Source organism: Chiroxiphia lanceolata, chromosome 2 (genome assembly GCF_009829145.1).
Source record: "Chiroxiphia lanceolata isolate bChiLan1 chromosome 2, bChiLan1.pri, whole genome shotgun sequence".
NCBI lineage: Eukaryota > Metazoa > Chordata > Aves > Passeriformes > Pipridae > Chiroxiphia > Chiroxiphia lanceolata.
The window spans coordinates 3,036,792-3,108,418 of NC_045638.1; the positions used below are offsets into that span (position 1 = coordinate 3,036,792).

At 45.2% G+C, this 71,627-nt stretch overlaps 1 protein-coding gene across 3 annotated transcripts; it reads left to right on the forward strand.

Moving 5' to 3' along the window:
• The first annotated feature begins 19,275 nt into the window (after window positions 1–19,275).
• On the forward strand, window positions 19,276–43,488 carry KCNJ15 (potassium inwardly rectifying channel subfamily J member 15). Of its 3 annotated transcripts, XM_032678213.1 has the most exons (3): window positions 19,276–19,695; window positions 30,446–30,573; window positions 41,370–43,488. In XM_032678213.1, the coding sequence occupies exon 3, from the start codon at window positions 41,386–41,388 to the stop codon at window positions 42,514–42,516; it is 1,131 nt and encodes a 376-aa protein (XP_032534104.1). In that variant the 5' UTR covers window positions 19,276–19,695; window positions 30,446–30,573; window positions 41,370–41,385; the 3' UTR covers window positions 42,517–43,488. The 3 variants fall into 3 exon arrangements, with proteins under 3 accessions (XP_032534104.1, XP_032534103.1, XP_032534105.1); XM_032678212.1 differs by lacking the exon at window positions 30,446–30,573; XM_032678214.1 differs by lacking the exons at window positions 19,276–19,695; window positions 30,446–30,573 and adding an exon at window positions 36,898–37,195.
• The last annotated feature ends 28,139 nt before the right edge of the window (window positions 43,489–71,627 follow it).

A 71,627-nucleotide genomic window follows, 5' to 3' on the forward strand; every position in this document is an offset into this window, starting at 1 on the left:
AAAACCTATAATGGATGTCTAGACTCAGAGTCACTCCCAACACCTTAATATTCCTACCCATGTGTGGGAACAAGATGGGAATGTCCACACTCAGTCAGCAGCACATTCCTCCACATTTTCTGTTATTTGTTTTACTCCACACAAATGAAGCTCAAGAGCCACTTTACAGACATATAATTAGACATTTCCCTTCCCTTTAAAACATTTTATGTCGACTTGTCTCAAAAGGCACAGGACTGAGGCATGACTTTTATAGAAAGAAAAAAAAAAAGAATAACCACAAGGAGCAAATTAAAGTAATGGTTAAAAAATGAACTGCTAATTCAACCACTTCTTCAATGGAAAATTCATATTACAATGAAAACACGAGCATATTTCTTTCTCCTTTGTGAGTTTAACTTGGAACCTCACCACAGCTTTAAAACTGGATGAAAAGCAAAGGGTTTTGGAGTGAGAATTTCTAGCATCTGTTTTGCTGTGGCAGCACTACAAGGGAAAAACGACCTTGTGTTAAAAGATAGCTGAGGATATTTGGCTCAGTTTTCTGACCTTCATCTTTATGTTGACAGAGAAAATCTAATCACCCTAATTTATTTTTTCTTAGTACAAACTATAATTCTACACTTTCTAATTATTTTCTGATGTTATTTCAGAGACACTTCCAGGACCCCAAGTTATGACAATCAGATTTTGGAGTATTTTTTGCTGAAGGTTACAGGATGTATAGTTTGAAAGCTGTCAAATTAAATAATCAGTACACTACAGTTACAGGAGGGCCACTCACATGATCTGGAGCCAGACTGAGAGATTTGGGGTTGTTCAGCTTGGAGGAGAGAAGGATCCTGGGAGACCTTGGAGCCCCTTCCAATGCCTAAAGGGGCTCCAAGAGAGCTGGAGAGGGACTTGAGACAAGGGATGGAGGGACAGGACAAGGGGTGATGGCTTCAAACTGGCAGAGAGCAGGGTTAGATGGGATATTAGGAAGAAAATCTTCCTTGTGAGGGTGGTGAGGCCCTGGCCCAGGTTGCCCAGAGAAGCTGTGGCTGCCCCTGGATCCCTGGAAGTGTCCAAGGCCAGGTTGGATGGGGCTTGGAGCAACCTGGTCTAGTGGAAGGTGTCCCTGCCCATGGCAGGGGGTGGAATGGGATGATCTTTAAGGTCCCCTCCCACCCAAACCATTCTGGGATTCAGTGAGTTTAAACCGGCATTGAACTCCCCAGCTTCCTTGCCTGGTGCTAATTATTCTGAGGTAAAACCCTGAAGCAGCAGGACTGTGAACAGGACCAGTGAGCAGGAACTGTCCCCATGCATCCATGGGAAGCTGGTTAGACCCTCAGTTAACCTCTGGACCTCTAGTTGCTGAAAAAGGATGTAGGAAGTGTGAGAGCAATTGCTGAAGGGTAAGAATTCACCCCTATGATTACATAAGAACTGACTCAGCACACGTTTCCAAGATTTTTCTCACCAGGAATGGTTAAAAAGTAGCCAGAATACAGTTCATACATAATAGCAGTCTTCTTGATGTGTTAAACATCGTGGAAGATGCTGTACTTGAACCAGAGATTTAATACCACAGTGGTTCCCTTTGCATCACAGACAACTTTTGTGCTGGCAGATTGCAGGTTATCTGACAAATAAGTGCTGAATCTTGGCCTTTGTGGTATCAGGAGTGATTTGTCATGTGTTTTCAGTCACAAGTTTTACCATTGGCCTGGTGTTTTACAAAAAAATGAGAACAGTTTTTTTCTCTTTGGAAAGCGCTGTGTGGTTTTATCAATAAAAATACAAGATTTCAGTTGTCTGCTGAAGTCTTCCTTGGATTCTTGAGTTTGCCTGCTCTTGGATGTTACACTGGGACTGAGTCTTAGCTTTAACAAGAAGAAGAAGGAAGGGACTTTATAATACCCACTGCAGTTAATGGATTTGTCAGGGTGTCTTTGCAGCCACAGTCTCATTAAGTGCAGTTTTAGCTGCAAACAATTTCCCAGTGACAGTGACAAGGAGAATACAAGCAAATAAAAAGTTTTATTTCCTGAGTAATTGATTTTGTATCCAAGTGATCTACGGGAAACACAACGACAGTTGTCCAAATACAAATAGGAAAGAATTAATTTCTCCTCAAGGAAAATCCATATTGATCAACTGATTCTCATTAACCACCACCAAGTCAGACTACCAAAAGCAAGTTTAAGGAAACCATTCCCTGACAATCCATTTCCCTTCCCCACTACAGGTATATTAACCAGAGAAGTTATTTTTGTAGACTGGGATGCAAACACTGGTTTGGTGATCCATAATCTCAACTGAGCTTGTAATTCCAGTCAGTTTAGAACAACTCATTAGTCACAAAGCTCTACTTCTGCACAGGGGCAGCATTTTTCTGCTGTGATCACCCAAACCCTGAGTTCCTGCCTAGACTAACAGGGTACTGGCAACTTCTTAACCTATGCTGCCACAGGGGCAAGGTTCAGGTCAGGACACTTGGGACACCTTGGCAGGATCAGATCCCCTCACAAGATGTGCCCCTGATACTTTGGTTTAGTACATGACAGGGACACAGAGGTTCAGTGCTCAGCTGGCTTCTGCATGGGCTGGTATTACTCCTGAGGAGAGATTTCTGGGGCTGAGAAGAACCTTCTGTGGCTGAGAAGAACCTTCTGTGGCTGAGGAGAACCTTCTGTGGCTGAGGAGAACCTTCTGTGGCTGAGGAAAACCATTCATACCTCCCGTTTCTTGGGGAGAGAATGTAAATCAGCTGAGAGCTGATATAGACCACGGGTACCATCTCCAACCACTGCAAAATCCTGACCTGATTCCCACAGGAAGAGCATGTGACCATGCTCAGAAGTCTGCAAAAAGGTTGTCCTGAGTTCCTGTGTTCCCAAGGGTTAAATTTTGGATGCCCCCATAAGCACTTTCTTGTATGGTGTCCAGTAAAACCAGGGGTAAAGCAACAGGACAGAGTAGGGAATCCTGATTTCCAACTAGGCTGCAGCAATTTTTGAGGCTGGGACTCCAGTGAGAGGGCTATGGATGGCACCAGACTTCCAAATTTCAGGTGATTTTCCCAAGACAAACCCAAAAGATCAAGGCTTCCTACTTTCCCCCTGTTGCTTTACCCTTGGATCACCAGAGCATGCAAGAGGGTGCTTGTGGGGGCTTTTCTGAATTCTTTAACACCAGTAACAAGCATAACCTCAGAGTTATGCTGCACATGGGGAACCAGGTGCCTTCCTGCAAACTACCTTCCAAATGTCCTGCTTCAAGGAAGTAGCTCACTTTTACAAAGCTTTCCAAGGAGAACAGTGCAAAGATAAATCTTGTCCTGTCTTGTATCATGAGAAGCAAGTGTGAGAGACTTTCCTTTTCACATCCCTGGCCTTTCAATTTTCACAGAAATCAAGAAAAACAATGACTGAGCCATCTCAGTCCTGTGCAGGTCTAACAAAACAGACCCCAAAGACCAGTCCTTGGGGTTGCCTTGTGGGTGTGAGGATCTGCCACCACGTCCTCCCCATTCCCCACCACTACTCCAACCTGGACCCCCAGATGGAGGCGTTGACAGGATGTCTGTGGCATCTTGCTTGGATCTGCCTGGGGGAGATCCCAAGTGCCAAAGGAGGCAGAAGGAGATGAAAATCTCTATAAACATGTATCACATGAAATTCTGCAGTTGCTGTGCTGACTTTGACCTTAGCTCTTTCTTCATCCCATCTCCCTAACCATGTTTGAAGATGAATTTGCTGCCAAACCATTTTTTTTTGTTGTAAGTTGGGGGTTTTTTTACATTACTGAGATGAAAATCAGCTACATCAATGCAGGCACTGATACTCTTTCATATACACATTCTGTTTAATGTAACTTGAGGCACAAAATCCTGAAACTTCAGCAAACTCCAAATTCTACTGGCCCTGGCAGACCACAAACTTTCTGTCTGTCTTCCCTGAGTGAAAACTGTTGCTAAGAAGTTGCAAAGATCATCATCCCCTGGTTAATTTTGACACCTGAATATCACAGGCACTTCTCATTTGAGTTTTCAAGGTTATTGGACTGTGCACATTGTTGTATTTCCATGGAGCTGTAAACACTGGGCAGGTGTGTTGAACCAAAGATCAGTTTTTACCTCAGAGGCTCTGAGGTCAGCTTTGACTATTGCACTGTGCTAAAACAAAGGTGTTTGTCTCAGTTCTAACCAGATACCAAAATACATCAGAGTTTGTTGAGGAACCAGTGAGCTCCAAGACAGACAATGTGCAGGATGGCTTTAATCCTGGTGGCCAAGAGGACCAATGGCATCTTGGCCTGTGTCAGGAATAGTGTGTCCAGAAGGACCAGGGCAGTGATTTCCCACCTGCACTGGGCACTGGTGAGGCCACATTTTGAATCCTGTGTTCAGTTTTGGGCTCCTCACTGCAAAAAGGATATTGAGGGGCTGGAGCATGTCCAGGGAAGGGAACGGAGCTGGGGAAGGGGCTGGAAAACGTGACCTATGAGGAGAAGCTGAGGGAGCTGGGGGGGTTTATCTGGAGAAGAGGAGGCTCAGGGGGGACCTCATTGCTCTCCCCAACTCCCTGACAGGAGGGGGCAGGGAGGGGGGGTCAGGCTCTGCTGCCGTGTCCCGAGGGAAAGGAAGAGAGGAAATGGCCTTAAATTGTACCAGGGCAGGTTCAGATTAATTATTAGAAAAAATAAAATTCCCTACCAGAGTGTTCAGGCCTTGGAATAAGTGTCCCAGGGAGATGGTGGAATCCCTGTTTCTGGAAGTGTTCCAGAGCTGTCTGGATGTGGCCCTTGGGGACATGGATTAGGGGTGACTGTGGTGGTGCTGGGTGAGGGTGGGACTGGATGAGCTTGAAGGTCTCTTCCAGCCTTGATAATTCTGGGATCTTTGATCTCTACATGTATCTGTATTCCTTTCTTCGTGTCTTTGTGAGTGCAGATCCATGCTGGAATAACGTGGTTTACTCCAGCATATTAAAGTTGTTCATGTTGCATACAGGGAAAAATTGCACAGAATTCTGAGTGACTGTGGAGAAATGCAGGCTACAAAAGCTGTGTCTGTTCTACAGGAGTAGAAGCTGAAATCACTTTTCTTTTATTCTGTACTGTCATTTCTGTGGTGAATTGTTAGTCCATTTCATTTACAATATTCCTGAAAAATGCCAGTGGGCTATTTCCCTAATCCACCTGCACCAAAAATTGAGACAATGTACTTTGAATTTTAATATCAAGAATAAAACCAGTAAAACTTTACCAAAAAATCAACACTGTAAACAAGCCATGCTTTATGCATTTAGTTTATCTGCTTAGGAGAGAGGCAGCATCTGTTTTCAGTGAGATGCTGCTTTTTTTCCCCTTTCTTTCCCTAAGTCGGCAGCTGGAATAAATGAAATAGCAGTCAAAGGACAAATTAACAGTTTGAGGGCCACGAGTCTGCTGGAATGATGGTGAGGGACAACAGCTGAGGAGAACAGTGGCAGGAGGAGTTGTAACCTCTCCATGTCCCAGTAATAACTCCCAGGCACAGGATCTCCTGGGGTGGTTTGCATCATGCTGCCCCATGGACCACTCTATGTCAGACAAGTTTCTTGCAGTGCTGCTAATTCCTCTGTTATCCCTTTCCTCCCACAGCACTGCAGGAAAGAGGAGAGTGAAGGAGAGGTTCCTCTGAACCCACCACACATCACTGATGTTGGCAACTTCCAACAGGACGTGAACCACAGTGTTGTGATAGGAATAAACCTGCCCCTCTCCGCTCCGAAACAGCAGAGCCAAACATTTTGGCCCCAAGTCACGTTCTTAAGCTTCTCCCTGGATTCCAGCTTCCAAAATGCCAAAGTATAAATTCCCTTCTTTCTCCTTTGCTCTCCAGCTCTCTGGCTCACCACCTCGACCTTCTCCAGCGGCCGGGAGCGAGGAGGTTGCAGGAGCAGCCAGGAACGGGTCCGACCAGGAGAGACAGAGCCTCAGGGACCAGTGGGGCAGAACAGGGGAGAGATGAGCTCCTCAATCCTCAGCAGCTGACTCCACACACACCCCCAGGAGATGCCATCAAAGAGAGCAGCCCCTGAGTGCTGGGGAAGGACCAGGAATCAATGGGCTGGTGTGCAAAGGTACTTGTGGGTGCGTGGCAGGGTGGGGAGAATGAGGGGCTGGCAGGACTGACAACAAGGAATAATATAGTGATTTTAAATTGTTCTTTATTCTAATGAAGAAAATTGTAATCATCCCACCTGAAATAGCCAGGCTTTTGCCAGATTTTCCTGACTGGAATCAGGGCTCTCTCACAGCTTGAATAACCAAGTCTCTTAGTTTAAGTACCCTTTGTAGCCCTATATTTTCTGTTGGAGGGTCTCAGCCTCCTTACATGTGGGTCTCCCCATGCTACCAGAGAGAACTGAGTGGAATGGAGATAATACCTGGAATATTCTTCATTTCCTTCCCTCCATGGCTGTGCAGCACTTGTTGCTGGTTTTCACTTTATGGAGGGTTAATGCTTTAACAGTGGCACTGGAATTTGAGTGTATAATCCCCCTCCTGCCCCCTCCCATCTTCCCTTACCTTTCAAAATGCTTAATGCAGCATCCACAGCATGAGCCCACCCAGCCTGGTCCCCAGGATGGGTCATCCTGCCAGGAGCTGGAGCATTTTGGATGAGAAGTCCTCCACAAATGGAAGATGATAGTGCTGATAGCATTAACTACCTTGTAATTCTGTTTTCAGGGGTTGGAGATGACTGAATGATCTCAGAGACTGTGTTTGCAGTAATAACTTTGCACAGAGAGGTCACTTTGAGATAAAGTGGCAGTTAATTCAAACCAGAATTTCAGGCTTAGCTTTGCCTTTTTCCCCTCCTTTGAAGGAAATGAGAGGTGACACAATTGGATTAGATACACATTTTAGGCTTTTTCAGAAACTGGGATATTATTTGCTGAAAAGATTGTAACAGTTCCAGGCTGATAAATGCAGAACATTGTTTTTGGCATGCATATCAATTCCTAAAACAAATACTCTTTACCAGAAGTTTTGTAGAAGCTCCTTTGGACTCTCCACAGTTTATTAGGTAAATATGGGCTTTGCAGTACTGTAGGAAAATGTAAAGTTTTACACAAGTTTTTCAAAGTTTGGCGACTCCATCCAACCCAACCTCATTTATTTTACAACAAAGCTCTTGAGATAAGAGAGTGAGGGAAATAGAGATGTCCTTTGATGGGCAAATGTGTCAGGAGCAGAGGTATGAAAATGAGAATCTGTGGGAAGCAGTTCCAAAAGCCTGGGAGAAGCAAAGGACCCCTTCCTTCTCCAATACCTTCTCCCAATGCCTGGGATCACAGGAGGTGAAGGTGATCTGGTCTGCCAAGGAATGTGTGAAAAGCTCTCTTCTAGAAAATACCCCTGTTCTTTGTGCACACATTCTGTGTGTGTGTGTACAAATTCAGGTTATATTTGCACCCAGGTACCTATCTCAGTACAGATATAGATATATAATACCATCATTTTCATTTAATTGGCCTTCATGTGAGAAACTGCTGGCAGCAGGTACAACAGTTCTTTTGAGAGGACCACTTCTCTCAGCCCTCTCAATCAGCCAGCTGGTTTCATCTTTGCTGGAGCTCTGTGAAACATTTTACTTGCTGTGGAACTACAAATAAGGAAGGATTCACCTGCTTTGGAGCCTGTGCCTAAAACCAGAACTGGCAGGACATCTTGTAATACCTTGCATCCAAATGCTGCCTTGCCAGGGCTGGAATGAAATTGTCTCACTCCAGTTTTGATAGCTCCAGATTCCTGGAGGTTCAACTTATTGGAAATCCAGAGCCCTTTCCATGACCTAGGCCATTTTTTTTTCCTGGAAAAAGATCATTGTGTTCTTCTGGACAGGGAAGGAAGAACCACATCAGGGCCAGGGTCAGATCCTGCCCTCTTTATCCAAAACAAACTCGTCTCCATCTTCCCGGTGGGAACTCAGGGTGTCCCCTGAGACAGACTCACCTGTGCAGCTCTGTGAGTTGCCTGCCTGGAGTCTTTGTCATCCACGCCCTCAACTGACTCAGTACAATCTTATCCATGATATTCACTGGAAGTTTTATTGGCTTTGGTCATGGTGGAGTGTTTTCCTGCTTTGATTCACCTGTGGAAAGCACGTCAAACCTCCTGTGTCCAAGTGCAGGACTGTGTTACAGGATAATTCTTGGGGACAGTCCTCCAGGGTATATTTTCATGACTTTTTAGGCCGCTGACTTGCAAGGATGAAGAAATGTCACCGCAGGTTGGCTGGGATATGTTCAAGGAAGTGATAAAAAACAAAGTGAAGGAAGTTATTGAAAAGTACACATAGTTAATGACAATCCAAATGAGCAATAAAAGAAGGCAATATGGGGAAAATGTAAACAAGAGGCCGAAGGGAAACAAAAGAAGTAAAAGTGTCTTGCAGAACGTTGATAAAATCACTCTGGGACTGGAAAAGCAGGGAGAGATCTGAGGGGAGATCAGGAGATCAAGGTGCAAGAGCAGTGTGCTAAAGGTTCCTTTCTGGGGAAATGCAGTTGGGCCACAATACCAACAATTTTGGGGGAAAAAAAGAGTGGTGAACCACATATCCTAAAGGTGAAGTAAACATGGAGGAAATATTTTGAAGCCTGCCTTAGCCAGCTTTAGAAGACTGCAGGTCTTCCCTGCAGTGCAAACACTCTAGACACGTTTGTATGGGCTCAGTTCCTTCAGCAGAAAACTGCTCCAAGAAAGAGTTAAAAGCAAATGTGCTCCAAGGAAAGATAAATATCACAGTTGACCTTTTAGGGACAAATTCTGCCAAAGCAGAAAAAACATCTGAAAAAGTATATTGGAGCAATCAGTTGGAGGTTCAAGGTTGCTGAGTAAAGAAAATAGTGGAATGAACCCTGAGGAAAGGAGTTCCTTTCATTCCAAGCAATCCAGAGGTATAATTCATTGTCCTGATGAAATCAATTGTCAACAGGCTGCAGTTGGACACAGAATAGGGGGAAGAGATGGTGTGATTTCAAATCAGGGCATGTTACAGTGGTCAAGAAACCAGCACTCCAGCAGTATATGGAAAAGTATGGAGAGAGGAAGAACTCCACTGTGAGTCCACTGCCACTGTTTCTGCTGGATTCATCAGAATATTCAGCTGGGATATGTTGTGAGAAGTAGAATAAACACAGGGAGAATCATAGAATCACAGAATGGTTTGGATTGGAAGGGACCTGAGAGATCATCTTCCACCATCCCAGGTTTCTCCAAGCCCTGTCCAACACGGCCACGAACACTTCCAGGGCATGGAACAGCCACAGCTTCTCTGGAAAACCTGTTCCAGGGCCTCACCACCCTCACAGGGAAGAATTTCTTCCTAACCCTACTCTCTATCAGATTGAAGCGATTTAATTATTTAATACACTGATAAAAGCTCTGCTCGAATTTGTACAACACAAAGCCATGAGGATTTATGGGATTAAGCAATTGCTTCATATAAAAGTTCAGTGAATGACAAAACAGTATGATTTCCCCAGCATTCTTTTTGCTTTTCATCAGGTATTATAAATGCTAGTTTTACTAGAAAACAAAGCTTCTGAAAGTCTGCTGTTAAGGTCCACTTGAAGGTGCAATTACTGTTCTTAAGTAGCAAACAAGACTGGAGGAATTATTTAACAATAACTGGCATGTAGGTGCATTAGTTACAGCCTGGAAAAGGAAGTTATAAAGCAAACAGATTGTTATGTTTAAACTCTGTAAACTTCATCTTAGCCAGGCATTCTGTTGTGCTTGATGTTAAAAGTGTGGCATTGCAGTGTTATATATAATGTCAAATACAAATGTGGACTGGATGATGGAGTCAGCAAAAGCAGATAATCAGGCACTCAAAGGCAGAAGCTGGAAAAACAGAGAATGTAAAGTGCAATCTTTTGAAGAGGAAACTGCTGGGAAGCAGCTCTGAGAAGGACCTGTGGGTCCCGATGGACAACGAGGTGTCCGTGAGCCAACGGTGTGTATGGGAGCCAAATGGGATCCTGGACAGCACTAGGAAGAGCACTGCCAGCAGGTCAGAAAGGTGATCCTGCTCCTCTACTCATCCCTGGGGAGGCACATCTGCAGTACTGGGTCCAGCTCTGGCTCCTCAGGACAGCAGGGACATGGAGTTGCTGGAAGTCCCTTCTCCTGTGGAGATGCTGAAGGGATGGAGCATCTCTGGGAGCAGGAAAGGCTGAGGGAGCTGGGGCTGTTCAGCCTCCAGAGCAGACACTGAGAGGGGACCTCCCCCAGGTCTGTAGGGGCTGCAGGGAAGGGGCAGAGGATGGACCAGGCTCTGCTCAGGGGGGCCCAGCAATGGTACAGGAGGAACGGGCAGGAACTGATGCCCAGGAAGTTCCACCTGGACATGAGGAAGAACTTCTTTGCTGGGCACTGACCCAGCACTGAACAGATGGTCCAGAGAGGATGTTGAGTCTCCTCACTGAAGATATTCCAGAATCATCTGGACACAATCCTGTGCTTGTGCTCTGGGATGATCCTGCTGGAGCAGGGAGGTGCGACCAGATGACTCACCATGGTCCCTTTCAACCTGGCACATTCTGTGGAAATCAAGGCATGGGAATGACTGAACCTGAAAAGATTATGATGGTGGGAATACTCAGAAATCAAGCAGATAACAGGATGCCAGAGATAGTGATGCAAATGCACCCAAGGTCAGCTCAAGAAGAAAAGGACTGAATGGGTTGGTCTGAGCAGGTTCAGCCAAGGGGGCTGGAGTCCTGTACAGCCAAACAGGACTCAGAGGAGGAACCAGTTCCTGGGCAGGGACAGGCAGCAACACTGCTCTGTTCCTACTGTCTGCTGAAAGCCTGGGAGGTGCAGAGAAGGCCATTTAATGGCTGTATGCAAAAGTTTTGATTCATAAATTAAGGCCTCAGTTTAACTTGCCTGGTCTCCTGTACACCTGCTGTGATGTTTTACTGGAACCATTTCCTACCTGTTTCTAGAAAGCCCAGCTCAGATCTTCATGCAGCTTGTGCCCTTAAATCCGTGACTGAAATCCCTGTAAGACCAAACCATGGGGAGCAAACTTAGAGATGAATAATAATCAACTGCTCAGCAGTATTAAATATCACATTGAACCCAAATTTTCTCCTGTAGATTGGCACCAAATGAAGGTGTAATCTGGAGGGTGTGCATCCTCATAAACTAGACCTGCTGAAACAATTACATTTGCACTCCCAGAGACCTTTGGACATCTCTGGTCTTTATTGTGGCCTGTAAGGAGACTGGCTTTTCCTGCCTGTACAGTACCTTTGAGACATATTTTCTGTGAATGATAAAATCAGGAGAATGTATGAGGGTAGATGAGGCCACCTGGGTGATATGTCCTAAGAGTAGACATGGGGTTTTGTTCTGGGATTGTTTCTGGCTTTGAGTGCTGCTCAGCATCTCAATCCTAATACATAATCTGTGGTCTTTAAAGCCCCTAGAGAGCATTTTCAGCCATGGGCACCTGCAGTTCAGCATCTATATCCGTGTTTGAAGGCTCCTTCGAGTCCTGCTTTTGAGAAATGCAGAATATCTGATGCCCTTGGCACTGACTTACCCAGCCACTGGGGTAAGAAAAGCAAGTGTCCCATCCAAGAGACACTCAAAGTGACAAAATAGACCTAACCTCCTCTCGTGGTGTGTCCTGAAGACTGTATTTAACACACTTGTCCATAGTTGTCCCTGTAACCCAAGAGCTCCTGATATGAATACGGTTATGTCAGCAGTTTTCATTAAAGGAGGCTCTTATTCAGAGTTTCCCACTTAAATCTCCCTTTTCTTTACCTGCTGCCATTTGCAAGCCTAAACAGCCCTTGCAAGCATTACAGCCAGGAGAGCCCTGATTTGTCTTTCATGCTTTTAATTTTCTGCTTTACGTGATGGATGGGAGGATTTATCGTAGCTCAGAGGAACAAACCGCTCGTTATTCCGTCTGCCCCAGGCAAGGCCGCCCTGGCAACGGCCAAAAATAATAGCCACGGTCCCTGCAAAGGTTCTGCTCAGCCCTTCTGAAGGAATTCACCTCTGGGGTAGGGAGCAAGCGTGGAAAAATGCAGCCCCAGAGGTCGGCGTTTTGCAATGCTGGTGGTGTATGGAAATAGGAGGTTATGGTGGAAACTGTGGTGCAACCCCCGTGACAGCGGGTGTGGCCACCCCCGTGCCACCTTCTTGTCATGAAACAATCATTTACTTCCCCTGTAACGCCATGGATTGTGTTTTACTTCCTCTCAAAGTGGAATTCAGTAGATAAATGATGACAACTCTGCTTTCTACAGAAAGATTGATCTTCAAGTTGAGTCTTCTCGGCACTGTCTGGGCAAGTGTTTGCACTTTGAGTTTGGGAGATCACTTTCCCAATCTTTTTGGGATAGTCTTTGTTCATACACCCTGTACTGAAAAGTCGTTACCCTTCCCTTTATTACCCTCTTTTTGTGCACTTTCAGGAGTGTTTTATGCTCTGTCAACCTCAGGAGTTGTCTGTGGGCTCACTTCATAATCCTCTTTGATAAAGTTTGGCAAAAGTACACACTTCAGTTTCTTTCATTCAAGCCAGAAGTTCTTTTTCCAGGAAGACACATTTAAAACACACACAAAGGTACTCATTTTATTTGTTCTGCTGCTTTCTGAGGGGTCATCAGTTCTGGGTATCTGAAACTGGTAACAGTAATGCCACATTTTTTCCCAAATAGTCACTTTACATCTCAAAGAAGTTCAGTAAAGAAAGCCCTAACAGATATTTTTACATGGCTTTTACTGGTGCTCCTGAAAATACTCTTCCAAGTAAAATAATTCATTATTTTTCAAATTACTCCAAAGAAGAGTTCCATTAAAATACCACTGAGTTTTAAAGGTAAGAGAAAAACTAATCTACCAAAACTAATCTGAGAAATGTGCTTGAGAACCAGAGATTGTGGCTCCACGGTTGGAGACTTCAGAGTGGATTTACCAGATTCAACAATCCCAATAAAATGAAGTCTGACTGGGAGAGATTTTCCCTCCCATTGCTGTCCTCCTAAGGGTGCTACTGAGTATGTGGGACAGGATATAACCAGGAGGAATTGAATATGAAACTTTCTTTTTGACTGAGAAATGCTCTTTGTGCCACAGAAAACATCAGTAGGAGGGATCAAGCGGGTGAGGAGCTGGGGATTTCCAGCAGTTCCCAGATGGATTTCTGGTCATCAGGGCAGCTCTGAACTGGGAAAATTCACACTTGAGGAGAAACCACAGAATACCAGAGAGATAGTCCATCATGGGTCAAGCAGAGGACAATGATGGATCAGGCAAAGCTGCCTCCCTTTTTGTGGTCAGTGGTTCTCACAGCTGACTCCTTCCAGCCCTGCTTCTCCAGTATCCCCTGGAGTAGCCCTTCCAGACCATAACCCTGGGTCATTTCTTAGGCCAGATATCCTGCTTGGAGCTGAGAACAATGTTCAGGATTGAGTCTGGCAGAGCACAGTTCTCCAGGAGTGTGGATCTGATCCTGTTGCAGCAAACCCAATGTCACATTACAGTTCTGACCTGAGCGACCCGGAGAGTTGTCTGCTCTTGCTTGGAATTGCTACAGGAAGCCTCTTTTCCTGCTGGGATGCTACCAGCAATGTGAGCACATCATCCCCATGGAGACATTTGTGCATCCTGCTGGCTCCTTATGTGGCAAACTGAACATGCACCCACCACAGAGTATCACAAAGCAAAGATACGTGGCCCAGCTCCAGGAATCCTAGGTGAATTTTTATTGCTTTAGACATTTTGACCAGTTTGGCAGAGGAGGGGAAATTAAAATCCCTTTTGGATCTGAAGGTCGTTTTCGTTTTCTCTCTGGTGTGGAAAGTCAGCTTGGATTTGAATTCCTGCTTATGAATCTGCCCTTGCTCTGGGCTGGAGCCAAACCCAGAGGATGCTCATTTCCAAAGCCAGGGAATGTGTGTCTTTTCTCCGGAGGCTGTTTTTTCTCCAGAGCTTTCTGCTACCTGATAATCCTTCTGATATCTTTGTGGGTGACATATCAGTACATTTGTCATCAAGAAGCAACATCTCTGGGCAGAAGCTTAAATTTGGAAGCTGAGGTCTGCTGTCGAAGTCCTTCCATCCCTAGGAGGACAGTAGTCTTTCTGAGGCTCTGAAACCTTGAGCCAGCTGGATGAAGAACAACCACCTTCCCTCATGTGAACAGATAAGACACATCTCAGCGACTGCGGCCTTCTCACATCCAAACTCCTTAGGATGGAGCTGAAAGTTTTAGAAGAATTAGCTGCTGCAGTAAGAGGGTTTCCACAAAGGTCACTGCTCCCTTCACTGGGAACAGAGCTGGGCTCTCCTCAGCCAGATTCTTCCATGTGAAGTTTGTCAAGTGGAATAAAATCCTCTTCCAGTTGTCTGCTTTTCATGTGCACAAGTGTCCCCGAGGAACAACAGTGTCAGCCACAACCTTTCCTAACACAAAGAACATGTGGTGGAGGCCTTGTACTCAAACCACGGAGTTAACCCCGAGCAGGAGATGCAATGGAGATGCCAATTCCTTGGTGAAGCTGCTCTTGCAACGTCAACAGAGAGGTGACAAAAGACAAAAAGAGATGAAAAAATGTGTATAGACCATGCTAAGAGCACATGGATGAGGTGAGAGCTGATTTCTGATTTCTTTGGAGTGTGAAGATTCATGGCCCCATCAGTGTTCAGATGCTTGGCCGGCACAGGAAGGACATGGAGCTGCTGGAGGCAGTCCAGAGGAGACACCAAGAGGATCCCAGGGCTGGAGCAGCTCTGCTGGGAGGAAAGGCTGGGAGAGCTGGGATTGTTCAGCCTGGAGAAGAGAAGTGACCTTGGGGTGACCTGATTGTGGCCTTCCAGGACCTGAAGAAGCCGATAAGAAAGATGGAGAGAGACTATTTCCAAGGGCCTGGAGTGACAGGACAAGGGGGAATGGCTTCAAACTGAGAGGAGGTTTAGAACAGATATTGGGAAGAAATCCTTCCCTGTGAGGGTGGTGAGGCCCTGGCCCAGGTTGCCCAGAGAAGCTGTGGCTGCCCCTGGATCCCTGGAAGTGTCCAAGGCCAGGCTGGACGAGGCTTGGAGCAACCTGGGCTAGTGGAAGGTGTCCCTGCCCATGGCAGGGAATGGGACTGGATGATCTTTGAGATCCCTTCAAATCCAAACCATTCTATGATTCTGTGCATTGCATTTCCTTCAGCACCTTCAGGTCTTTCCTAATCTCATGGAAATCTCTGTAATGAATTTTAACCCTTACAATTATTTTTTCTATCAAGAACTTTGTCAATAAGAATAAAGTGAATGATTTGATTTACAGTTTAGATAAATACTGTAATACACACAGGAAAAATGCAAAATATAGGAGACTATCTACAACCAATTAAAGAAAACCGAATACAGAAAGTACAAAATCACAGGAGAGTTTATCTGTGTTTAACAAGAACTAGTTTTCAGTTAAATACTTTGGCTTTTCTCCCAGGGAACAGGGGACAGGACAAGGGGAAATGTTCTCAGGCTGTGCCAGGGGCAGGTTCAGGTTGGACATCAGGAGGAATTTCTTGCGGGACAGGGTGGTCAGGCCTTGGCAGGAGGGGTTGGAGTTTGAAAGTTTAGCTGCAGCGGACATTCAAGTAGTTTCCTCACTAGGAAAATAAATTTAAAGTTAATTTCTTACTTTTAAAATCAAATTCTTCCACATGCACAGCAGTGTGCGGTTCTTTTACTATTTTTAATTAATGCAGTTTTAATCCTAGAGGTGCCTTATACTAAATGACTGGGTACAGCTGAAATAATGCTTGATGAGATGGGTTTAGTTCTGCATTATGTGTTAGATTTTGTCACTGTTAAGTGGATAGTTTCAGTTGCATTGGTTTTATAGTATTTACTTTCAAATCAAGACACATTTGAAGTAATGAATCCATGGACAACTTAGGAAGGGTTCCCACCAGCTTTTCACTAACACTTTAACTGAAGGCTTTGCTCTTATTGATGCAGGTTTTCAAAAACCTACAATAAAAACAGAAAAAAAAAACTTGTGTGGGTGAAGGTGGAAAGCCAGCTGGTACAGGCAGAAAACATTAAGTTCTAGCAGCTTAATACTGAAATTAAAAGCAGTGTTTGGGCTGGAGGACCGAGGTGGCAGCAGAACACAGAGCACCATGAACCAGTTAGGAGCAGTTCTGGCCTCCAGTCAGCAGAGCTGAACACTTCACCAAATTGTTTCAGCTTGGAGCCTGCCCTAAAAATAAATCCCCTATTACAAGAGGTACATTTTTGTGCTTTTCCTTCCCATTTTTATTGGATTTGTTGTGAAACACTCCTAAGGTTTGGCTGGGCTGTTATCCCGGTGTTACAGAGGGAAACTGAGTCCTGAGAGACCACGAATGCAGCCGTGGGATTTCTCTGGGAGCTGTGCTCCTCAGGACTTCCAAGGGCAGACAGGGCTCAGCTTTACACACATATTTAGGTGTGTAAAAGTACAAAAATGTATTTAGCAGTTCTCAGGTGACATATCTGTACAGGACATCCTGAATTTATTTTGTCTAAGGCCCATTTCTTTTTTTATGGCTGGTTTTATATAACAATCCCCATGTCTTTATATCCCGTGTCTGATTTTTAACTCATGAATTTGGGATTCACACCAGCAGAGAAAAAAGAAATAGGGCTTGAAGTGTCACTGTGGCTTTTCCCCATCCACAGTGCACGTGTCCTTAAGAACTGAGGGTCACACTCCACCTGAGAAGCCCAAAGCACATTTTCAGTAAAATAACTGACTATTGGATTGAGGATGAGCTGCAGGTGCATCTCTGATGTGTGGGAATAACTCTTCTGCCAGGGATTTTAGTTTTATTGTCTCTTTTCATTGTTTAAATTTACCTAGAGCCAACAAAAAATGTGAAAATTCCCTGAGCAAGCCATTTATCATCATGGGATTTCCTACTTGGCTTTATTGATTGAGGAAGTTTGGACAAGTATTTCAGCTTATCCAGCCCAAACTTTTGAACTCACCTGCTGTTGCTACAAGGAGACAGGTTTATAACATTCAGTAGTGAGGTGAATCTGTAGAAACAACATGTGAACTTATGCATTTTGAACTAACAAACTGACTTTTCCTTCTCATGTGGGAACAGCCCAGGAGCACATGGAAGAGATAATAGTTTAAAATAGTTGGCTTGTAAAAAAGGAGTAAGGACTGAGCAAAGGCAGCTGACTTTTGGTAACACATGTCCTGCTCTTCCTCTGCTGGCCACTCTTCTCACTCTTGTAGGAGTTCCCAAACCTCCAGATGAGGTGCCTCAGATAAAAAGTCACCCTGCAGAAGGGAACAGGCACGTGGCACTTTCTGTCTGGTTTACCAGCTGATGGAATTCACTGAGGGGGTTGGACAAGCCCCAGGGGTGGTTCAAAGGTGGTGAAGGGGCAGCACAGTAAAAGCAGAGAGAAAATGGGGGAAGAGAAATTTTAAGACCTCTTTGTGTGGCCAAGAGCAGGGCAGTCAACTCAGTCAACTTCTGGAGCTTCTCTGTATCTTCCTGGAGAGAGGCTTTGTCGTCATCCTTTGCTGCCAAGAGGCCTCATCAGCTGTGGGCTCTCTGCTGAATGAATGGAAACCTGTTTAAAGAAAGGTATTTACATTTTCAGGTCAAGCATGCAAAGCTGGGAAATGCCCCTGCGACTCAAATTTTACCCTCTGCTCTGTCTTTCACGCTGAGATAGGAGTCCACAGAGCATTAACAAAACAGCAGAGGGATTAAAACCTGAACTGTTGTGTGTTTGCACAGCGTGAAAGGCACCTTTCAGTGCAAATCCTCACATTACACTCTCCCAAAGACCCCTCATGCTACACTTGATTTCACAGTCTCTGCGTTACCACAAGTGCTGATTTGGGGAATGTGTGGGACAAACTCATTAGAATGCTCATATTCAGGTGTGATTTGGGCATTTCACCAAACCTTTCCAGAAGAAAGAAGAGGAAAGCTTTAATTGAAAATTTTTAATAATAATAGTAATCCATAATTCAGTTACAACCAAACATAATTTAATTGGATAGTGAAAGAGAATTCCTTGTGTAGGTGCTTTATCCCACGACATTGCAGAGGGCTCTGCAAACAGAAGAGCTCATCTGAAAGCAGAAAAAGACTTTCACAAGCATTTTTATATATAAATACACACATATATTTATATATAGCTGTTGCCATCTCCCTCATAGTAAATATAGAGAAAGATATATGAGTGCAACAGGTTCATGGATTTGGGGGACAATCCAAGTCGTGTGAAATTCTTCAGTCTCTGGTAAAGTGAAAAAAAATACATCTAAACTGTTGCCCTTTTAAATGTAAAACAGCTGCTGCCTACTGGCACTGCCTGAATTCCTACATACTCCACCACTTGACAGCAGAATTCCAGCCTCTAGTTTCTTATGGTTGCACATCATGCCATTATTAATATCTGTTAATGGCATTTAAATCCCCTGTTTACCAGGGATTTTGCTTTCGCTGAGGTGCTCTCTGGGAATTTAAGGTAGGCAGAGTTTTGGTGGTAAAACATTCACCCCGTGGTTGTTTCCCCCAGGGAAAAGGGAAGGAAGTTAAGCTGGCATCAGTTGGGCTGTGGGATGTCCCTGCAGGTGATGCTGAGCTACAGGTGTACTGAGGTATATAATTCCTGGGGGAAGTATCCCTGGGAATAGGGACACAGAAGAATGATATCCAAGGGTTATTACATTAACCTCTTGGGTGCTGCAGCGACTTCCCTTTCACTGCTGCTGTTTGCATCCAGTTCTGGGAATCCCATCAAATCCCAGCATGGTACCAACAGCACAGGCTTTGCATCCACACTCCTCCTCCCTCTTTTCAAAGCACCTGATTTCCCCTGCTCAAATCAGCGCTGTCTGTGCTTTCTGCAATAAGGAAACAACAGTAAAAAGGCTCTGGAGCAAACCCAGGACAAGTCATCAAAGTGTTGTGTCTAAACTTTGGTGGTCAGGGCTTTCAGCTGCTGCAGCTCAGTGTGTTACAACCGTAGCATGAATTTATCTCAGAGGAGTTTCAGGCTCCCTTTCGCCAACAGGAAAGGGGTGATCAATAATGTTGACTTTTCATCCCTCTTCCTCTTTCCTTAGCATTATGCAACCACTCATAGCCTTATTTATTTAGGAAATAAGGCCTTTAGGGGACTTTGATCAGCCAGGCTGAAGTTTCTTCAAAGATTAACTTACTTCTTTAGAAGTAACTCAGTTCCTCTTAGGCAGGTATTTGCTCACCACGTAACTGGGTGTCGAGTGCTGTGTAGTTATAAAGTTTGCTGGGCTCAGCTGTGGATTTCCTTAACACTCTCTGCTGACATCACTGAGTCTCCTCTCAGACTCTTTTATTTTTTTTCCCCTCTCTTTCTCCCTCCCTCCCTCTCCTCCCTCCCTCTCTCCAGTTTCTTTATTCAGGTGATTCCAACTCAGGCTTATTGCAACTTGTTTTTTGACTGACAGCGAGGGAAGGGAGACTCTCTGAGGAGTTTGATTTCTGCTGGGTTTTGGCTCCTTTTTTTTTTAAAAAAAAAAACCTGACACATGCTTTACTGAAAAACCATCCAACCTCTTATAAAAAAGGACTGTTTGACTTGACATGACGATAACATCTAGTAAGGAATCTGAACACTGCTCCTTTACAGGTAAGAGGTATTTGTCAAAAACGCATAAATGCTTAGCAGTGCTTTGGAAGCTGCGAGGAACTGGAAGCTGAGGAGTAGGTGCTTTCCCTGTTTTTCTTTTATTTTAGTGGTTTAAGGATTTAAAAACTGTGTGTAAAAGCAAAAGTGTTTATAAGATTGTGCCTCCTTGTGAACTTTGGGGTACAGGCAGTTGAGCGACAAAGCAAAAGCTGTCATGGTTTGGTCTTTCCACTGATGCAAGTTACTGAATGGGAGGTTTGTGGTTGGTATTTTTATATATATTTATATGTTTATACATCTTTGTAACTGTTTTCCTGCTAGAAATTTTTCCTTGTAGGAGCCTACGGTGATTGATGGGTTGTTAGAAGAACAACTTTCAGGCAGCTCTTGCTCTTTTTCGAGTTCAGAAACCGGTTTTCATTGGCGTAGTGGGAAAACTTGCCCAGGACTTTGTCCTGCCCCTGTTACCTGTCTGTATGAAAAAAGAGAATGTAAGTTTTCTGTGGCAGGTATAAAGAATGTGAACATGTCTGGGTTGGAGAACTTTTGCCTGTGTCTTCACACCACTTGTTTATGGTAGGTTTGGCTTTTCCTCGCTAATCAAAATCTAAGACTGAGGTGCAAATCCCCCTCTCCTTCAGTGCAGCTTGTTTTTGCCTCCCTTTTTGTTTTTACTTTGGGATCCTGCTGTAATGAGATTTACAGATAAGTTCTTTTTTTGATCCATGGCGTGCTGGTTGTAAAAAAAGAACAGTTGGCTTTCCTTTGTGAACAAGGAGTATCTACATTACTTTTTAACTGACCTTGATCCCTGACTTGCCTTTGGCCATATTGCATTTAGAGGTATTTTAGGGTCTTTCTGATCACTGTGTACCTGTCTGCCGAGTCTGTGTTTTCCTGTGATATCTTTACCTGTGATATATTTTATTTGATTTTTAATTGAAGGGGAAAGGAGGCAAGTTGCAGCTAAAGAAATGTCTTCTTCATTTCCTTGCTTGTAAAATGTCACTATGCTCTCTGCACTCTCTAATAACCAACTTATGGGAGGGAGGAAGCAAGGTTGGAATGTAACATAGTGCTGGTTGTACAGTACAAACTGGCATTGCTTTTCAAAAGCAGAGTGTAGACCAGACCAAAAACTTCCCCAAGAATTCCATCCCAGCAAATGAGGCATGGCCTGGAGACAAAAACAGCAGCAGATGACTTGGGCTTCAGTCTTCCAACATACATACAATAATTCAACCCTGTTACTTTTTATAGAATTTCAAATGAAAACAAACAGTTCTTTTTTACCCTGGCTCCCCCATGCAATGAAGCAAACAAGCCATCAGCCCTGATGGCAGCTGAATTTTTAATTTGTCCAGACTTCATTAAAGAAGTCTGGAATATTATCCCTGCCTCTTCTCCTGTTTCCCTCTCCTAAGACACAGAGTTCCTAGAGACAGGCTGTATTCTTTGGGAACAGGTAGAGACCAAAGCTGTGAGGGACCAAGAAAAACAGGAGGGTAACTGCTTTGCAGGCTGAACCTCAGAATGTTTTGAAAGAAATTTTGCTTTACTTTACTTCCAGGAAAAACAAAGCAGATTTTGGGGTGATGTCATTTTGATTTATTTGTTTGTTTGTTTTAATGGAGGGAAAGGTTTTTACCTTATAGGCAATTATGGGTATGAAAATTAGTAAAAATTATTTGTTGAGGTATCAAACAGTTAAAATCAACCTTGTCAGTCCAAATGGATTCACCAAACGGGAATATTTGAAAGATATCTTCCTGCTGAGTTGTCCTTCACCCCTTGGGATGAGAGAGCATTCATGAATGACTTGAATGAGTTACTGCAGACTATAATATCTTTTTAGCCTTCAGTGTGTCTGTTAATATGGCAAATAGCTTGGTGTTAATATGGCAAATAGCTTGGTGTTAATATGGCAAATAGCTTGGTAAAAGTCATGTGTATGGTCCTGGAGTAAACAGGGCACTGCTGGAAAACGTAGCTCCCTGATTTCTGTCTTGGCTGTCCACAAATTGAAATATCCATTCATTCCATACCTATCTATCCTGAAAGGTGTGAAACGCTCATGGAGAACAGCCAAAACCACTGGACACAGAACTAACCAGAGCATCCTAAGCATGAGGTTGTCTTTGTGTGACTGGCACACTCCGAGGCTCACAGCAATCCGAGGTCGTGGTCGGGCAGGTAGGGAGCAAACAACAACCTGAATGCTCCAGGTATCATCATCCTTCACTGGAAAAATATTGCTTGGACATAAAGAGGGGAGGGGCATTTTTTTGGATAACACATCTGCAGGTATTTACACCCATTGGGGTGTTTGGCAATTTTCCTCTTCCAGTAGAGCCTTTTGCAAACCATCTGCCCCTGGGGAAAGGTTGGGAGTGAAATGCTGGGACATGGGTTGGACCCAGCAGGTGTCTCAGGGAGGTACCAGTACATTGTGCAGATTCCCTCTGGCTACAGAACACCCTTGGAGATGTTTTCCTTTCTCTGGGGGAGCCTTGCAAGCTTTGAGACACCAAGGCTGGAGAATCCTTGCTGAGCAGACCCAGTTGACTTCCCAGGTGTTGGTGGTGAGCACCTGATCATTTCTGATCTGTTCCAAGCCCATTCCCTCCCTGTTCTGTATCTGGTGAGGTATGAATCATCGAATCATAGAATCATAGAAACAGCCAGGTTGGAAAATACCTCTGAGGTCATCAAGTCCAACCCTTGATCCAACCCTGCTGTGGTTCCCAGCCCATGGCACTGATGCCACATCCAGTCTCTTCTTAAACACCTCCAGGGACGGAGAATCCACCACTTCCCTGGGCAGCCCATTCCAAGGGCTGAGCACCCTCTCTGCAAAGAATTTCTTCTTAATATCCAACCTAAACCTCCCCTGGCACAGCTTAAGACCGAGCCCTCTTCTCTTACTGATCTCTGCCTGGGAGAAGAGACCAACCCCCACTTGGCTACAGCCTCCTGTCAGGGAGTTGCAGAGAGTGAGGAGGTCTCTCCTGAGCCTCCTCTTCTCCAGGCTGAACAGCCCCAGCTCCCTCAGCCTCTCCTCACAGCACTTGTGCTCCAGTCCCTTCCCAAGCCTTGTTGCTCTTCTCTTGACCTGCTCCAGCCCTTCCATGTCCTTCCTGAGCTGAGGGCCCAGAACTGGACACTCCTGCCTTTCTGTGGCCTTGTGATTAAGAAATTCCTTCTCCCACTTGGTTCAAATTTGACCTTGGGGGCATGTGCATTTTAGCTGGTGTTTAAGGTGGAGGGGAAGCCTGAAGCTTGTGTTTGGTACCTTTTGAAACCACACTCGACTCCTCTCTGGTTTGCTTTCCTCATAGGGGTTTTGTCAGCTGGATTTGTCTGTGCTTAGAGAGCCACCTTCTCTTTGTAACTCAAAAGAGTCAAATAAGTTTTACTGGAACAGTAGTATGCCCAGATTAGATTAATTTAATCTCCATTGCTTTGACTCAGGTGTTTCACTGTAGGTTAGGTCACAGTTTGCAGGACACCTCTCTGGTTTTGCATTATACACCTTTCCTTATCTACAATTGGCACTTTTGCATTGAGACTCTATGATAAAAATGTTTATCTGTGTAATATGTTCCCATAATCTGTAGTGAAGCAATATATATAACAGACTTACATGGCTTAAAAGTTATGTTGTCAGCATGAACTCATGAAGAGAAAAGGGTAAAATACATTAGGATCAAATTTCCTCTTTTTCTCACTGGAATTACACAGTCTGACAAAAACATATAATAAAATTGATATAAATAAATAAAATAAATTAAAATACTCAGAATAAGTAGAATAAAATAGCCAGAATAAGTAGAATAAAATGGATGTTCACAACATTTTGACCAGTTAATAAATTCTTCCTGCTTAAATGATTTTGATTTCACACGATATATTCCAAGGAAAACATCAACCAGAAAAATTCATCTGAGACTTTCTGATCTTGTCTCTAAAGTTCCCTCAAAGTGCTCCCTTGCTTTCTGCTCAGCAATAACCCCACTCCAGGCTACCTGTCCTTGCTCCTGGAAACTTCCACTCCAGCTGTCCTTTTCTGAACCCCTTCCAGCCTCTCACCCAAGCAAACAGGCCTCAGTTTCCTGCTGCCTCATCCAGAAATAATGTTTCCTGAAAGTTTCCTTCCTCAAACACTTCCGTACCAAACCTATCAACAGCCCCCTCTTTTTGCCATAAACAGCCAAACCACAGCCCCGTGCTGCAGGAATGGATAAAAGGATGGGGGGAAGACAAGAAAAGATGTGTTTTCTGGGATTTTCAGAGCAAGGATGTGCTTCATTCACTCAAATGGATATGGACATCAGGATATGGAGGGAGGTGTTTGAGTGATGCAAAGCACTTGCAGTTCTGATTCGTTTTCTCATGCAAATGACAAAACGTTCTCATAAAAATAGGATGAAAAAGCCAAAACTTTTTAAGGCGACATTTTATTTTATGCCCATGCTTAGTTTGGTTTACTGGCAGACTTGGTGGCCTCTGTGGCGCGTGGTGTTTGGTCTCTTGACTGTTCCCAGCTTACTGCTTCTGAATCAAACCTCCTTTTGCCTTAAGATTAGGCAGAAAGTCACTTGTTACGAGGGACTCTGTTTATGAGTCATGAATTAACGCGGTGAACGTCAGCCCAGGGGTGCTGAATGTCCATTCCCTGCTGTGGAATGTGCTGAAAAGGGGCTGAAAGCTCCTGTCAAGGCACAAAAGGGTCAGACTGGAATGGCCTGAGGCGCAAAATGCTTCCATGGGACCAGAGGTTTCTGAACACCACAAGGGCAGGTGCAGGAGAGCCAACAGGGCTGTTTTAATCTGTGTATAATGGACAAACAGAAGGGTCCAGGTCTGGTTCTTGTTCACACTGTGGCCCTTCCACGGTGCTGGGGGAGACGTGGAGGCCAGATGTGGCTCTTCAGCATCACGTCACGGCCTCCAAGTTGTGGTCTGTTTGTTTTCATCTGTGGGAACAGAATTCAACAAGAAAAGCCCATAGAATCATGCCCCTACTTCAATTAGTTTTAGTCTAAAGCTGCGTCATACTGCTAGAAATCTTAATAATTGATTTTTTTCCTCATACCTTTGGTCTTCTTGAGCTAATTATGCTAAATTACTTAAGGCCACAACCCTCGCTCCCTGTCCTCAGGATGGGTAACAACATTACTGGTGCTTCAGCTCAAGTTTTGAGGAATTCCTGGTTCTCGAAGTTCATTCCTACTCTGCTCTAGTTGCAGTTTAAAAAAAGCCCCAGCTGACTACCCACAAAACCAAACCCCAACACAAAACAAAACAAAACAAAAGCCCCCCAAACCTGCAAAACAACCAAAAACTTCCCCCAAAACCCAAAAAATCAAAGCCAAATAAAATTTTAAAAAACCAACAAGACCAAAACACCACCACCACCACCACAACAATCAAAAAAACCCAAAACATGTACTGAACCTTAAATATATATTTTTGGAACAAAGATGTATAAAATTTAGCATTGATTTCTTCTCTTGTCAGAGTAAAAAAAGCTGTCACTTGATCGTGACCCAAAATAATATTTATTGGTGGTAAATCTCCCTCCCGTTTGTAAGGTCTCAGGTCATAGGGAAAATAAAATCCTAAAATTCCTTAGTGTTTATGTGCAGAAATCAAATTTCAGTGGAGCAAACCCACTGACTTATCCTCCTACTGCACCTTGGTGGAGGATTCTGCCTTTGCAGAAGTATTTTTGGTTGGCAAACAGTGAAAATGTGAAAGGAGACACCATGTCTTTTAAATGCTCCAGAGCTTCTTTAGATCTCAAAAATAATGATTATAAATAATGAATACATCGTCAAGGATAAGCTTTTGTTTGTGATTGCTTTATGTGATCTTAAGAAATTTAGTTATTAACCACCCAAGATGTCATATAAAGACTGACAATGTCACAGAGGGCAATAATCTTTTTTTCTCGGTAGAAACATTGATTTAAGCATGTTTCTCTATGAGCTCAAAATTAACAGTGAAATCAGCAAAAAAACCTGGGAGAACAACCAAAATCCTCATTCCCCGGATTCAAAAGAGGTGATTCAGTGATCATGGATGATCACAAGCTTTCAGTCATGATGAATCCATATTTTGGGAAGGGACATGGTGACAGTTTCCATGTTGATGACACAGACAAGCAATCTGACCTGTGGCAGGGAATATCTTGGGCAAGAACCTGTAAAAGAGAGCAGACTTACCCCACATCTTATTTTAGATTCCTGGGTAGGTTGTTTTTCTACAAAAAGCTTGTTCATCACCTTCAGTGATGTATAATTTGCATTCTTTTACGGTAACTAAACTATATGTGTGATGGAAGGAGTGCATCTAGTTATGTAATCCTACATTGGATTCCATTTGGCACAGCATTTTCTATGGGATTTAACCTGAAAAGCTTCAGCAGTACGAGTCAAACCAGGGTATTCCAACTTAAAATATGCACCTGTTCTACTTAATTTACATGTGTCAACCTCATGCTTCCAGGAATAGCAGGGTTACCTCCACACACACCAGAACAGATGATTTTCATGCAATAAGTAAACTTGGCACCTTTCAAAAGCACTGGCCTGGTTACAGAGGTGCAAGGAAAAGATGATTTCAACTGTTTAGAATTTCAACATCTGGTCTCAGGCCATCTGATGAGCACCTCCAGGGATTAGAGGAAGAGGCAGACTCACCATGTGGAGGTGTCCAGCTCTCTCCGCTGACTCTGCCTTGGAGGATTAGCTCAGAGTAGGTAGAAACCTTTTAGGGAACTAACCTGAACAGAGAGGAATTTCAACCTATTGAATCCCACAGCTGGCCTCTCAGTGCACCTTTAGAAATGGCTCTGTTTGGTAGAAGCTTTGCAGCCAAGTCAGAACTTCTGTCTCAGAGTGAGGTTTTCAGATGCCTGGTATTCCCAGAAAAAAATTGAGGAAAGCATATCTCCAAATTTCTTTCAGACAGGACTCACCTGGGCTCATCCCACAGCGTGGGCAGCAGGGCAGGGGGGGATTCTGCCTCTGTGCTCCTCTCTGGTGAGACCCCCCTGCAGAGCTGCTCCAGCCCTGGGGAACAGCACAGCAAGGACATGGAGCTGCTGGAGAGAGTCCAGAGCAGGCACCAAGAGGATCCCAGGGCTGGAGCAGCTCTGCTGGGAGGAAAGGCTGGGAGAGCTGGGATTGTTCAGCCTGGAGAAGAGAAGCTTTGGGGTGACCTAATTGTCTACTGTCCCTTCAGTCCTTGAAGGGAGCCTATGAGGAAGATAGAGGAGGATTATTTCCAAAAGCCTGGAGTGACAGGACAAGCATGAATGGCTTCAAATTGATGAGAGAGTAGGTAAGATATTAGGAAGGAATTAGAGTGGTAAGGCCCTGGTAGATTAATAAAGAAAGGGAAAACTTCAAATATTCTCTAAATTATTTCAGATCTAACAGCAAGTGGTGCGTGGTGGGACACACAGGAGGAACTTGCTGGATGAACGCAAGGATGGGGAGATGTTTGTTGAAGTTGTGATGTGTCTCAAACCAGGTCTGCTTTCAGGATATGGTGAAGAGAGGAATTTCATGTGTGTCTAATAGGAAGGTGTTGTGGAATGGTGTAAGAGAATTGTAAAACAGGGAGGGAGCGAAAAACCACCAGGGACTGATTGGGTGAGAAAGAGGAATGAGATGCCAACAAAGAGCGGAAGAAAGTAGAGCTATGGGGGCCAGGGCTGTGAGCTGCAGGGGTATAAAGGAATGAAAGAGGTGTTTGAATTAATGAAGGGGAAAATAAAATGGTCGAAAAAGGAGACAGGAAAGAAGATTTTTACCCTGGAAGTCTGAGGGATTTGGCCATGGAACAGATGAGAAGGACTCTGAGCGGGAGGTGCACTGGGAAATGGTTAATTAATAAATCGAAGCTCTGGACTTGAAGAAAAGGCAGATTTTGGAGATGCTGTGGCAGCAAGCTGCCTGCAGACAAGTCATGGAGCAAGTGGAATTGCTTTTTAGAAAGGAACTGCTTTTCCTTTGGGAAAGGCTGGGCTTGACAACGAGTCAGCAGAACGGGGAATGAAGGAGTTTTCTGCTTTGTCTTTAAGGTGCCACCTGACTGGTGGAGTGACAGTCTCTGGACTTTCAGAAATGTCACTTATCTTAACCCCATCTGAAATGTGCTGCTGCAATTTGAGATAGTCAGAGTCCTGCTCAGCTACTTTTTGCAACCACTTATCTTCAGCAATTACCTACAAAATACCAATTCCTTTCAACAGCACTAAAATAGAACATAAACAGCACTAAAACAACATAGAAAGGTCTGCTAGTTACACATTTCCCATCAAGGGCGGTTTTCAATGAAAATGGAGGCTTGATTAAATTAAATATTACAGGAAAAATACAGAGGGTTAGAGATCAAAAAGTTTGATATTTTTTCCACTGAAAAAATGATCTCTTGTGGGCAATGTACTTGATTTCCTCATAGCCCAGTTATTCTTTGTGCCTTGGACTCCTCAGCCAGGCTGTATTTCCACTGATGGATCGAGCCTTATTACAGAAAGTAATTGGGGAACGGTGGTATTTCTTATTCCCATAAATCAGGCTGCTTGGAAAACATCAAAGTGATTCGTGAAATTCATGGCATCTGTAAAACTTACCAAAAAAAAAAAAAAAAAAAAAAAAGACGAGGAAGAAGTTGCTGAATGTTGTAGAACCTTAAAAACAAATTCGCGGCGTTTTCTGGACGTCGTCGGAAAAATCTCCTCGGCAGAACAGGAACAATGTTCTATTCACTCTAATCACCCCAGTGATCAAAGCTGGACCTTCCCAAGCTCCCAACTGCACAAGATTGCAGGGATGACATGGGATCATAAAGGAACAGCCATAAAGATAAGGTGTGTGTAAATAAACAGGCAAAACAGCCCCCTTTGAGCATAAGGAAACGCAGCAACTTTGAAAAACAGCGTGAGATTTTCTCTTGTTGGGGGCCCATCATCTCTGCTTTTATGGAGATTCCCAAGACACTGTAAGACAAAGAGAAATGATGAGAGAATTGCACAGTTATGTCCCCAAATCCCAAAAACCAGGACAGGCTCTGTTCTCCAAGTGTGACTTGTCACTGAACAAGGAAACTCGCGTGATCTCTACAACTACAGAAGGCTCAGATCGTTCATCCAAAAAGCTTTATGGACTGAAAATGCAGGTTTGGATGGAAGATCTAATGAATCCATGCCAATTTGGTAGGGCAGCTCAGACTGAAAAAGCCTTGAAAACAAACTTGAAGGGTAAAAAAATTTCCATGTTGACTTCGTGGAAGCGAAATGTCGCGATCGGTCGCTTCGAGGCACGTTTTGTTCCTCACCTGATTTAAATTAGACCCACACATATATCTCTGGAAACATCAAAGCAAAATGAAAGGTTTGGTTTTGGTTTGAACTAACAGCCAGAATTACCCTTGTTGTTTGGTTTTTTTTTAATTTTACCAGAAAGAAAAAGTTGAAGGTTTTTTTTTTTGTTGTTTTTGTTTTGTTTGTTTTGATATTTCTGGTTTGGCCAGAAAAATCCAAAAATATTGATGTGCACCAGTATATTCTTGCTATTTCCTCCCTTTCAGAAGCCACAGTTTCTGCAGCAGACTGAGGGGTCTGTGTCATGGAAATTGGCAGGGATCAAGCAATTTGGGAGAGTAATGAGGAAAAACAAATATTCTTTTCCCTCTGATTCCTTAGGAGTTTATCTGGAAGACACACAATCCTGGGCTGTGTGACCTCCCAATCAAGAAACTCAGGAAACAGCTTCTTCTTAAAAATATATATATTATTATTCTGATTTTTGCATGTGTGTGAGAGTGACAAGTTTCTGTACAGTGTGAGCATTTTGCTGATGGAAAGGATAAATAATTAACCCAGCACATTTTAATTTCCATCACCTAAGAGGGAAGGGATACAAACCAGCCCAGGGCTCTAAATCCATGGGCTAATTTCAGCTTAACTTGGCAGGTGAACAGAGGCTTCAGAAATTATGTTCCAACAAGCTCCACGAAACTGGGGAGCTCTGAAAGTCAGAGAGGATTTATTAATTCCCTCACTGAGAAGAGGAAATCAAGGGGGAACCAGCCTTAACAAGACATCAGAGAATCCCCACAGAGGCAAGGGCAAGGAAAAGGGTTTGGATGGAATTTTTGTGTCGTTACAGCCCTGGGGGTCACCCTGGAGGTGCCAGAACAGGAGGGAACAGCGTTTTGGTGGCTCTTTCCTCATGTCCTGAGGGCTCCTGCCACCCCATGAGCCACACAGCAACCCTGTGGGAGGGAAGGTGGAATTCCTGCAGCCTTCCCTCTGCTGGGCTGCTCTGGGGAACAAGAAGAGCCCTTTGTTCTTGTCCACCACCTCTCACACAGTCCAAGGCCAGGTTGGATGGAGCTTGGAGCAACCTGGTCCAGTGGAAGGTGTCCCCGCCCATGGCAAGGGGGTGGAACTGGATGATCTTTAAGGTCCCTTCCAACCCAAACCATTCTGTGATTCTGTGAAGCTGCTGGTAGCCTAAAATACCCTGTTAAAGGGAACAGGGAGCGACGCAGCTGAAAACTTAAAATTTCCACTTAAAACTCCCCAATGATTCTCCCCATTAATCTTTGATTTTCTTCCATTCCTCTCCTAAAATACCAATGCACTCAGGAGTGCTAAGTAGTTCCCATAAAAAGAATGGAATTCTACCAACCAGAAGTTTTTGCTTTTTAATTATTAATTTTTAAATCTCCTTAGCCCTCCACAGTCCCAAGCACTCAGAGTCCCAAGCAAAGCACTGAGGCTTGGACCCCGTGCACCTCAGGAACAGAGAGTTCCCATGGACAACACTGGGATTCTTTCCTGTTCCTGTTCTGAAATAACAGGTACAACCAAATTCCTCCTCCTGCTCCAGGGGGTTCTCCCCCTAAAATGTGCAGAAGCGGAAAAAAAGGGCATTTTTCCATTAGTTACAAGGAGAGCCTGAAATCTTGGCACACAAGTGAGCCATGTCCTGGAATTTGGGTGGGTCTAGGAAAAAGCACAGACCTCAGTGGAAAACATATACTGGGGAGTGTGTGTGTGTATGTGTGAGAAAAAACCTTTTAAACCTTAAATTAACCACATCCATGGATTGGTCAGGAACAAAAGAAAAAAAAAAAAAACAGGAAAAAAAAAAGGAGAAAAGTGCCCTGAAATAAAACCCTTGGGCAGCACTGAGGATAAGCAACCCTACACCAATGGGAAAGTGCCACTGGTGGTTTTAGTTCATCCCTGATCACCTCAAAGAGGCAGGTGGAAGGCCCTGGTTTATATATTACTCCAGGATTCAGTGGGTTTTAGGACCCCCCATGACCATTTCTGTCCTTCCTGGAGCTGTGGCTGCTGTCCATGAGGCTGGTGAGGAGACAGTGCTTGGATGGGGCAGGAGTAGGGCCAGGGATGGAGAAAAGGATGGGGACAGGCTGTGTAAAGGTACATAAATATTTGCCTGTGAGATACCACATGCCCTGATTTTGTTGGGCACTGTTGAATTTTCTTTCTAGCATTTAAAAGTTTTAATGCTCTGTTTTTGTTAAGCAGCTCCCAGACATTTATTTGAGATGAAGTTGAGTTTGATCCCTGTTTATCAGACCTGGACAATCAAGGGAAATGGTGCTTCATGCAATTTGTAGTGCAGAGAAAACAGTAGGAATGGACATTTTTGAAGCTGTTGTGTCCCTTGAAGAGAATACTGGGCCCACTCTCTAATTCACAGTAGAGTAATTCATTATAAAAAATAATTAAGTTATCTATATAAGTCCCTGCTTTGCCAGCAGCATCACCTGTGCTTTGCCTAAGAGAGAAAGACATTCACTTTAAAACTAATTCAGATTTGGGTGAGGGAAGTGGATTTTTCCTCTCCCATTTAGCTAGGGTGGAAGAAGAGTTGCTTTTTGAAAACATTTTGCACAGCATGAACTTGTTCACACAGGCAGGGCAATTCTTCATAACCAAATAACCTCCTGAGGAAAATCAGCTTGTAACAAGTTTTAAGATGAAGCCACGACAAAACCATCCTTCTCCCTTGGAAATGTGCTCTGTAGGATTGCAAAGATCACCAGTCCAAGCTCACTGCTGTGTCCTGGCCGTGCAGAGAAGACAAAAATTTGGCTTATTTAGCATTTAGCTCTGTTTTTATCATTACTCTGCCTGCGTGAAGCATAAATCAGCTGCACCACACAGGTAAGAGAGATCCAGAAACTCTCAGAGGAAAAGTTTTACTACTGTAACAACATCCATCTTCCTGTTGGGTCAGGGTGTGCTGTTTTAGATTTGATTCTTTCTACATTAGGAATAGATGAACAAAAGATTACCAATATTCAGACCTTGAAAGAAAATTATTTTTTTCCCTTGACAGCTTCTTGGCCTTTTGCAACCCTACCATTACTTTTAATACTATTGAGGTTTTTAGATATTTCAAAGGCCTAGGAATTTAATTTTTTTTTTTTTTTTGGTGGAAGCTTCTTTTCATAGCCTGGTATTTCAGCTTTGAAATGTGGCTGCACAGAAATGGAAAATCAGGAGAGTGTTTCTCTCTCCAGTGTTTGTGAATATGCACACACAGGGGGATATTTGTGGGGGACTAAAGCCATTCTTCATGAGTCCGTGGTGTGGGCTAAAGGAGAGCTGTGATTTATGGGAAATATGGAGGGAACACATCCAAAATTGTGCCTGACACCCCGGAGGGAGCCTCACCCCCCAGCCACACCTACCCCGAGCTCCAGAGCCCTGGTGTGCAATGACTAATTAAAGAACAAACTCCAACTTGACTGGGATGCAGGGCGATGAATCGACATCACAAAGGGTAATTAAAAAGGGTAATTAACTGTATTTATACCACAGGGTTGGCACAAAAGCGGGAGATGATGGCCCTGAGACAAGGCTGGTGCTGGGACCTGGTGTCTGATGTGGGGTTTGAGGCTTCGGGGGATTTGTTGCCCAAGAAAATAGAGGCACAAACCACTCTGAACGGCCTGGAATATCCCACTGCTGCCTGATAAATATCTTTCATCTCCCAGCTGTGGGAGCTGAGAAAGAGGGAGAAGAAGTAGCCCTGGGGAAGACAGGTTGCAGCTGTTTAAGCCAGATTTTGTGAACTGTAGCAAAGTGCTAACTTTTCTCCCTGCCTCTTGCATAACCATGACTAGGCACTGCTATTCATTTCCAGCCACCTGCTGACAATTTAAATTAAAAATCTAGAGGAAGTGTCTAGTTTGGGGTTTGTTTGCTTGCTTGTTTTTAAGCAAAACCAGATTTTTGTTAGACCGAGAAATGAATTTTGGAGGGGAAAAAAAAAAAAGGCAAACAAACAAGAAAAGAAACCAGGGAAGTTTTCTGTCCCACTAACACTTCTGCAGGTCTGAAGCAAAAGTAGCAGATTTCAAATCAGCTGGAGGTTGGCAAATCAGTGGCTCTGAGTTTAACTTTGTTATTATTATTATTACTACTACTACTATTCAGTGGCAGAGTAGATGTCTGCCAGATTATGAAATGTTGGGTGAGTTCTGGGAAGGTTAAAAACAAGGTGCTGTCATTTACCTGCTGTGAAATAAAGGAAAGCAAGGACACAATCAGTGAGCAGGGGCCGACAGTCCCAGCAAGATTATCATGGAATAATGGAATTTTTTGGGTTGGAAGGGACCTTAAAAATCATCCAGTTCCAATCCCTCAACTTTTCTCTAGACCAGGATACTCAGAGCTTCACTCAACTTGCCCTTGGACACTTCCAGGGATCCAAGGGCAGCCACAGCTTCTCTGGGCAACCTGTACCAGGGCCTCATCACCCTCACAGGGAAGAATTCCTTCCCAATATTTAGACTTAAACTTCTATCCTTCAACTTAAGGGCATTCCCCCTTTTCCTGTCACTCCATGTGAAAAGTCTCTCTCCAGCCGCCTTTTAGGTACCGGGAAGCTATTTCGAGGTGTTCCTCAGGCATTCCCGGTCACAGGTGACCTGGGAGGGGATTCCCCTCCCTATGAACTTTGTGAGACTCAACAACCTGAGCACTAAATGCCGTCAGACTCATTATTTTCCATATTGGTACCTCATGAAGCTGCCACCATGTGACTAAAACACCAGGAGGAAACACGGTTGTCCCTCTCTTGGGCACAGAACCATGAAACTCTTGGCACATGAGCTGGTGCAGGCAGATTATAGCCAGGTGACTTACACCAGGCAGCACATAAAGAGCCATAAAGTGAGGTAAAATATGGCTTTTGAGGCAAAACCCCTCAACCTTCTTGAGCCCCAGCCCTGAAATCAGAGACAGGAGCAACAGTGCAGCCTCTCTGGTTGGAGTTGTGCTCTGGAGAGGTGGCCTGTCCGGGCTCTGGGATGGGGAAGGCAGCAGGAGCTGTGTGAAAACACACTCCCACAGCAATTGGAGCAGCTGACTGGCAAAGGGCCTGCTCCCAAAAAAGGAATTAAGTACTTAAGCAGGACTTAGGTAGGCCTTAGTTGACTAAGTGAAAAAGTATTCTGCGCAAAATCCCTGCCCAGCTCGTGTTCCGTGCTGGAATGTGTACAGGTGCCTTCCTTTCTGACCCTCATTCTGCTGGATGCCCAAGAACTCCGTGTTTGGGCTTGTCACAGAACACCCTGCACAACACTAAAGGGATTGGTTTATCTCATGGCCAAGTAAGGAGAGCCAAAAATGAGGCATTCCTTGGCTTGCCTTCAGTCTTCACCCAATACATCCCCTGATCTTCTCTACCTCCCTCCTGCACAGCAAGGCTCCCTGATCCATGTGGCTGCTGCCTTTTGTGTTCCCAAATCCGATCATTAGAGGAGGAGTCTGAGGCTTTGTTCCCAAATTTCCACCCTTGCAGGGGAGTTCATTGATAAGGAACTGGGAAGATGGGGAGGAGAGACCTTGCACTTCCTAATGAAGCTGCATCACTGCATGGATGAGGATTTATAAGGCCAGAAAGCAGGAAAGCATTGACATTACTCTATGAATGGGATGTTGGGGTGCTCATGGAGAGTGAGACCTTCAGCATCTGCACCAAAACATGCTGATGTGTTCACACTCTGTGTTCCTGAAGGAAAAGACACCAAAACTGTCTGAACACGGAGGCAGAAACATCTCCAGGCATTTTTTCTTGGCTTTCATTTTGGAAATGGCTGTTTTGTTTTGACTGACACATTAAAGTGTGTTCACCTGTGATCAGCCTCGAGGAAAACTTCAGCCCGAAGGGGTGAAGTTCTGCAAAATTTGAAATCGTTGAAAATAAGAGTCCTCCCTGTCTATGGCAGAGGGGTTGGAACTGGATGATCTTTAAGGTCCCTTCCAACCCAAATCATTCTGTGGTTCTGTGATTTTATGATATAATGGAGAGGTCAGGAATAGGTGCTGTGAACCTACAGGGAGATATTTGTGGAACATAAACCAGTGATCTTGTGAGAAACAGCTCTGCTACCACAACTGCACACTTGTCTGGTGGTGGTGTAAGCACAACTAGTTTGGAACTTTGGATTCACAGAGGATGGGAAAGAGGAGAGGAACGGGATGCAAAGCAAAAGGGGGGAAAACAGGATAACGAGAGAGACTGTTGTGGAAAAGAGAAATACCTCAGGGAGAAGGAAGGACGGGATTTAGCTACTGAAAGCCCCCACAGGTGTCCTGGTAGGGAAGAGTGAAGAAATTGTGGCAGTGACTGCAAAACAGGACAGTATTAGGCTTTAAGCTCTCTGAAGGTCTAGTCCTGGCTTTATATGGGGAAAAGACATCACTGCCATCCTCCCTTAGCTCAGGTCCTTCTCTGGGGTGTTGCTGGGATGTTTAATGTTCCCACAACAGGCCAAAGATGTAACTGAAAGTGGAAGTGCAGGGTATGAGCTTGCTAAGCTTCATGCAACAATAAATGTCCCTTTCAGCCTTGCAGAGCAGTTCTGGCATCCAATTTCCCAGAAACGGAGAGGACAGGATTTCAGGAGTCTGTTTAGACTTGCCCAGGTAGAAAGAGCCAGGCATGGTTTGCACAGCAGGAATGAGGAAAGGGTAAGAGGGTGGGAAGAGCATCACAGCACGGGCAGGTTTAAAATGTTTAACTGTGCTCCCAAGGTGTTTGAAAAGAGTTTGAAGTAACAATACACCAGCAAGGGAGACATTCAGGAGGATTTTATGTTGCCTGCCCTGCTGAAGAAAAGCCATTTGTTAAAATAAAAAAGCAGGGCAGGTTTCTGGGGAACCTATTTCTTTCATTTTTTTTTTTTCCAACAGTGTTGTGTAAACCGTATTACTGAACACAAAAAGGAGAGTTTCAGAAAGTGAGGAGCTTATTTACTTCTTCCTGAAAGAAGCCTTTGGTGTCCTTGAAGGTTCCTGGACTGAAGGTTGTGCATGGCCAAGTCCCCTGTCCGTCCACAGAGCTCAGGGTGGATGCTGGAGGGCAGGTTTTTGGAAGGGTGGATGCTCACTTGTGGTGTGTCAGCTGCTCAGACACTTGCAGGATGTGCTTTTTCTCCACTTGGAGGCCTGATCCAGAGATCTGGGAAATCACTGGGAGCTTCTCCATCAGCTTTGAGTCATCTTTTGCCTTCTCTCTGCCTTCTTGGTTGTTTTCCTGTTTCTTCACATCAGTGTAGCTTCCAAGGCTCCTCTGTGTAAATAAATAGTTACTGCAAAGCTTTACACCCTACCTTGGGAACAACAACATTCCTGTACAAATATCCCTGAGAAAGGGATATTTGTACACCACAAGACTTCTCCAGCTTTAATTATCCTTCCGTGCCCAGATATCAGGAGGGACAAAGATGGATTTGGGTTTTCACTTCCTTTAACACTGCTCTGCAAAGAGTTGTTGCCCTGGCAAAGCATCCTTTTGCAGCCCCTGCTTCCCTCCCTCTGCCCCTGCTCCCTTTGTATTCCACAACTCAGCCAGGGAGCAGGATTTTGCCTGTTGACAGTTGTACAGCATAACCTGGTGCTCAGCCCAGGGGGAGGAGAGGAGGATGTTCATGCTAGGCAGAGCACTGAGAATTCAGGAGGGACTTTTGTAACCTACTGAACCACAGCAGACCTAGGAAAGATCTGAAGATTATGCAGTTCTTTTCCATGTTTTCTTTCCTCACCCCTGCTCTCTCTTTTTTTTTTTTCTTTTTTTTTTTTTTTCCTTTTTTTTTTCCTTGCTAATGATTTTTGCTGGTTGAAAAAACAGTTCAAGTTGTGCCCCTGTCTCAGAGTGGCAGTGAAGCATGCCTGAGGATTTGCTCCAGTGGCAAAGCAGATCTGATTGGGAAAAAAAGCAAACAGCAGAGGCCATTCGAGCAAGTCATGCTCCTGAACCCTTTCAGTCACTGGTGGCTGCCAAAAGAGGTCTTGCACAAGCAAATCTGGCTTCATGCAGGAGGAACATTTTTGCATGTATGCAAGCTGGCTCTGACTCCCTGACAATGTGGTCTCTGGAAGTAGTGTTAATGTGCTTCTTAGATCCCTGGCTGCTGGAATTACCTTAATATCAAGGTATTCATGGTTTGGTATGTAGCTCTATGTTTTATTGACTTTGTCTGCACTGAACTCCCTTACGAGCATATGCTCTGCTGGGGAGTCACCTCTGGCTGTTCCAAAGGGCTGGTGAGGAAAGGAGGTAATTCATAGGACATTAGAATGCTAAACAAGTCTGAGATAATTGTATTTTCTTCCCTCTTGAAGTATGTTTCCTTAACTGTACTTCAAATCACTTTTATTTGCAGCTACACTTTGATTTACAGCAACAAAAAAATAATTTATCAGTGTAAAATCAGCTAGGGAACAGACAGTAGGTGTTCTTTTAATTTAAAAATGGATGTTATATTATTATTCAGCCTTGTTTGCTTATATTAGCTTACTGTGCTAGACATGCTTTATGATTTAGAGTGACTATAAACCAAACAAACCGAAGTGTTTTGGCAGAGGTGCTGGGCTTGGCTGTCAGGGCAAAGAGTCTAAGGTCCCTGTATAAAATATAATATGGGAAATAGCAATGCAGGTGTTGTAACATGGTTTTTTTTACACACAGAGACACTCATGAACCATTTATTGTGGGATATAGGACTTCACTCAGGAAGCAGTGGGGAAGTGGGGGCAGGGGAAAATCCTCCTCTGAAGCCCTTATTTTTTTTTTTCCATGGATGGTTTCATAAGAGTTTCTCCCACTGCCAGTGGTAAGGGAGGGGAGCAGGGGCAGCACTGCCACTGTGACAGATCCTCCTGTCTTCCCATATCAGTGGGACAGGGAAGAGAAACATTTCTGCAGGGAAAGGAAACCAAGATGAATTTCCCCGGGGAGGAAAAGAGTACTAGAGGAATTCAGCATCACACAGGAAAAAGTGATGCAAGAGGAAAAAAAAAAAGAAAAAAAAAAGAAGGAAGCAAATCAACATAAAAAAATACCCAATGACCAAAAAAAGCACCAGAAATTGGCTGGGATCCATCTCAGGAAACCTCTGTAAAGCTCAGTAACTTTGTCACATAGAGAAATCCAAATGATGGGAGGAGGCAGAAGATGATGGGGGACCTCTGATCCAGCCTCTTTCATCTATATTAGACTCCAAAATGCTCCACCACGCTGACCTCACACGTGGAGATCAGCATTACACACAGGGACAGCAGGGAGGGACAGAGAGAAATCTTGACTTGTGAATTGAAACACAGCCTGGAGTGGGACAGACACACCAAAGCTTCTCTTCTCAGGTTAAACCTGAAAGGGCAAAGTTTTGCAGCTGTCCCCCTTTGTGCTGGTGTAGCCCAGGGAAGACACTGTGCCCTGCAACTCCCTCACTGCCTCCCATCTTCTGTGGGGGAACTCTTCTACCACGGCATTTTGGTCTCATATCTGTGGTATAAGGTGTCCTCCAGCAGGTCTGGGAACGTGGCAGGATGCAGTGGCAGGACTTGCTCCATTTGGGGCTCCTGGACAGGGAACAATGTGTTCCAGGGCAGAGAAGAGACAGGGGCAAGAGAGACTCTTACCAGGCCCTTGCGTGGGTTGAACCTTGTTCTTTACTGTGAGAAGGGTGAGACACTGGAAAGAGTTGCCCAGAGAGGTTGTGGCTGCCCCATCCTTGGAAGTGTCCAAGGCTGGGCAGGGCTTGGAGCAACCTGGTCTGGTGGAAGGTGTCCCTGCCCATGGCACAGGGTGGAACTGGATGATCTCTGAAGTCCCTTCCAACCCAAACCATTCTATAACTGTGGTTATTCCCACCTCATTCTGGCTGCTCCAGGTGACATCTGGTCGTGTCACCCATCTCCCAGATGTGAGGAGCCCTTGTGAGGATCTCTCATCAATGTGTGGACCCATCTGGTGCTGCAAATGAAGAGTGTGGTGCTTGTTTTACCAAGCTTGGCACACGGTGGAAGTATCCGAGTGGTAGAACTGCTGTTCCCACCACATCCACTGCATCCCAAACACATATTCCCACCACTTGTGCAGTAAACTGTGTCTCTGGAGCCCTGTCCCTGCCCCCCCAGCTGGAGCCCACCAGCAGGAGCCCCGAGGAGGGAGGTGGAGCCTTGGCTGTCTCCGTCCCTGTGGAGGAGGAGCTGACAGCCCTGGGGAGTTGCTCCCAGGAGCAGGAGTCCAGGTAGGCTGAGCAAGGGGGTGGGATGGGGATGTGTGTCCAGCACTGGATGAGAGAGGCCAGCTATCTCCTGGCCTGGAACTTTGTGGCAGGGAAACTTGTTCTGGCCACATGGAATTCGTGGCTAAGGGGAGCTGTGCTTGAGAGGGAGAAGTGAACTTATTTCAGGACAAAGTTTTCCATATGTTTTTTATCCATGTCTTATCCAGGGTGAGGCTTGGTGTGGGGAACGGAGCCTCTTCCTTAAGCATTTCCCTGACAGGCTTCCCACTACAGGTTGCACGTATTTATTGCACACTGGCAGCAGTGTTTGACTCCGGGTTTGCCTGAAGAGCAGTTGCATGTACAGCCCTTCCCACCCCCTGCCCTCCCAACCCCAACCCCCATCCCAGCCCCCCCGTTTCCTCCCGTTGTTCTTTTTCGGATCACTTGAAGGTTTTTTCCTGTTTATTATCCGGACATGCTGTGCACTGTGTGTTGTTTGACTGTCACATAAGGAATCTCCTACTGGGATCATGGATGCATTCCTTTCTTTCATATATATATATATAGATATATATACACATATATATATATATATACATGGCAATAGTTCCTAAGCTATGGAAGAGAAATGCTGGTGATTAAACCAAAACTGGAATGAGTTACAGTTGTTAATGGGAGCTAAGTTTAATTACCCTTTCCCAGAAAACCTGCAACAGTGTGATGATATAGTCCCAAACAAAAATTCTCCTTAATTGACATAACAGGAAAGTAACTTCAGTGAGCAATTATGCTGATGTCCTGGGCTGGCACATGTGTGTGCCACAAATATATCTTGTACTTCCTGCAAAATTCTTTTAAGTAGCTATAAGGAAGACATTATTTTTTTCCTTTTTTCTTTTTTTTTTTTTTCGGTGGTTCACGAGAACTAATCACTTACTTGAGGCTCTTTTTGAGGAAAACAATGGAACAAAACAATGCCTTTTTTGTAAGACCTGCCAAAGCACAAAGGATGCATGGGATGTTTTTTTTCTTTGTTGCTTTTGTCAGCAGGAAGTTTTGTTGTTGGAAACGACTATAACATGCACTGTCCTTGCTCTACGTAATCGCTGTCTGGTCCTGCAAGCCGGGTCTTGTTAAGCTGCCTCATCCAACTGGCACAGGCACCGCTCTGCTTCACTCTGTGGGCTTTGCTCAGCCCGGAGTGTCCTCACACTTAACGCTCCATCCGGGCTGATGCACAATAAACAAACTTCAGGACTCGGGTGGTCCAATGATTTCTGGGTTTGAGCAGGTCAGGCCCAGCACCTTCAGAACGCTGACTTTGTGAACTGCCTTCTTTTTATGTTTTTGATTTTTTTTTTAGCTTAAAGTCGCGGTGCCGTGCAGCACAAACGGCTTCAAAGGGTAGCATTCAGGTGTAAATGCTCCTTTCCAAAGCTCGACTTTGATGTGCTCAGGTCTGCTTTGTTTCCCTCTAGGTTAGTTGTAGGTTCGTGTAACAAAAGAGCCAGATCCGATTGAGTAAATCACTTGTGGAAGTTAATTGTTCACAGTGAAAGCTGGTCTGGCTCATTCTGCCTCCGTCGCAGGAAGAGACAGAGGTGGTGCTGGATCTGCTCTCTGAACCCAGCCTTGACGCGATTTTAACTCTGATCAGATGTCTCTCTTCAGGGCATTAAAGAAAACCTGCTCACTAATCAAAAAGAGCCTCTTCTCTAGAGAAACGTAAGGAAAAAAAAATTATTTAATGCCTTTTACAGAAATAAAGGACTAATGTAAAACTTCAGCTCTGTCGAATTTCTTTTGCAGGCTGTCATAAACAGAAACCTTTACTTCTCCACACTTGGCAGTCACCAGAATCAAAGAATGATTTTTTTTTCTTCCTGGATTAAAAAAAAAAAAAAAAAAAAAGAATATCAAATTATTTGCAATGTCAGATACTGTATGATGCTAACTCTGCATTCCAGCTGTTTTTATTCACTGTGTGCTGTGTTTAGATCATGTTTGTGCCTTCGCTCCATCAAATGGTTTTTAAGGATCAGCTGTGGGCTTCGGCTTGGTTGAGTAACAGTCTCCTTTTGCTCTCTCCTCAGGACTGAAGCAGTGAGAATGGAAACCACGAAGATCAACATGTCCCGTGTCCCTCTGGTGAACGGGGGCATCGACTCTGCCATGCTCAAGGCGCACAAACCCCGGGTGATGTCCAAAAGCGGCCACAGCAACGTGCGCATCGACAAAGTCGACGGCATTTACCTGCTCTACCTCCAGGACCTGTGGACTACAGTGATAGACATGAAGTGGAGGTACAAACTCACCTTGTTCGCTGCTACTTTTGTCATGACCTGGTTCCTCTTCGGGGTTATCTACTACGCCATCGCCTTCCTCCACGGCGATTTGGAGATGAACAAGTTCCCCCCGAAGCGCGAGCCGTGCGTCAAGAACGTGGACTCTCTGACTGGGGCTTTCCTCTTCTCCCTGGAGTCACAGACAACCATTGGCTATGGGTTCCGTTTCATTACAGAGGAGTGTCCCCACGCCATCTTCTTGCTCGTGGCCCAGCTGGTCATCACCACCCTGATTGAAATCTTCATCACAGGTACCTTTCTGGCCAAAATCGCGAGACCTAAAAAAAGGGCAGAGACCATTAAATTCAGCCACTGTGCCGTCATTACTAAGCACAACGGAGAACTTTGCCTGGTGATCAGAGTGGCAAACATGAGGAAGAGCCTCCTGATACAGTGTCAGCTGTCTGGGAAGCTTCTCCAGACATACGAAACCAAAGAAGGGGAGAGGATCCTGCTGAACCAAGCCAGCGTCAAATTCAACGTCGACTCCTCCTCGGAGAGTCCGTTTCTCATTTTGCCTTTAACCTTCTACCACATTTTGGATGAGAGTAGCCCCTTGAGAGACCTGACACCTCAGAATCTCAAGGAGAAGGACTTTGAGCTTGTGGTGCTCCTGAATGCCACGGTGGAGTCCACCAGTGCTGTCTGCCAGAGCAGGACTTCCTACATCCCCGAGGAGATCCACTGGGGCTACGAGTTCGTGCCTGTGGTTTCCCTCTCTCCAAATGGAAAGTACGTTGCGGATTTCAGCCAGTTCGAGAAGATCAGGAGGAGCACAGATTCTACTTTTTACAGCATGGACTCCGAAAAGCAAAAACTAGAGGAGAAATACAGGCAGGAGGATCAAATGGAGAGGGAACTGAGAACAATGTTGTTACAGCAGAGCAATGTCTGATTGAATGGACAAACTATTCTGATTAATCCTTTTTGCAAACTGAAAAAAACCCCATACTCTGTGCTGCATGTCTGCCATGAAACCAGCAGGGGAGTCCTTTTTTAGCTCTGGTGCACAGTAAATCAATCCCTTTGACCGAGTGGTTAATCAATTATTTTTTAATTAGGCAGGATTTCTCTGTGCACCATCACGACTTAGCAAAGTCGGATTTGTGCTAAGTCTGTGCCTTCTGCCACCACTAAAAGCAGACACAGCACTTTTCCTTTTGGAAAGTGAAACTGGATGCACTGTGCTGATTCCTCCAAATATTTATTTGACGTGGCTTTACTGTGAACATGCACTCGCAGAGACGGCACACGGCACTGCTCCTTTAAAACACATATATTTAAAATGTGTATTCTTGTACCAGGCATTGCCTGCCGGGGGATTCCCGGCACTGAAAGTAAGTTGAGTGGAAGACAAAAACGGTTGGATGTGGGAAGAGCCTGCAGGGAGGGGTTAAAATCCTTAAATCTTTAAGGAGGGCGACAGAGTTGTGCTGGGTGGAGAGGAAGGGAACTCGCTCTCTGTCTCTGCTGCTCAGAGCTTGTTTTGTGATTGTTTTATGATCACTCACTTTTTTAACCTTGCTAATGCCTGATTCATATATAACAGCAAGAAATGAGGGAGATGAGGGCAAGATGCACAGAATCATAACAGTGATTAACTAAGGTTACAGCTGGCTTTGAGACACCTGTTTTTTATTCAGTGTAAATAGTTTGTAGCAGCAGCATAACAATACAATTCTACAGATTGCTTGCTTTGCTATGGACCATATTTAATTCTGGTTAAAAGAAAGCTGTGTAACGTCTGTAGACAATATTTACTTTTTTTTTCTGGCAACCATAAAGGACAAGCATTCCTTTCATCCATTTCATTTTTTTGGTCTAACTAAAACCATTCCATTAATAAAGGAATTAAATTCGAACAGTTCCTGATGTCTTTGTGGCATGGGGAGAGGGTGTAGAACCTCAGAGGTGCTGAAAGGGTGCTTGGTGCAGGTATTTGCCTGTGGCACAAAGCCTGGGGACTCTGCAGGTCACCTGCAGGTGGAAAACCAGGGAGCATGGTGCCAGTGTAGCAAGTCTGTTATATATGGGTCAGTTTTTTAACGGGACTTTGAAATTATTTCTGGCTCATATCCCTTCAGCAGCTTTCTGAGTTCTAGAGATTTTTCTCGCCTAAACCTTTGGAAAGACAAAGATATTTTTAGTGCAAGGTTTGGGTCTTTGGGCCAGGTCTTGGCCTGAGAGTCACCAAGACCAGCCTGAGAGGGCAGGGGAGGTGGAACTAGGTGATCTTTACGGTCCTTTCCAACCTAAAACATTCAGTGATTCGATGATTTTTGACATCATTACATTTGGCAATACTGTGCTGAGCTCCCCAGCACCGTGTGGCCTGGTGGGATGAAGTCCTGCAGTCTGCCATACAATACTCTATGTAATAAATAAATCCAGTTTGCAGCCTAAAGAGGCTAAAGTTGAGAACAGAGGTGCCCCTGGCACCAGGAAGGAATGTCAAAAAGAAAGGAGCACACACTGCAGGGGTCTGTGGGTGTCTGTGTGCAGGGGGGTCATGGGGTGGTAAGGGGGGCTTGAGAGGATTAAAACTACTCATTTATGTCAGTGATGAGCTCTCCTGTGTGAGAAATCAGACACGGAATCACAGAATGGTTTAGGCTGGAAGGGACCTTAAAGATCATCCAGTTCCACCCCCTGCCACGGGCAGGGACACCTTCCACTAGCCCAGGTGGCTCCAAGCCCCATCCAACCTGGTCTGGGACACTTCCAGGGATCCAGGGCAGCCAAAACCTCTCTGGGTGACCTGGGCAACAACCAGGTTCTTATTTGAAGAGAGAGACTTAATACAAGAAGGTTCCTTACTCACTACAACAGGAGCAAGGTTCTCAACCACTGTAACTGCAGGGCCTGGTAGCATTTGTGGAATGACTTTCCAGGTGGTGTTACCTGGTATTTCCAGGTGGTTGTCACACAGGTTTCCATTTTGATCACATATGGAGGATGTCAATGTTTAAATTATTGGTTGTTAATTTTCAGTTTTCCATCAGTTTCCCTGATTTCTTCTTTTGTTTCAAGGAATCCTGCAAGCTCCACAAATTTTTACAGTCCCTTTGTGGACCTGAGGTTCGTGTCCCAGAACCCAAAGAACGCTGCTTTGGGATGCTGAGGTGAAAGTGTGTTTTAACCCTTCCTCTGCCAAGCTTGTTTTAAAAATCAAAGACTCCAATTCTTTCTTATCCAGGCAAGGACTCAGATCATTCCTAAAACAATTGTTGCAGTTGTATGTTGGCTACAAAACAACTCACCTACAGCAAGTGAGCTGGTTATTCTCCAGAAATCCCTGATGTTGGTCTGATCCCTTTGCACAGCATCCCAAAGTTTAGTCACTGTGGTCTCAAGGCCATTCCAATCATTAGGTTATCCTGAAGAAAAAGCATCTTAAGTAAAAGCCTTGGGAAAGAAAACATCACAGAAGTTATTTTCTCTGAACTTTTGGTCCTACAAGGAATAGAGAAAAAGAGAAGAGAAAGAGAAGAGGAAGAGAAGAAAGGGAGAGAAGGAGAAAGGAGGGGAGAGCAGAGGGATTGGAGAGGGAGAGGAGAGGGAGAGGGAGCTGTTTCTCCACAAAGAGAAAGAAGAAAGTTTTCTCTACAATTACGTGAAAGAAGGTTGTAGTGAGGGTGGGGAGTTGGGCTCTTCTGCCATATCCCAAGGGAAGGATGAAACGACCTTAAATTGCACCAGGGTAGGTTGGATTAGGGATTAGAAGAAAAATTTCCCTGCAGGAATGTTCAGGCCTTGGAATAAGTGTCCCAGGGAGGTGGTGGAGTCCCTGTCTCTGGAAGTGTTCCTTGTGAAGGAATGTGGCCCTTGGGGGACATGGTTTAGGGGTGATTGTGGTGGTGCTGGGTGAGGGTGTGACTGGATGAACTTGAAGGTCTCTTCCAGCCTTGGTGATTCTGTCATTTTAGAAATCTTTGGCAAAACCAAAACAAACCTACATCAGGTAGTGAGAGAGTGTACAGTAGCATTATATACATACATTAGTATAATATTTATTAATTTCAACTTAGGAAAACAGCCTTACTCTGCAAGAAGTTGAAGTTTTCCATCCTGCTTTCATGCAAGTGTGACTTCCATGGCTGTCCCTGCAAGCTGGGAAGAGCAGCAGTGGAGCAGCTCAGCTGCAAAGTGCTGAACTGCAGCAGAAAAACATCCTGACATGTGGATCTAACTTGGATCACCAGCAAACCACAACCTCTCGCTGCCTGGGGCAGCTCCTCTGGTTGTGTGAACACGGCTCTGGGGATCTACTGAGGACTGGCAGGATGGGGAGGCAAAAAGCAAAACTTTGGTGGCCATCCCAAAGCTGCCTCACCCAGGAGCAAGGACTGTCCTGCCCAAGGGGTGATTGAGGGGTGTGAGACCCTTCTTGTCTGTCACCTGCTTGTCCTGAGGGTGTTGGGGCAGAGCACCCACAGCTCCAGCAGGTTGAGTCTCTGCACAACTGGCAGCAGCACCTTCTCATCCTGCTCCCCATCCCAAAATGGAGGGGACCACTTGAGAAACCACTGTCCTTCGAAATGTACTAACTTTTTTTAAGCAATTTAAATCAAATCCTAATCTAAAAATTTCAGTAGTGACATCCCATGTCCCTGTGCCAACTGGAATATCTCTGTCAAGTAAACCCTCCATTCCAGTCACTTTCTAGAAGTCAGACTTTTTAAAAATCCAGTCATTCACTCTTTAAAATTTACTGAGGGATGTGACATATTTAGGCTGCTTTAATTTGTGAGTTATCAGTGAGCAGAGCATTTTCAGAGTAGTTTTAGTTGTCTGGACTTGTACAGCACACAGCTGAGTGGGGACTTATTTCAGCTCGTGGATGTTTCTGAATAATTTGCCTGGGCTTGAATAATTTATTGTTCATTTTTTTTCTTTCTTTTTTTTTATTTTGTTTTGGTGGGAGTTTTTTCTGTGGAGGTAGGTGATTGAAGAAGTATAATTTCACTTGCTGTTGCTTCCTTGCAGAGGCTGCAGGCTGCCTGTGCCAGAGTCAAATCCATCAATCCTTCACTAACGTTTCACTTCGTCTTCCAAATGGATGACAATGTCTGTGGAGACCCAAGAATTCGACAGGGGGGATGCAGTGGTCTCCAGAAAAACCTATTTCTCTAATTTTCTGAATAAAATCAGGAGGGCAAATAGCTATTAAGTCTAAAATCCACTGAGGGAGGGGATGCAAACTGGGAAAACGGAGGAAAAAAACGTGCACAGTTATGCCCAGCCATATGACTGAACATTTGCTACTTCCATAGGATGGCAGGTTAAAAAAAAAACACCTCAACTCCCTCAGATTTTCTGGGATGACTCAAAGAACTGGGAAAAGGGAATGCAAGCTCTGTATTTGAGCAAATGTTCCTGATGACTCCTGCGTGTGTTTGCTCGGTGTCAGTCTGATGGCAGCCCGATCTTGGGAGAGAACAGGTAAGATTCTGCAATGACTCCATCAAATCCCTGATGGAGAGAAGTTTAAAGAAACTCAGTGTGTGCTCCAGCTCTTGCTTATTCCTTGTTATTATTCTGTTGGGCTGCAAAGCAGTCGTGTCCTGGTCGCCCTCATGTTGCTGGGACTACATGAATAAAGGAATGTTCCCCTGACTTGCCTGGTGAGCCTTCAGCAGATACTCTCTGCAGATATTAGATTACCAGAGCAGAGCCCTCTTAATGCAATAGGTGCTGCTTGAACATCCTGCACCTACATGGCTTGAAAGGGCTTTTGGAGCATTTCCAGGGTGCCATATGTTCCCCCAGCAGAGATTGTTTGGAGCTGCTTTGTCCTGTGTTAGCACATGGTGCAGATGGAAAGTAATTCCACGAGTAGCACAACTTGCATATGATTTTTGCATCTCCTCTTAACAATAAATTCCACAGTGGTCACTGTGCACTTCCCCATGTCATGTTTGTTGAATTCATTCCTTCTTTACCAAGGGTTTATCCAGATAAACCATGACATGACGACTGACACCAGTTATACTGAGAGGAGGAAAGTGTTTGAAGACGTAGGATTTTTGACATTTTGCCCTGAGTTGTTCACTGTGGACAAAGACCTGCTCTACCTCTCTGCTCCTCTGCTTTGCCCAAGGTCAGCATCCTCCATCCCACAGCAGAATGGAGCATTGCCTGGCACTGCCAAGGCTCCAGCTGAGATCCAAATGTGTGGAAGGCTCTGATGGAAGAGTGTTGGTGTGAAGATCCAGCTCTGTGGAGCTGTTTTGGTGACTTTCACACTGAACAAAAGTGTGGCAGTGAACAAAACATGGCAGTTTTGAAGTAGTAGTTTATGTTGCAAGTAAGGCATTATTGAAGTTAAATAAGTGTTTCAAAACTAGCATTATCATGCACATATTTCAAATACCTGGTACAATATTTGTAAGTACAACTCTAGCACATGACAGGAGTTTTTAGAGCACGGGTTGAATTCCTGTTGCTTTCTGGCCAATACTAATTTTAACCTTGTGCATAAGATTAATATGCATGTAATAAATAGATGGGTGACAAAAAAAGAGGAAGAAGGCAAACAGAAAGAGATTTCTTCAAACATTGTCTTAGGACTGTTGGAACATATTTCTATCATTGTTTTGATTTAATTTTTATTACTGTGTTAATAAAAAGGGTGCAGCAACACGAAGCTTTCTCTGCTCACCCTCACTGTATATCTGCTCTGTCTTGGGAACACTCCAGCCTCACATTAAAACCCACTGAGTCCGAGTTTCTACATATCAAAAAGGGCTGAGGGAAGGATTTAAAAGAGGTCAGATGGCTCCAGAACTCATTAATGGCTTTTCCAGTACAAATTGTTCACCTCCTATAGACCTATTTCAATGTTTTTTCCCTTCTCTTGTTCATATCAAGCATCTAATTATCCAATGTTGGTTGGGATCATAATTTATTTGTCTTTCCTTTGCAACAAAGATACAGACTTGAATCATAAGCAGAGTATGATTTCACTAAACGACTGCGGTTGAGCAACGATCTTCAAGTTGGGTAATTGTTATTCGTTCTTTACTCGATGAAATTGGTAAAATGCTCTGTGAAATGTGCCCTTTGCTGTGCTCCAAAATAAGAAAGGTCTCAAAATAAACATCAAAGTCCAAGATCTGGGATGAATTAGGTGATTCATGCTAAATGACCAATCCCGCAGTTATCGGAAAGAAAACTCAGAGGTTTATTTTCAAGGGGAAAAAAAAAAGTGTCATAAATGTTGCCCTGCTGGTAGACAAAGCTCAAAGAACATGTATATGTCAGAGAGGTTTTTCATTGTAAGCTGAAGACATTGAGGTGCTTTCCTGTGAGAAACACAGGTTTAGGCCAAAGTTTGCTTCCCAAAATGTGCCCGGCTGATAATTGTGTGACGGAAATCGCTGCCTTCAGTCTCAGAGCAGCACCATCAGGTGTCTGGGGAAGGTCAGAATGGAGGTTAAGCGTAATTCCCCAATGAAATCCCCAATTTCTTCTTTCCTCCTTCTCCTTCCTGCTCTTTCCCATGGATACAGTCTTGTCATGGTCTGTAACCGAGCGCCCTGAAAGAGCAGCCCCACGAGCTCTGTATGAACACGAAGTATCTCTAAAAGCTGCAGATTTGGATGCATATTTTGACAAAAAATTAAGGAAAATGCTTTCCAAAAGACAGGCAAGAAAGAGAGGAAGAATAAATATCTCCCTAAGTGTGTGGCACTTCGAACTGAGCCTTGTATTCCACTCCAAATAAGTTGCACCTCAGCGTAAGGCAAATTGTGTTTTCTCTCTAGAAAATTGCCCTAAACCCATTTTTAACTTATTCCTGGGTGAATAGGATAGCTTGATGTTTTCTCCTTCAAGCAGAGTGCTTGAGAAGCTTGAAAGACACTCAAAACTAATGTTTGGAAAACCAGAATGGTTGAGCCTTCTGATATGTTGGAGAAAAGTTTACTCAGCTGCAAAATGTCCTATTAATGGAAACCCTGATTGCTTAACCCAGGCAATTTTATTTAGACCAACCTCACAAGCCCAGGCAAATCTTTCATTCTGAGGGAAATAAGCAGGCTGAATTTATCCCCTGATAGACTTCTTCCATTCCCCACTTCCTCCAGAAAAATGAGAGCTTGTCTTCACGTGGAGTTATTCACAGCAAAATCATTCAACAGCTCCAAGTACTCGGTCCAGAGTGACAGCACATGTGGATTCTGGGAGACTGGAATGTGGGTGTCTTTCCCTGCATCGACTTCACTGACTTTCATGACCAATTCTGTCAGAAACAAAACAGAAATAATCTCATTGCCACATGACTTGCTCACTTTTACCACTCTCCCACTCTAAATTTACGACTCCTCTTAGTCCAGATGCATTTATTTGCATGTGCAGACAAGCCCCAGACTGTGAGGAATGGCTCCAGTTTTGCTCATGGAAGTGGTCCTTCCAGGAATTCTTTCTGGGTGTTAATGTCACTGAAATCCAGAGGCCAAATTCTTGGCTCCAAGGGTCCCTTTCCTGCAGCATCCTGGCGTTGCAAAGAGGCCCTAAAGCTGATCCAACCATCCAGCTGAACTTTTTCTCTGGCACAGGGAGAAGGATCATCAACACCAGGCTATTTCCACTGGAAAAATGAGCTTCATTTTGCTCAAGAAACCAATGAGCTGCAATGAAATTTTACAACCCCCATAATAAGCCCATTATCAAGATATGACAAAAAAAAAGAAAAAAAAAAGCTTTAAACTTCCAGTAGTTTCCTGCTCACCCAGAGGAATTGCAGCCAGCTCTCATTCTGTTTTGTGATGTTTGGTTGGTGTCAGATACAGGTTTGTTTAAACATTATATTTTACAGCCCTAAATTTGGCTTTTTAGCTGGAATTTGAACTTAGACTTCATCGCTAATCCACGGTCAGTGACTGAGCTGGTGTTTCACAAGTTTGCCCGTGGACTTTTCATGTGCCTATTTTTAAACCTGCCATCTGATACCACCAGCCCATTACCAAATAGTCAGCTCATACCTGAATACAGCTGCTAAATAATAGTAAATCTGCCAGCTTTGCTTTTGCTCCTCTTTAGAACAGGAGGTTTTTGAGTGCTTCATTAAAGCAGTCAAGGTGATTTACTGTCATTCTCCTTCATAGCTGTGGCACAGAATAGCCAAAAAAAGTAGGGGGAACCGAGCAGGTCAAAGTTGGACACCTCAGTTTTACTTCAGGGAGGTCACAGTTAGGTCACATTAGGCATGTAAACATTTTTTAATATGTTTGATGCCACCTGAGAAATGGCACGTGGCAGATTTTCTATCTCCTCCAGGAGGCAGTTCAGTCTCACACTGGTGTTTACTCTTTGAGATAAACAGTGTTACTGGCACAACTTTTGTTCTCTTCCTCAGTTCCCTTGGTTAGCCCATTCCTGCCTGCTGGGATTTCCTCTCTGGTTATTTTTCCATGTGTTTGCTGTCTCCATCTCTCCTTGGCCTTCTTCTCTATCGAACACTTGTTGTGCTGAGGTGGACAAGTGAAAATTCATTTGCTCCCTCAGCCTGTCAATGGAAAAGATGGATTGCTGCTGCTGAGACCTATGGCTCATTCCCAGACCCAGGATGGACAGGACAGGTCATGGATCTCCCTGACAGCCACCCCTGGGATGCAGCCTGAACCTGTCCAGAGGTGCCACTTGAGGCATCCCACAAATAACTGGGAAGCAGAGCCAGCCTCTGAGGGGCTTTGTGTTTCATAGAATCATGGAATGGTTTGGGTTGGGAGAGACCTTAAAGTTCATCTCGTTTCAACCCCCTGCCATGGGCAGGGACACCTTCCACAGACCAGGTTGCTCCACCCACCCTGACCTTGGACACTTCCAGGGATGAGGCAGCTGCAGCTTCTCTGGGCAACATTTTCCAGTGTTTCACCACTGTTTTTTTGGACTTTCTCTGCATTTATTTAGTTTGTGTGATGACTGGAGCCACTGCATTGCTCACATGGACCTTCTCTACCCAGGTTGGACAGTATTTGAGAAGAGCAAATCCAGAAACTTAATGCAACTAAACAGTAGTTAAAATGCAAAATCTCGTCCTCCTTCTACCTAACTTCAGCCAGAGAGCTTTCTTGGGAATATTATGTTCACAGCTAGGTCTGGGGAACAGACAGCTGGTGCAGGGCAAGAATATGTTCAGTTATAACCACATCTCTTCTGATGAAGCTTCATCTAAAATAGTTTCCATTTCCAGGCAGCTACTGAGCGATTTGAGAGGGTGATGGAATAACATTCTAGAAGGGTTGAAAGTGCAAACAAACTGAGGGGCTGGCACTAAGTGGAAATATTCTAAATGTGAGGAGCCCAGCTCCAGATGAGGGTTTGGGTTACAGAAATAGAGTGTTTGCTGCTGGGGATGCATTTCCAGTCCCACTCCTGGGTCACTGCGTGTCACAACACTGAGTATGGACAGGGTGAGCTGTAGTACAACTGATTCAGCTGTTGGCAAAACATAGCAGGCCAGACATGACCCAAAGTCCCTTGAAGTCAAGAGACCTTTCCATTGACTCCCAGGGACTCTGGGTCCATGCTGTAGTGATGGTGAGCCAAGCTCACTGCTGGAATAAGTGATGGCAACTCCATGGAAGCAAATGTGGCTCTGTTTTCTTGTGCCAACAGTGAATGTGGCCTATAAACTTTATTCTGCAATGATCAGAGGCTGCATAATTCATCCAGTGGCTCATAAGGTAATTAAATTTTCATGGCCATCAGCGTATCAGCCATGTAATGTACCCAATTATGTTCTGACTGTGTGAAATAGTTCTTTACCACAATCATTTATTTAAATGCTCCCACTTTCTTGCTGTTGTTGTTGAAGCCATCATGGGTTTGCTCACCCTCCTTATCTAAAATGCTGCCTAATCTCTGAAGCCTTCCCTTTCACACAGTGGCAACGTAATAAAATTGAGTGTGTCATTATGAGTCTGGTTTTCATTTACCCGGAGTGTTGATAGAGGAGAAATGAAATCACATGACTTGGAAAAAAGAGTAGGGTGGAAATAACTCCGGACATTACCAGTTCTAGTAAATGCAGCAATAATTCTGAGCTGGCTCAGCGCTGACCATTTTCAGCTCAGGCTTTTGAATTCAGAGGAGACCTTCAAAGCATTGCATTTTGTCTTCTCTTTGCCAGAAGGTCTTGGGGATTAATCCCTCGCTCAGCGATAGACGTAAGAAAGCCATGGAAACTGTAATGGTAACATTTGTGATCATAAGACCACACAGACAAAAATAATAAATAGGAGAGCAAAATGGAGTATTTCTGGTATTTCTCCCCCTTTCTGCTGTTTTATTTAAGTCCAAAGGCTGATTGCTTGTTTTACTGGATTTTTTCACATTAGCAACCCGACAAATGACCATCATCTGTGGACTGGGGCAAACAAAATTCTCCACAGCCTTCCATCTCTTTTTGGCCAGCTGAATGAATAGCCTTAATCCAGATAACAGATGTCAAGTAAGGTATAGCTTTTTACGAACACATAAAATATATATGAAAATAATTTACTTTACATTCTGGCAAGGGAAGGCAGTGAATGTAATCAGGGTCCCCAGAGCACTTACAAACCTTATGCTAATATGTGTCTGGGCAGGAGGAATTTTGTGGTAGTGTAGAAAAATGGCACTTAGAGGGAAGCAGACAAATATTGCACCACTTCACTCTTGTTCTTATAAGCACCAAGGAGGAGGAAAAACCCTATTAAAAATGCTTATTGCACCTGCCTCCTTCTTCAGTCTGGAGATTTCTTTGCCTTCGGGGAACAACCACCCCCCCAAACAGTTAATCTGGCATTTGGCACATCCAAGGGCTCTGTGGTGGAGGAAGGAACAAGTCGGTGATGGGTGGAAATGTCTGATAACACCAATAAAAAGGTGACCCCCGTTGCTTTTCGTAAACACGATCATCAGCAGGCTGGTAACAATCTACCAGCTGCATGAGGAGCCATGGAGAGTGATTAGTTTAATTAATACCGAGGCTTTTATCAGAAAGGAATGATTCAGCCCAGCAATTCCTCATTCATGTCTTCATGAAGGGGAAGGCACAAATTCCAGCATCATTTCCTCTTCTTCCCATTGTTTGCGCAGTTGGGCTTTGATTGTGTCCCGGGTATTGCACTGCCTGGAACTGAGTTTGCTGGAATATCAGAGTGAGAAATGCTTCTCTTTCAGAAAGGAAAACGCTTTCAGCCTGTTAAGAGCCTTCCCAACTGCATTTTTAGTAATATCAGTGTATCCCAGGAAGGTTTTAGGTTGGGGAAGTTCACAGTTCAGGACGAAATCTGTCTCACATGTCCCCTGTGTGGTGAACTGTGCTGTCAACGTTTCTGTCACCCATGAGGTGGGTACCCACATGGACAACATGCCATGAGGTGGGCTGAGTGTGATGGTCACTCCTCCAGGAGCACAAAGAACGGGAACAAAGGGGTGGACATGGTACTGGATGGAATTTAAACCACGCTACTGAAGGTGGACACTGAGACCCCCTCAATATAGGTTGGGATTGGAGCATTGGCGTAATCATACTGTCCTAGGACAGTTGGGGTTGGAAGAAACCTTAAAGACCATCTAGTAATAACCCCCTTACCATGGTGGGCAGGAACACCTTCCACTAGACCATGTTGCTCCAAGCCTCATCCAGCCTGGCCTTGGACACTTCCAGGGAGTGCCCACATGCAGTGTTTTGCTGGCTGATGTCACATGGGTGATTTAAGCCCTTCAAGCACATTTTGGAGTGCATGACGTGGTGGTTTGGTGCACGTGTCGCCTCTTGCTACTGGACCTTCCATTTTACACCACCCTCCCCTCTTCAATCAATCAGTTCTCCACTGGTCTCATTATTTTGCTCCAAGGGCAAGCCCTACATCACCCTGGCTTTGACAGCAGCAGTAATCAGTTTTTGGGCTGAGTGCAGCTCTCAGAAGCCTTTGTAACAGCAGTGTGATGAGCCCAGTGACCTGCTGTCTGCTTAAGGAAAGCCCCCCGAGCACAGAGCAGAATTGGGAAATATTTTTCGTGCCTGTGACAAGTCCGTTGGAATTCCTAATCTGCAGCTCCCCCACAGCTGCAGACACCCCTCCAAAATGGGGCTGTCTTGAGGTATTTATAACGTGTCTGTCACCAGGGTAGCCAAGCACCACGTGGGAAGCAGCACCCAGGTTTGCAGCTGATGCAGCTCGTCATTGTTGTGTCTCTCTCCCAGGTTCCCCACCCAGGCATTCACTCCAAAAGGGCTTGTTCCAAATGTTTGCTTCCTCGTGGGAAGAGTGGGCAAGCCTGTCATCTGCTGCCCTGCAGTGCAGCATCCCCTTTACAGAGAAAGGGCTTCTAAACAGGGCTTTAGTTTTTATGTTTTAGAGTTTGGGCTATCACGCAGCAGACTTTGGATGCTACAGCAAACAGACACATTTAACTGAGGAGTATTTCTCCAGCTCTCCAAATTAACTTTCAGTGCCTAAATCTACTGATCTTGGCAGGTGAATACTATGCAAAGATCACAAACCACTGTAGAGCCTTGCACTTGGTCCTACAAAGCCATGAACAGCTTTCCCCTCTAATCTCCTTTCTGACCAATTCCAAAGGTACTTCAACCTGAACTAACTCTCTAACAGCCTGATCAGCCATTTCCTTTTCATTTTGTCTGCAGTTTTCATCCCTTCCTTGTGTTCTGCCCAATATTTACCTGGAGGAGAGTAATCTTATCTGAGAGGTGAAGCTGCTGCTCTTCAAAGTAAATATGCAGCTTGGACTCGTGGTAAATCACCTGATAAAGGAAAATCACTCCCAAGCAGTTCTGGTCTGATCCAGATCTGACCAAGGTAAAGGTAAAGACCTGGGACTCCAGAAAGCAGCCAAGGAATTTGAACATTTGTGCTGCCTGATTGGAATATATGTCTGAAACAAAGTCACCCAGCGCTTCCCAAACCAAACCCCACTGGGTTTCATAAACACTTGTACGTCTGAAGTTTGACAGTTTTGCCAAATATGTTTGGGAAAAAACACTCTGGGGGGAATTTAGATGCAAACAGGTGAGAATTCAGGGCTCTGTGCCCACCCAGCCAGTCCCTCACCACTCCCTTGTGGGGCTCAGGCACAGGGACTCACTGAGCTCCAGTGGCTGGGAAAAGCCTTTTGTGGAAGTCTGAGCAGGACTGGAGTTTTCACACACTTTGGTGAATGTTCACAGGGCAAATTCTCCCAGAGGCAGACAATCTAAAGGCTGGGAATCTCGGACAGGAATTGCTGACGCTCCATTTCTCCTTTAGCTCCCTCAGTTTTCAAACCTGGAGAAAACAGATCTTCGGGGTCTCAAGCAGCCCCTCCACTGCTCCCTTTCAGCTCTGCCTCATTTGCTGAACCCTGGAGTTCCAGGAGGTTACAGACACAGATTCCATTACTGATTTCCCATGTTTTCCCTAGAGAGCAGCCTCGTTGACTTCCAAGGTATTGCCCACAAAGCAAACAACTGCTCCCACTCCTCTGGCCCCCACCAGCCCCGTGCCGTGCTTGCTTTGCCCACACTCTGCTCCACAGAGACTATCACAAAACCATGGAAAATTCCAAAATTCGCCTTTGGAATTTTCCTGCGTGTTTTGAGCAGGGGAAGGGGCTGGGTCTGCATCCAGATTAAGTTTAGATTTGGTTTGTGGCTTGAAGCTGACCCGGGACTGGAGTTCACGTTCATAATTGAGGAGTGGAAAACTCCTGGGTTTGTCTGATGAGGATTCTTACCCAAACAGCTGCTGTCATCAGATTTGGGGCTCACATGAAACAGAGCAGGACATGGAGTATCCCCTCAGCATCCATTAATTTCCATGGTATGACCAGAAGACCAGCAGTCAAACCAGGCTATTTGAGCCTTATGATTTTCTAATTCTTGTGCTGAAGTAGGTTTGCTTGTGGGGATCAAACCCCTGGATATTCAAAAGTTATTGTGACTTCTGAACTCCTTGTGATGCCCAGACTATGCCTAGGACTGGGATTTGTCCTAATCTAGCTGGGGGGAGTGGTCTTCCATTGCTACATCCAATACACACTCACAAGAAGATGAAGTCCTCAAAACTAGTGAGGGTGGCATCTCTCTAGCTTATAGAAGAAACTTTTTGGCAAGAACAGCACAACCTGTCCCCAGGCCAGCAGTCAGATGAAATATAAATCAGGTCCTCCTGGCTGATGTGCTCCAGCACTCCTAGAAACAAACTGTTTGCTCTTTTATCAGTGCAGCACACAGCACCAGTTTTCCATTCATGCCACTGTTGATCCAAAAGGGAAAGAAGCCAAACCTTTCACTTTTCCACTGTTGTTAAAGCACAAGCATTTTATTTGGAGACTCTGAGAGCATAATTGTTTAGAGTCTTAAGTAAGATTTCTGTGCTGCCAAAGATATCCATTCAGAAACCACAGATCAGCCCACTAAAGTTCTTAAGACAGGCATAAACATCATGAGACCTTAAACTAAACAAAACAAAAAAATTCCTTCTTCCTTTCTTTTTTCTTTCTTCTTTCTTTCTTTTCTTTCTTTTCCTCTTTCTTTCTTTCTTTCTCTCTTTTTCTCTTCCTTTCTTTTCTTTTTTCTTCTTTTTCTTTTCTTTCTTTTCTTCTCTTTTTTCTTTTTCTTTTCTTTTTCTTTCTTTCTTCTTTCTTTTCCTTTTCTCTCTCTCTTTCTTCTTCTTCTTCTTCTCCTCTCTTTCCTTCTTCCTTTCTCCCTCTTTCTCTTTTCTCTTTTCCTCTTTCTATTCTCTCTTTCCTCTCTCTTTCTCTCTTGTTCTGCCTTCCTCCTATTTCCCTCTTATTCTCTACTTCTCTCTCTTCCTCCAGTATTAATATTCTAAAACTTTACTCTGGACCATTCCAAGTAAGGAAACTTGTTTTCTAGTGGAAGCTGAGACTCAGTTATAACCACCTGACTCTAGGACATGAAGTTTTCACAAAAAAAAAACCCCAAAAATATTGGGAACTTCTAGTGCCATTACAAGAACCTGCCACATTTACCTGCCCTAAGAGCTCCACATAACTCAGAGAGCTAACAAAATTCAGCTTCCACGCCATTTATTTCATTTATTTTTTGAGCCATATCTGGTGAGAGCAATTTCATGGCTGTTTTTATCATTTATTGTCTATATTAGAGTAAAATCTATGGGCTGTGGCCAAATTCAGGATACTGGTAGACTGAGAACCTCAGAAGCTCTTAAAGGATGAGATGAACAAAGGGAGGAAGAACTGAAAGATATTCTCTCTCCCTCCCCCTTCCAGAGAGGACACTGTGTGGCACAAGGGATGCAATGACTTTCCCACGCTGCCTCAGGAAGTCCCTGGCAGAGCCCAAAACTGAACCTGGGTGCTGATTTCCAGACTTGCCTCATTTGCAAATCCTTCCTATCAACCCAAAGCCAAAGGGATGAGAGCAGCAACACTCAGACAGCAAGGAGAGGGTCCCTGTTGAGGTGTCCCCAGGGCACTTCTGCAGCACAGACCCTGCCAGGTGAGCTGGGACCCGAGGGTGACTTCAGGACTTGTCCTTACACACAGCACAGGGCAGCACCAGCACGTGACCTGCAGCACTCAGTCATTTCCATCCTCTCTGCACCCTCCAAGGTGGCTCCTTTTGGTCCAAGAGGAAATTAAGACATGAATGGCTTTGCTCAGTGTAGCATGACAGGAATAAAGGAACAAAGTTCCTGAAAGTCAACACATTACTGAGGAATATCTCAGACCTGGCAGGAATATCTCTTTGATCAAACAAAAATCGGTTTGCCTCTAAACTTTCTGTATTTTAAGGAATGTGTTTGATTATCAGAACACAGGCTGGGGGTGCTGGCCTGTTTTCCACATACCTGGGAAACTATCTAATGCAAATAAACTTTTTGACCCCTCAACTATATACTATTACGTAATAAACTTAATGACTTTATGAAGGTTATTAGGAGAAACTGTATGAGCTGTCTCAGGGTCTAGGGATAGGTATTGCATGTTTTAGTATAAATTATTCTGGTGAAAGTAAAAAGGTGGAAGTAACCTTCCAGTTTTCTGGGTAAGGTGATTTAAGGTCACATCAAAAGATAGCAAGCAGTGCTGTTGGGTTCAGAGGTCTGGTCTCCAGTGCATGGAAAATTATATATTAGTGGAGCTTGGGATCAAAAGATTATGGAACTAAAACTCCTTTCTGGTGGGAGGTAAGAGGGTGGGTGAGCACAAGCAAGTGATGGGTTTGTTTTTGTAAAGGAGGAGAATGGAATGGGCTTCCCCAGGAGAAGGGAAGGGCCAAGCCTTAGGAATGGACTAAAATCAGGATTTCTGTTGTTTCTTTCGTCTGGGGTGGATTTGATTTAAGAAAAAGTCGTTGGCTTTGCAGGTTGTGCTTGTTAGTGACAAGCACCATCACTGGGACCAGAGTGACCAAGGTAAAACAAGCCCAGCTGGCCTGAGGGATGTGGGCAGTGCAGAAAGTGCCTCAAACTGCAGCTGACAGTGTCTGAGGAGACCTCGGGGACCTGGAGGGATCTGGGGGACCTGGAGGGATATGGGAGACCTGGGACATGGGAGCTCTCCCCCAGCACAGGTTGATCTGGGGGTTAGAATGTGAGAGAGGGGTTCAGAGAGCCTGTGGGTCTCTCCGGATCAGAGAGGTTGTTCATTTGCCAACTCTGGCTACAATGGGGCTGTCCTGAAAAAATATTCCTCTTCTGGAAGCACCTCATGGGCCAAAACATTCTCCTTGTTGCCCTGTGTCCCAACAGGGTGCTGCCCCTGCCAGAGCAGCTCTGGGGGCTGTGCTGGTCCCTGTCCCACGAGGGCTGTGGCTGGGCCTTGGCAGGGGCACAGCTTCACCAGCTGCCCCTCACCTCTCCACCTCTCCACTGCCATCACCACTCACACAGTTCTGTGTCTTGAAAGAAGAAGGAAGGTTTGCTGTTTATTTTGGATGGCCTTCACAGCCCTGCTTTGTTACTGCAGGTCACACACAAAGGACAACCTTTGTCAGCTTTCCTCTGATCCCTGCTCAGATATATTTCTGGGGCTGATGCCAACCTGGCTGGCTGCAAATGCAGGTGCCCTCTCCTTCCTGCTCTGCTCCGTCCTTTCCCAAGTAAAATAAATTATTTACAGCAGCCTTTGCCTTTGCAGCATCGTTGAATTTTGTAAGAGGGCTCCTGTTTGAAGGCCAAATCATGCTGCTCTGTGGACGTGTTCCCTGGACTTTGATGGCAGCTACAATTATGTAGTTTGGTTTTATGTGTAAATGGGCAGATACTTTAAAAGCCTGTTCAGTTCTCCTAGAAAGGCTCTGTAGGAGCTGGCATAGGCCAGCTGACGGAGGGCAAGGCATCCTGTGTGCTCACATTTGTGAGGTGGGGTGGAATCAGAGAATCATAGAATGACCTGGGTTGGAAGGGATCTTAAAGATCATCTCATTCCAATCCCCTCCCATGGGCAGGGACACCTTCCACTAGCCCAGGTTGCTCCAAGCCTTGTCCAATCTGGCCTTGAACACTCCCAGGGATCCAGGGGCAGCCACAGTTTCTCTGGGCAACCTGTGCCAGGGCCTCCCCACCCTCACAGGGAAGAATTTTTTCCTGATATCCAATCTAAACCTGCCCTCTGGCAGTCTGAAGCCATTCCCCCTTGTGCTGTCACCTCCCAGGTGACATGGTGCAGATCACACACCTCCCCAGGCTGAGCTCTGCGGGCACCACCTCAGTGTTGTTTTATGTGTTCAAAGACTGGGGTGGCCCAGGAAAGAATGAAACACAAATGCATCTGCAGCAATTTGGTGATGTGTCCTCGACCTCCTGTGCCACCAAGGCTTTTTCATTCTACTTCTCCATTCCAGAGGAGGGTAATTACACCCTTTTCCCATTTTGTCCTGACAGAGCACTGACATTTCTCAGAGGAGCATCAGACCAACAAAAGGTGCCAGATTCTTGACTGTCTTTTCCTTAACATTTACATTTTGTTCAACAGATCTTTGAGGTGCCCCAGCGATGGATAAACTTTATTGATCTTCAGACCAGATGGGCAGGTATAACCAGGGAAAAGCACAATTTCTGACCCAGAGCCAACGTGGAGGGTGAAGGTGGTGCTGGTTGGCCAAGGGCAGCATTTAGAAGAGTTTGCAGCTCAATGTCACCAATAACTTCCCGCATAAATTTAATATTCTTCTATTCAGGAGAAAATGGAACTTTGAAAGCTGGTCCTGTACCACGAAATCATCTACCCACAGGAGCTTTGGGCTGTCTCAGCCCTTGTCATCCTCTAATCCACACACAAAGAGGAATGAGGATGTTGAAAAAATAAAGTGCATCCTAAAAACCCTGAAAGCACTAAATCCACACGCAACACTGCACAAGTAATTTTTTCCTCTGGGAAAGGAAAACCAAACCACATGCACCATATACTTGTCATGTGCTATAATATACTCCTGGAGTCATATACAGCTCCTGAGAAGATAAAAACAGTATAATAACAATAATAATAATAATAATAATCCCCAAACTATGAATAGTAGAACAGCCTGACCAGCACTGTTCACTAAATTCAGAGAGACATTTCTATTAAGCTGAGGTAGGGATGGGTGAGATGCACAGGGAGGTATTTCTGGGTTGGTGTTTTTGTTTGGTTGTTTGTTTTTTTTTAATCCAGGTGGGAATCAAACAGCCAAAAGGAAAAACTGAATAAGAGGGCACGGATGAGAAGGAAGTCACACACACACATGCACAAACACACAGTAAAGCCCATGGTCTTTGAAGCAGGGGTTAAAATAAAAAATCTCATGGGGCTCAGGACCTCCCTGGGGCTCAGTGCAGCCTGGGCACCAGCAAGAGAGAGGGCTCAGGGATAGGGGCTTCCTGCTCCTCCAAGGCAACAGGATGAGAGTCCCAGCACGCCCCGTGCATTCCCCAAGCCCAGATAATGTCACCGCTGCAGCCACTGAGCCCTCCCATTTCCTTCAGAGAATAAACACCTCTGCTTCCTCTTGATTCTCCCAACAGATATTTGGCAAGGGAGCTTCTCAATTTCCTCATGAGAGATGAAGAAAAGTCGAGGTTTTTCCCAGTTGCGCAAATTTCCCCCCCAACCCCCCAATTATAACCTTGGCATGCAGCAAGAAATTATTTCCTCTTTCATCAGTGAAACCTTTGCACAAGCCTCCCCTGGCTCCTCAGCTGGCAGGAAAGACACAGGAGAGGGCACAGCATGCTCTGGGTCAGTGCAGCCTTATCAGTACCTAAATATAATCAGCAGGAGGATATTTCTTGGCATTTACGCCATTCACGCTCTCGGTGACTCCACAGCAATTTCTTGCATCCCACCTTTGCTCACCTCTCACCCCTTCTCCAAAAGGCTGGGACACAGAGACTTTCCAAGGCCTTTGCCACACCAAACATAGAGCATTTTTCCAGTAAAGCTTGCAGAGTAAAGGACAAGTGCAATTATATTTTTGGAAGGCAACCCGCTGGTGGGAATCACTGTAAGTCATCGGCGTCGCTTTTCCCTTCAGCTTGTGCAGTCCTTGTGCAAGGAAATAATTCAGCCCCTCATTTCCCTCTTTTTCTGGGCAGTGAGGGCCATGTCAGCTCTCTGAGAGTTGCTCTGGTGCAGGTCTCAGCCTCAGGGCTGTGGCTCTGCTGTGACAACTTGTTGCTGGGTGAGGCACCTGCAGTTCTCTTTTCAGACCCCTCACCATCTCTCAGAGTGAGAGAAGGACTCCACTTCATGAATAGCAAGGACAGGATGCTGAGCAGTTTTTAGCCTTTTGTGTATTGAATCCCTGCTCTGCACAATGGTATGTTTAGGACCTCGCAGTCCCTCGGGAGGAAAACACACCGGAGGAAGCATTTCCTGCCGTGGGCAGTGGACAGCTGGTGTTGAAAGAGGGCAGGAGGCTATTTTGGGGGAGTTTTGGTAATATTATTCTACTCCTCTTGTCAACAGCATCAGTGGTTGCCATAACACAAGTGCAGGGACAGATCAAAGGGAGAAGGTGATGGTAGTGAAGGGCCTCAGCTTAAAATGTGTATTACAAGCAGGTATCTTCACTCAAATCTTGTCATCCTCAGACAGGGTGGGCTGTCCCTCCCCTAAAAATCATGTTTTCTGAGCAAGGATGGACATGAGGAGCACAAAAATGCCATGAATTCTCATTTATATAACACCATGCATGGGCTGTGTCCCTGAAGAGCCGTGATAGCTGTGGTGGGGTCACAATGCAGAAGAAAGAGTATGGGGTGAAGTAAAGCCTCTTCTACAACCCTGGAAGTGTCCCAGGCCAGGTTGGGTAAGGCCTTGAGCAACCTGGTCTAGTGGGAGGTGTCCCTGCCCATGGCAGAAGGCTTGGGATGAGATGATCTTTAAGGTCCCTTCCAGCCCTTAACATTCTCTGGTTCTCTGGTTCTGTAATTCTGTGGTTCTATTTCTGTGGTTCAGTCAGCTCTTAACAGAGAAAGGATTTCATGGGCCTTGTGAAATGAGGACAAGTGGGAATAATAGGGTCAGGATTAGGATGACTTTGGCAACGTTCTGGAAAAACAGGACCCTTTCAGTAACTAGTAGGAGTATGAGAGGAAGGAATAAAGGAGTGGGCAAACAAACTCATCTGCTGAGCTCTGAGGGCAACAGAATTGCGACAGCCAGAGATGGGGGAGCTACTCAGCTGGGAAATCTGATAAATGTGAAAAGAAATATTAGTTTCCATTAACTGGTAAGCAAATGTTTTATTACACTGAGCAAGCCAAAAGGGGATTCATCTCGTACAATTGCATGGTTCTAACCAGTAACTACCTCCACAAAACCCAGGGCACAACTTAAACTGGCAGTAACATCACCTGTTTTTGGGAGAAGGAATTAGAAATAAAGGTGATGTAAATATGAAAAAAAAATAAAATCACTTTGAACAGTCATAGAGTTTCCATGAGTGGAACTGCCTGAAAAAATCTCTAACAGAAGGGTATAAATAAAAAAAAACAACCTATTTTAATTGACCAAGAATTTTGTTGAATTCCTATCAAATTCAGTGCACTACTTCAACCAGAAAGGGCTGAGAAGACAAAATATTTAACTTCCAGATTCTCAAACAAAAATATTTGGTTTTCCACTTTGAATTCGAGGGTAGCTTTCCAAAATAAATCTCTGTATAAATATATCTTTAAGATTAAGGCAGGTGGGCGAGTGTTTATCCCTGAAGCCATTTATTTGCAGCTCGGGGCAGCTTTGCTGGAGATGCAGAAGGACATTTCTCGCAAGAGCTCCTGCCCAAACCCCTGGTATGTCACGCTCCACATTTTGCAGGAACAGCTGCAGAGGCTCCTTTTGTCCATCCATCCCCTGGCATCGTGACTGTCATCACTTCTGGTGGCTTCAGCTGACACAAAGGACTGACACAATGAACTGTTCAACACAGATGGGATTGTCCTTTGTGTTGCTGGTGGGCTCATCCATGACTGCTCCAGCACATCCTCCACCCTGGAGGTGTCCAAAGAAGGACTGGACATGGCACTCAGTGCTCTGGGCTGGGGGACAAGGTGGGAATCAGTCAAAGGTTGGACTCAATGCCTTTGGAAGCCTTTTCCAGCCTTATTGATTGTGTGATTCCGTGATTCTGTCAGACCACAGTTCTCCAGGTACATCATTTCCCTGTAGCACAAGGCATGTTGCCTTTATTCCTTTTCTTCGTAACGCTTCCTTTCCTATTAAAAATAAATTAAAAAAAAATTAAAATAATAGGCAGCAAGCTGAATGTTTACTCCATTACTGGTCAAGAGTTGGCTCCCGTGGAAATGTTGGCTGAAGGCACTGCTGTGAAACACAGTCCCTTCTAAGAGAGTGCCAGAAAGCCAAGGGGCAGGTGGCAGCTCTTGAACAATAGTCAATTAGACTTTTTAGGCAAATATTTGCTCATGTGTCCAGACAATAATGTCTTGTGGAAATGTGTTTGCACAATGTCCTTGACAAAGGCTCATCTATTAACCTGGGACACAATTGGGTACAGCTCTGGAACAGCGTTTAACACATGGACCTCTCGGCTCGAGCGACAACAGAACGTCACAGATCCAACTCTGAACAAAATAATCAGCCCAAACCACCTTCATATGGTGGGGGTTAAAAGCCTCCTAAATGGGATTTGCTTTTAACCTATAAAAGCATCCAGTGTGCACTGGGATCTGTGACTCAGTTCCCTTAATTTCAGTGTGCTTTCAGTTCAGCCTTGGTCAGATCCCTCAGGAATGGAGTTCCCAAAGGTCCTGCAGGGTACCCACCTCATGCAGTGCCACCACAGGGGAGCTTTGCCTGTGCCCAGTGCTGCTGGGAACCCAGTGATTGTCCCAACACAGCACTACCACCAACCTCATTCAGGGACCACGAGGAGTATCCGGCTCTGCTTGGCACCACAATGATCCCTGATCTTCCTGAGAGCTACTGAGGGTCATCCTTGTTCCTCCTCAGCCTGGGTGGGGGTGGAAACTATGAAGGACAAGGCCCATCTCAGCTCAAAAATCGTCTTCTAGGGGGCTGGTGCTGCTGGTTCCAGTCCTCCTGAGGATGGCAGAGTCCCCAAAGGGATTTTTGGGTGGTATATGGGGTATTACAGTGTCATGTGGCTGATGAGCATGTAGTAACAAATAATAGTTTAGCCCAATAGCACCCAAACTTGAAATGGGGACTGCTGAATTTTCTATATTGCCCTCTGTTTTTGGGCTGGCACAAAATGAACTGTCTGTAATGGGGGTGGCAGCCAGAAGCATTTGGGAAGTGTTAGTTTAGCCCTTTCAGTTGCAAATAATCATTCACAAGCTGCTGCTCTTCCCCTCCCCTCCCCAGAATTCCTTAACGTGCACCAGTATTTTCTGAATGTTTTGGCTGAAAACGTTCCAGCCTCTGCTTTGCTCACCACATGTTCACCTCATCTCGATGGTGATTCAGTATCCACGAGGTGTGTGAGTCACCTCAGGGATGTGGGATTGTTTCTTATTCCCTGACTGACGTGTGGGCACTTTTACAGGGGAGAACATAATATTTGCTATAGACAGTAAACAGATAAGGCAACTAAAGAGCAACAAACACAGTAGTGGCTGAACTTTGACAGAAAAAACACACATTTGTGCTATAACTAATGAAAGTGAGAGAATTCCTGTGGTTCTTTTGGGATATTGATGAAAAATTACGAACCTGTTCCTCTAGTGTCAAGCTCATTGCAGGAATAACTGGATGAAATCTTGAGGCTTGTGCTCCTGAAGGAGATCAGGCAAGACAAGCAACTGGTCCCTGCTGACCTCAAAATTGAACCCAGGAGGGACAACAAACTAAACTGACCTTGTATTTTCATAAAAAGTATTCCTGACCCAATTGTTTAGGCTTTGTCCCTCCTGATGGATGATAAAACATCTCCATTTCCTACTACAGCATTCCTGACAGTGAAATCACACTCACAACCAATTTCACTGTGATCATTACCTTACCCCTCTTTCCCTCCCCAAGGTTATTATTTTCCTGTATCATTTCAATGCTTATTTTTCCACAGGTTTTAAAAGCTCAAGCTCTGAAAAACCTCTTTCACGTGCTAAAAGAAACTTTATTCTTCTGGGAAGGTAAGCTCAGGTTTACATTGTGAGCATCACAGAAGGAGACATATAAGGAACAAGAGTTATGATGGATTGTGCTGAAAGACTGACTATGATATGTCACTTTTTCTTCCTTTTCAGTTCTTCTTGTGTTATAAAGCAAAGCCTTGACTGGAGGCAGATTTGGCTCTCCTGTGATGTCCCAGTTTTGACCGCTAATGCATATAATTGAAGACAGTTTAAGAAGTAGGTAAGTATCAAACACCAGGGTTTTAACACCAGGTTTAAATTGCACTCAGAATATTTCTTGGGGTTGTGGCTGAGTGACCCAAACTGCTGAAGTGGCTCAAGACCACAGAGTTCAGGACAGGTTAGCAGGAGTTCATGTGCCTAATCCACGGTGCCATGAAAGAAATTCTTCCAAAAGTTGTTGTTCTGACCCTGAGGATGCTGTTGTTCTGACCCTGAGGATGCTGCTGACACGTGTTTTGATGAAAAGAAAATCATCTATTCAGAAGAGGAAAAAAAAATCATGCTTTGAACAGACATACTCAATGCCTATCACAGAATCTCAGGATCATTTAGGTTGGAAATATCCTCCCGGATCACTGAGTCCAACCTGTCCCCATCCCCACCTTGTCCCCCAGACCAGAGCACTGAGTGTCATGGCCAGGCCTTCCTTGGACACCTCCAGGGGTGGGGACTCCAAACCTCCCTGGGCAGCCCCTTCCAATGCTTAATAATCCTTTCCATGAAGAAATTCCTCCTCCTGTCCAACCTGAGCCTCCCCTGGCACAGCTGGAGGCCGTTCCCTCTCCTCCTGTCTCTTGTTCCCTGGGAGCAGAGCCCGATCCCCCCCAGCTCCCCCCTCCTGTCAGGGGGTTGCAGAGCCAGAAGGTCCCCCCTGAGCCTCCTTTTCTCCAGGTTGAGCCCCCCCAGCTCCCTCAGCCCCTCCTGCTGCTCCAGACCCTTCCCCAGCTCCGTTCCCTTCCCTGTACACACTCCAGCCCCTCCATGTCTTTGTTGCAATGAGGGGCCCAGAACTGGACACAGCCCTCAAGATGTGGCCTCCCCAGTGCCCAGCACAGGGGGACAATCCCTGCCCTGGTCCTACTGCCGCTCTATTTTTGCTACAGACTCCTGAAGAAGCAGCTAAAATACATCCTCTGTTAATTACCGCTCTCCAGAAGACGTATTTCACACCATGACTACAGAAACCAGGGCGCACACACACAAGGCAAAAAATATTCGTTCCTCTGGGCCAAAAGCTGCTTTCAGTTACACCCAAGAAACCACATGAAAGCCTCGTGCCTGTGGAGGTGCCAAGGCCTCCTCAAAGCACCGCGTCCCATTCGCTGCCGCTGACATCAGTGAGCACGGCAGGCACCCACAGCTCCCCGGGGCAGCCCAGCACTTGCCAGATCAAGGAATCATGGAATCATTGCTGCTGGAAAAGGCCTCTAAGATGAAGAACCTTGACGCTCTGGAATGGCAACACGCACATGTTGAATTCTGCCCCCGTGGCTGCACCCTGCAGACGTTGCTATGAGCTGGGCTTGCGCTTACAGGCTTCAGGAAAACAGCCCCTGTGGCAGAGCTAGACTCAACCCATGGACTATTTTGGCACTGGATGTTGGCTCCTGTCCTTTGGGGATGATTAATTTTGGTAATTAGCTTTGCTTTCTCTGCAGTTTCTGGGCAGTGATGCTGTTAATGGAAGCGGGCGGCGGAGGAGGGGAACCGGGGTGGGAACGGCTGGAAAAACAGCTGAGCACCTCTCTGCGTCCTGACCCGGCACCACACGGCTCCTTCAGACCCTGGCGCCTCTGGAGACGAGGCTGCAAACATGCCCCGTCCTGCCAAACCCCAGGACGAGCCTAAAATATGCTCGGAGCAGGATCTCCGGCAACGAGGGATCGCGCTGACCCATCGCTCCATCTAGTGACAGCACATCCTACAACACCCGGATCCCCCGCGCCCATCCCTTTGCTTCCAAAGCATCCTAAATAAACGCTCCTTACACAGTGCATCTCCACCATCAGGGGCTGCTTTGTAAAGTGTTTTGTTGTTGTTGTTAGTTGGGTTTGTTTTTTTTTGGGGGGGGGGGATTGGTTTGATTTTGTCTGGGGTTTTCTCAGTTTAGAAAAGGCAGCAAGCTGCTGCCCTCCAAAGGGGCTGTGGATGAATCCTGTCCTCCAGAAGGGTTATGGAGGAATCCAGAAGGCCCACAGGTTATTCCAACCCTCCAGAAGGGCTACAGGTGAATCCACCCTGGAGCTGTCCTCTCCTCCAGGTCTGTGCTACACTTTACTAGTTAATTAGTAGTTGTGCTGCAAAGGTGAATGGCATTTTGTAGACCACTGGACAGACCCAGAGACAAGAGTAGGAAAAGTGTACAGCAAAAGGAGTGGGACATGTAGATCCCTGTTAAAACAGGATAATGGTCAGGGGCAGCAACATGCTCAAGATACCTCCAAGCTCCTGTACTTTGAAGAACATCTGCATTGCCAGAACGTCACCTTCCCAGGTTTGCCATGAGGGATTTTCAGACCAAAGCTAAGTAGAGTCTTCAGCTGCCTTTCACACTTTTATTTTTAATCACTTTTTAGCCCTGGCAACACTGGGTGGGGGGGGAAGCCCTTTTGGCTGCTAGCAGCAGGAATTACTATATGCTGGCCTCTGGTCCCCAAAAAAATGGAAGGACGTGAGAATCAGAGATCCATCTTTCATTTCTGACATCAACATTTGTAAAAAAAAAAAAAAAAAAGAGCTTTTTGCAGAAAGCATCGCTGCTGAACTTGCTGTTGTTAATAAACATGGTTTTCTTGGGCAGTTGTGGGATCCAACAGTCCTTGGAGACTGTGGAGCTTCCCAGGCAGGTGAGTTGCTCCCTTTATTATTCACAAGGTGCTCCCTTCATTATTAAATGTACTCCCTTTCAGCCAGGGAGTTCTGCTGTCTTCAGAAACCCTTCATCTGCACACTTTCAACTTCTTTTCATTTATAGAGCTATGGTCCCATCACTTTCTTTAATGAAGAGCAAAATTCCAGCTCTTCAGGTGATAGCTCTATTAGAGATGTTAATGAATACAAGAAGTCGATTATCTTGGAATGGGGATTGTTTTTCAGGCAAAAACCGATTGCTTTACTGACAGATAAAAAGCTTTCTTCAATATGTTATAGAAATTGCAAGGAAAAATAATCTCACCAAAAGTCACTTTCATTAGTTTTATTCTTTTAATCATGGAAATATTTCTATAATTATCATTATGTAGAAATATTCCCATTAAAAAAAACCCTTAAAACCTGGTCTAAATTACCAGGCAGGCTCTCTATTCATAGGTTTGTTGGCTGCGTTGCTCAAATGAAAAAATAATTAACTTCTGAGTAAAAATCCTAATGATGTCAATTTTGCTGCAGCAGATAATGTGCAAGGAGATTCATTCCAATATTGCATATTTGTTTTTCCCATTGCCTTAGAAATAAAACATGGGATGAAAAGGGAGCTGGGGGGGAGGAATATTTTCATCCTAGCAAAGGAATCCCCTCCTGAGCAGGTGGAAACTTGTTTTTCCCTCTACTGTTGTTGCCCAAAGCCTTGATCCTGACCTGCCCAGGGGAGGATGCTCTGGAGGGGCCATCCCTTGTCTATGGGGTGAAGCAAGGACAGTGCCGGTGGCGTTCCTCACAGATTAGATATATTCAGGGTGCTGAGTGGTTCACTTTTGGTGAATCCTAGTGCCATCTTTTGGGGGAAATAGGAATATGCCTTGACCAGCAAATCTGACCTGGTACGTTTGAGGAGAGCAGCTAAGAGTGGCTCTGGGGAGCACTGGGCTGGGGGCCGCTTGTCCTGGGGTGAGCACAGTGCCCCCCCACTGTCCCCCACAACACAGGGACCTGCTGAGGGGACAGGAAAAGTGCAGGATGTTTCCAGAAGGAGCAAGAGGTGCACCTGCAGCGCAGAAAAAAAGCACCATTAAGTCAGGCAGGGGCACTGACTGTCCTTTCCAGCCCCTGATGACTCCATGTCCCTCCTTCAGCTGCCCTGGGGGTATCAGGGTCAGCAACACAGCCTGAACCAGGCTGGGAAAAGGGCACAGCCCAGACCTTTAAACAGAAACTTCAGGGTACAGAGAACATCCTGAAACGTCCTGTGCCTTCGACTCTCACCAGCCACAAAACTGGAAAAGGATGAGGGAACAGAGTTTGAATAAAACCTGTGTTGCAAAACATCCCTCAAAACACCTCTTATAAACCACCTGGTAAAGCCTTGCAGAGGACCAGTGTGGGGATCAAGAGATGGTGATGAGGAGACTTTGCCTGGGATCACTGGGGGCATGGGAACTGCACACACGTGTGGGAACACACTCCCCCTTCTGCTGGCACCTGAGGGAAGCCCTGAGCCGAGCCTGAGGGTGCCTAACCCTCCCTCTGCAGCTGCAGGGACAGAGGGGACAGGGGAGGGGGGCACACAGGGATGCTTGGATCAGTGTCTGCAAAAGCCCCAGCCCACAGATTTGCACCCCAAGGTGAACCTTCACTGTAAGAGAAGTGCAGTGGCCACGTGGAATGAGAAAGGAGGAGGGTTTGACTTGGTGTCCCTTGGCACAGCCTGTGTTGGCACCCTACAGAACATCTGCCCACAGCCCAGACATGCCAAATGCCAGCGTGGCCATGGCAATGGGTTTGGTCCCAGCCTGGCAGCCTCTCTTGTCCCCTGCTCTGCAGGAGCACAAGCAGAAGAGCCCCAGTCCGGCCTTGGCACAGTGACACCAGGAACACGTGGGTTTCACAGTGTAGTGGGTTTGTGTACAGAAATCACAGAGTCACCAAAGTTGGAAGAGACCTTCAGGATCATCCAGTCCCATCCTCACCCAGCACCACCACAATCATCCCGAATCCATGTCCCCAAGGGACACATCCAGACACCTCGGGAACACTCCCAGACACAGGGACTCCACCACCTCCCTGGGACACTTATTCCAAGGCCTGACCACTCTTGAAGGGAAAATTTTTTCCCTAATCTCTGATCTGAACCTGCCCTGGTGCAATTTAAGGCCATTTCCTCTCCTCCTTTTCCTCGGGACATGGCAGCAGAGCCTGACCCCCCCTCTCTACCCCCTCCTGTCAGGGAGTTGGGGAGAGCAATGAGGTCCCCCCTGAGCCTCCTCTTCTCCAGATAAACCCCCCCAGCTCCCTCAGCTGCTCCTCACAGGACATGTTCTCCAGACCCTTCCCCAGCTCTGTTCCATTCTCTGGACACACTTCAGCCCCTCAATGTCCTTTTTGAAGTGAGGGGCCCAGAACTGGACACAAGACTTGAGATGCAGCCTCATCAGTGCCCAGTAGAGAAGGACAATCACTTCCCTGATCCTGCTGGCCACACTGTTCTTGATACAGGCCAAGATGACATTGGCCTTTTGGCCAACTGGGCACACTGCAGGCTCACATC

Coding starts and splice junctions, on each gene's coding strand:
- KCNJ15 (XM_032678213.1), top strand. CDS start 41,386: ATGGAAACCACGAAGATCAACATGTCCCGTGTCCCTCTGGTGAACGGG.